The sequence below is a fragment of the Erinaceus europaeus genome, chromosome 2, assembly GCF_950295315.1.
Source record: "Erinaceus europaeus chromosome 2, mEriEur2.1, whole genome shotgun sequence".
NCBI classification, from domain to species: domain Eukaryota; kingdom Metazoa; phylum Chordata; class Mammalia; order Eulipotyphla; family Erinaceidae; genus Erinaceus; species Erinaceus europaeus.
In genome coordinates, this window is record NC_080163.1 from 166,774,416 (window position 1) to 166,835,969 (window position 61,554).

The following is a 61,554-nucleotide window of genomic DNA, read 5'->3' on the forward strand; positions in this document are numbered from 1 at the left end:
TGCTTTACCCCCTGAGCCACTTTCTGATCCTGAGTTGGGTGCAAATCGCAAGGACTGGAGTAAGGATCCTGGGTTGAGCCCCTTGTTCCCCACCTGCAGGTTTTCTCTTCATAAGTGGTGAAGTAGCTCTGCAGATGTCTTATTTTTCTCTCCCCCTATCTTCCCCTCCTCTCTCAATTTCTCTCTTTCCTATCCAATAACAGTGACATCAATAACAATAATAATAATAACCACAACAATGATAAAACAACGAGGGCAACAAAAGGGAAAGGAAAAAGAAAACAATTTTTTTTTTAATGAGAAGGATTGAGGGAAGAACCAGAGCATCACTGTGACCTATGGAATGCCAGAGATAAAACTGAGAACTTCATGCTTTAGAGTCCAATGTCTTATTCACTGTACCACCTCTCAGGACACTGCAGATAATATTTAGTAGAATCACTTAACAACTCTTCGAAGAGTCACTTTGCACATACCTTATTGTGGGAGTCCCTGGGCTTGATTCCTGGCACCACTGAACAGTAACACAGAAATAGCAAGTGAAGTTTCATGGATGTTATAGCTGTGCTTAGGTCACTATCTCAAAATCATAAGCATTGAACTGAGAGGAAATTTAGTGGTAAATTGCATACTGCACATGCATGAGGCCCCAAGTTTGATCCCCAACATACAGAAGTTCTGAGTGGTGCTCTATCCATAAAAATAAATAAACAAAGGGGTCCAGAGCTTGCTCCCCCAGTAGAGTGCACATCATGTCACCATGCTTGCAGACCTGGTGTTGACCCCTAACACAACATGGGAGCACCAGGCATGATGGCAGGTTCTGTGATGTTTCTCACATGCTCTTTATCCCACTTTTTCTATTTCATATTTTAATTTTTAAAGTCAATTTTCTTTTATATATATTAATATATTTATTTATTATTGGACCGAGACAGAGAAATTGGGAGGAGAGGAGGAGTTAGAAAAGGAGAGAGACAGAGAAACACCTGCAGCCTTGCTTTACCACTTGTGAAGCTTCCCCTACCCCCTGCAGCTGGGGACCAGAGACTTGAACCTGGTTCCTTATGCACTGTAATTTCTGTGCTTAACCAGATGCACCACTGCTGGCCCCCTGTATATTTTACTCATTTATTATTTCCTGGATAGAAATTGAGAGGGAACAGAAGATGTAGAGGGGGAGACACAGAGAGACACCTGCAGCGCTGCCTCACCACTTATGAAGCTTCTCCTCAGCTGGATTGATCTTGGGCTTGAACCTCAGTCCTTGCGCATTGTAACGTGCACTCCACTGGTTACATCACCTCCCAGACCCCATTTTTTCATTTAAATTTAAAAGGAGAAAACAACTGTTGGCAACAGTAGAATTATGTGAGTATGAAACAGGTGCACTAAAATACATCAATATATTCATCTTTTTTTAAAGGTCACTTTGTGAGTGCACATGTTATAGTGTGAGAGGACGAGGGCTCAAGTCCCTGATCCCCACTTACAGGGGGAAGCTTCACAAACAGTGAAACAGTATCTTAATGTGTCTCACTTTCTTTTTCCACTCTATCTCCCCTTTCCATCTCTGTTTATTTCTGTCTTACCAAGTAAAAAGAAAAAAACTTTTGAAAAAGTTACTTTATATAAAAAATGTTTTTTCATTATTCTTGACCAAGTAAAAATATCTCAGGACATATAGAAAATATACTCCGTTGTGAATAGGAAATAACTTGAATGTTTAGGCTCTGGTGTCTGTGCCAGAAGTGGTTTGCTAAGAAGTAGTGGTTTCTAAATGCAAATCCCTAGCTTCAAGTCTACCTACTGATGCTCCTCTGCAATCTGAGACCATCGCAGGCAAGGGATAAATACATTATTTGCACTGTCAGTTACACTACTGCAGGCTAAAACAAGGGTAAGGAAAGTGGAAAGGACAAAAGTAGGGGAAAACTAAATTATCTGAATGTGTCTAATGACAGTTATTTAATGCTTACTGCTATGCAACCCATTTTTCCTAAAATGCTTCAATTTTTACTGCAAATAACTAAAAAACATGGCTATTTTGGACTTCCACATTGTCTTTCATCCTTACTCAGGCTTTACTTAAAAAAAAAAGATTTCTTTATTAGTGAGAGAAATAGGGGAGAAGAAGGAGGAGAACCACAGCATCACTCTGACACATCTGATGCCTGAGATCAAACTTGAGACCTCACACATAAGAACTCCAAAGCTTTATCCACTGCACAACCTCCCAGACAGTGGCAGACTTTTTTTTTTATAATTTAAAATATTATAATACTTTGCTTACTTAAAAGGCAATAGATTTATACAATCTGAAGAGAACAAGAGTATACATACTTTGCTTATTTAAGTGATACATACACTTTAGTAGAACTTACATATTTGAATAACACTACATACATATGTAATTGAAAATCTCGGAAATATAGAAAAAGGTTGTGGGGGAAAAACCCTTTCCTGCCCATTGATCTTAGACACTATCAGTAGAAAATACTACAGTATGTTTTTTTTTTTGATTAATTAATTTTCCCCTTTTTTGTTGCCTTTGTTGTTTAACACTGTTGTGGTTATTGATGTAGTTGTTGGTGAATAGGACAGAGAGAAATGGAGAGAGGGGTGCCAGGCTACCTTTGTGCGTGGGAGACAGAAGACCAGGGAGTCATGGCTGAACTGGGATGCAGTTCAATCTTTATTGAGTGGGGAATGCAGTGTGATCTAACCAGAGCTATCTCTAATCATAATCCTGTCCTTATATATCCTGAGATGTAACTGTCAGGTTGGAAGAAGATTTAGGTAAGATATGGGGTGGGGAGAAGGAAAAAGCTCAGAAACCAGTGTGGATTAAACCAATGCCCTACAGGCAAGGCAGTTCCCAGGTAACACAGTGATTATGTAAGTAGACCACACCTTAGGTAGTGCAACAGAAGAGGTCTTAGAAGCAGAATTTAGAAGCAGACCAACAGGAGGGGGAAGACAGAGAGGGGAAGATAAAGAGATACCTGCAGACCTGCTTCACAGCTTGTGAAGTGATTCCCCCACAGGTGAGGAGCTGGGGGCCAGAACTGGGATCCTTCCGCTGGTTCTTGCACTTTGCAGTATGGTTTTGGCAGGGGCCAGAACTGTGATCCTTCCGCTGGTTCTTGCACTTTGCAGTATGGTTTTGGCAGAGCTATTTATTTCTGAACCCACAGGGAGTCATAATGAATTTTTGTAATACTGTTTTTTATTTTAAAACTTGAAAGTATCTTAATTTACAAAAAAATCCATAAAAATGACCTTTAAACCAATTTTCTCTTTAGACAGTTATGATACAAATCCTGAATAGAAACAGCTTGAGAAAGACATTTGAGTTAACTCAGTTGTAAACTTGCTGGAGTAAGGACTTGTGTGGGTAAAAATATAATTTTTAATTATTTTAATTTCATGAACTACAGAAGGGGGTATAGGGGCACAGAAGCAGCACTCTAACATATGCAGTGCTTGGGATTGGACTCAGGACCTAAAATACAGAAGCTCTAATTTCTTCCATGGTGCAACTTACCCATCTTCAGAGATATTTTTCTTTTGTTTTTTCTAAAGATCTTATTTATTCATTAATGAGAGAGAGAGGAGAAGGGAGGATCAGCATGTTACTCTGGTATATGTGGCACTGGGGAATTGAACTTGGGACCTCATGCCTGAGAATCCTGCACTTTATCCACTCTGCCTCCTCCTCCCAGACCACTGATAATTTGGCTTTGATTGGAAGTGGAACTACTGAAGAGGCACTCTTGGGGGCTGGGTGGTAGTGCAGCGGGTTAAGCACACATGGCATGAAGGGCTAGGATGGGGGTTGGGAGCCTGGTTTGAGCTCTCCACCTGCAGGGATGTCACTTCACAGGGGGTGACGCAGGTCTGCAGGTGTCTGTCTTTCTCTCCCACTCTTTGTCTCCCCCCGACCCTCAATTTCTCTGTCCTATCCAGCAACAATGATAAACACAAAGGGCAACAAAAAGAGGGATGGGGGGATGGCCTCCAGCAGCAGTGGATTTGTAGTGCAGAAGGGGAAAAAAAACACTCCATAAGTAAACCTGAGATAACAAGAGTTTTAAACAACTAAGTTCCTTCCACTCTTGCTCCTTGTCAGTTGTATGTGCCTGACCTCTAGAAATAGAAATCCTTAGAAAAAAAAATTTACAAGTGCCTTTTCCATTGTAGTAAAGATAGTGATTATGTTAAAATGTGAATTTCTATCACTGCAAGGTTGGAACAAGAGCCCAGTCAGAAAGAATTTGGACCTACAATTTCACCCAGAATAGTGGCACTGACCACAGGGTAGGATATGAAGACCAAGATATTAAGGTAATATTGCTGAATGTGCTTAATGTATCTTTGATTTATTAAGGAATCAAATTTCAGGGCTTTGTGGTAGCACAACGGGTTAAGTGTACGTGTCACAAAGCGCAAGGACCAGTGTAAGGATCCTGGTTGGAGCCCCAGGATCCCCACCTGCAGGGGGTTGCTTCAAAGGCCGTGAAGCAGGTCTGCAGGTGTCTATCTTTCTCTCCCTCTCTCTGTCTTCCCCTACTCTGTCCATTTCTCTCTGTCCTATGTAACAATGATGACATCATTTACAACAACAATAACTACAACAACAATAAAACACAAAGGCAAGAAAAGGGAAAATAAATAAGTATAAAATTTTAAAAATGTAATTGCCTAGCAATAATTTAGTATGACCATTTAGACACATTGTTTTGTTTTGTTAGATTTATTTTTTTCTTTTCCTTCTACTTTTTTTGAATAGGAAAGAGAAATTGAGAAAGATGGAGAGAAAGAGGGAGAAAGACCTGCTTCCCTGCTTGTGCAGTGTCCCTCTTGTAGGTGTAGAGCAGGGCTTTGAACTGCCCACTTTTCTCAATTTTTGAGAACTTCTGATAGTCTTGAATACTCAGATTGTCTCCAGGCATATCACTCATCTAACTTCCTTATCTTCCACTGACCCTGCTGGGGAGCCAGCATAATGGTTCTGTATGTCAAAGGCTTCCATGCCTGAGGCTCTGAAGTCCCAGGATCAATTTTCAGCTCCACCATAACCCAGAGCTGAGCAGTGCTCTGATCTTTCTCTTTTTGTATGTCTCTCATTAAAATATAAAGAATTGGGAGTCCGCTGGTAGTGCATCTGGTTAAGTGTACGTGGTGCAAAGCACAAGGACAGGCATCAGGATCCCAGTTAGAGCCTCAGGCTCCCCACCTGCAGGGGGTTTGCTTCACAGGTGTGAAGCACATCTGCAGGTGTCTATCTTTCTCTCCCCCGTATTCCCCTCCTCTCTCCATTTCGCTCTGTTCTTTCCAACAACGGCTACAACGGTAATAACTACAGCAATAAAACAAGGGCAACAAAAGGGAATAAAGAAATATTAATAAAAATATTTTTTAAATATAAAAAGAATATATATATATTTTATGGTCCAGGCAGTGACACATCTGGTTGAGCACACATGTTACAGTGCACAGTGACCCAGGTTGAGGCCTCTGATCTCCGCCTGAGTTGGAGAAAGCTTCAAGAGTGGTGAAGCAGGGCTGCAGGTGCATATGTGTCTCTCGCCTTCTCCACTTCCCCCCCTTCTAAATTTCTCTCTGCCCTTTCCAATAATAATAGTCTGTTAAAAACATATATATGTACTTTAATTTCTAATATTTAATTGTATGCTAGTCCCAAGACATATGCACAGCTATGTTTATATAGCTATATAGTTGGTAAGTCAAAATATGGAAGCAACCTAAACACAGACAACTAGATAACTATGTTAGAATGGGGCATGGCTGGTGATGCACATAGCTGAGACTGCTCTTACCATACACAGGGACCTGGGTTTGAGCCCCTACTCCCCACCAGCAGGAAGGATTTTTAATGAGTGGTGAAGTAGGTTTAAAAGTCCCCCTCTCTCTCTATTTTTCTTTTTTTCTTTAATTCCCCCCCCCCCCCCATGGAATTGCTGTGGCTCAGTGCCTATGCTACAAATCCACTGCTACTGGAGGGTATTTTTTCCTTTTTTTGACCTTGTTTTTTATCTTTGTTGTAGTTATTATTGATTTTTATTTCTGTCATTGTTGTTGGACAGGACAGAGAGAAATTGAGAGGAGCGGAAGACAGGGGGGAGAGAAAGATATGATTAGTGAAGTAAATGAATAAATCAATTAAAAGATTTTTCCTTTTTTTTGCCTCCAGGGTTATTTATTGCTGGGGCTCAATAAGAATCCACTTTTCCTGGTGGCCTATTTTTTCATTTTATTGGATAATACAGAAATTGAGAGGTGGGAGTCGGGCGGTAGCACAGCGGGTTAAGCGCATGTGGCTCCAAATGCAAGGACCGGCGAAAGGATCCCGGTTTGAGCCCCGGCTCCCCACCTGCAGGGGACTTGCTTCACAGGTGGTGAAGCAGGTCTGCAGGTGTCTATCTTTCTCTCCTCTTCTCTGTCTTTCCCTCCTCTCTCCATTTCTCTCTGTCCTATCCAACAATGACATTGATAATAACTACAACAATAAAACACCAAGGGCAACAAAAGGGAATAAATAAGTAAATATAAAAAAATTTAAAAAAAAGAAATTGAGAGGTGAGAGGAGGGAGAACGAAGGACACACTAGCAGACCTGCTTCGACTCTTGTGAAGCGACCCCCCTGAAGGTGGGGAGTGGGGTTTGAAACTTGATCCTTGCATGGGTCCTTGTTCTGAGTACTATGTGTGCTTAACCAGGTACACTGCCAGCCCCTTCAGTATACATATTTAAAAATATTTTATTATCTTTATATATTTATTGATGGGATAGACAGCCTAAAATTGAGAAGGAATGGGGGTGATATGGAGGGAGACACCAGCAGCACAGCTTCACCACTCATGAAACTTTCCCCCTGCAGGTGGGGAACAGGGGCTTGAACCTGAGTCCTTTAGCACTGTAACATGTGCTCTCAACTAGGTGAGCCACCACCCAGCCTCTCCCTCAAAATATTTTTTTCAAGACAGCACTTCTTGGTGAAAAAAATAGGAGACTTCACCTCTCTGGCTAACAACACCATCAAGTGTGGTTAGAGGTGCAGAGGAGCAGGTCTGAGTTTTGTTTTTTTCCCTGAGAACATGTAGCTGAAAACATGGGAAATGGGATAAAAAGACACTGGGAACAGGTGAGTTTGGGACAGGGTTATTGATGCCTTTACATTGTGCAATGCCTGTTTTCTACTTTCATTATTTTAGTTAAGTATTTTACCTAAAACAAATTACATTGAGATGACAAAACAAATAGAAAGACCCAGCAACTATATTGTTCCCCAGATGTACAAATCAGTATATTCTTTAGTGTACTAAAGAAAACTTTTAGCAAGGCAGGTCTGAGTTTTGTGCCACAGTAAGGGCTGGTCAGGATGGATGAAATCTGTGAAGACAATTAAGCTTAATACTAAACAGCTGCTATTGAGAGAGTTTTGAACTGCTATTTTAAATCCAACCATCCCAACTTAAATATTTTGACACTCACCCATCAATGTGTCTGGGGTCTCATTTTCCTTAGAAGTCAGACACATCTGATGCTGTGCAACCTTGAATAATAATTTTTAAAAAACTGGGGTTACAACCCACTTTTCACAGGATCTACTTGAAGAAAACTTGCCTTTAGCTTCCCAAAGGTTCACAAAAAATGAATCAAGTAAAAATGTAAATTCTCTTAGCTCCACAGACTTGACTACAGTTTGAGAGTAAACATTGTTGATTTCAGTAACTCTTGGACTGAGTGCATAAGAACACTATATATTTGAAACACTACTGTCAACACTGTATTTCTTCTTGCACAGTGACTGTTTCCTTGTAAATGACAGATATATATTCTAGCAAACTCAGCACTTTGTAAATCAACTTTAAATACAGATCATAGTTTCAAATACTCCCTTGCAAGGAAATATATTGTATCCACATAGCAGTTAAAGTGTTCCTTAATGTAGGGGGGAGTAGGGAAACACCTTGAAAGTGTGAGCAACATTCAAGAATAGAGACCAACTCTCAAATGACCAAAAATTAATGTTAACTAGGAAAAATGCAGAGGTAGCAATTACTAGGAAGAGGGTCCCAGGACAGGCTGGGAGTAGGGATGAGAACATCTCCTGAGACGGAGAGAGTGCCAGACTAGGTGATCATTCCAGCCAGATAGGTTCTGTATATGCTGGGATGCTGTCTCTCTGTCTCTCAGTCCCTGCCTTTGCCTCTATCTCTGTCTCCATATATATAAAATCGGGCATGTCATGAAAAATATTTAAAAAGAGAAATATAACTCTGAACATGATCTAAAGAAATGCTTCCTGAAAAGTCCGATCAAAGTATTATTCTGAGTCTATATGAGAAATAGTCTCATTATTAGTAAGGTACACCAAAGTCATTAAAGGCAAATACCGGGGGCTGGGCCGTACACAGCGGGAGAAGCACACATGGCTCAAAGCACCAGGATGGGCATAAAGATCCCAGTTTGAGCCCCCACTTCCTTATGTGTGTGGGGGAGGTCGCTTCACTAGCAGTGAAGTAGGTCTGCAGGTGTCTGTCTTTCTCTCCCCCTCTCTGTCTTCCTGTCCTCTCTCAGTTTCTCTCTGTCCTGTCCAACAACAACAGGTATAGCAACAACAACAACAACAAGGGCAATGAAATGGTAAAAATAGCCTCCAGGAGCAGTGGATTCCTAGTGCTGCCACCAAGCCCAATGATAACTATGGAGGTAAAAAAAAAAAAAAAGACTAAAACTCATAGGGTATACATGACCTTCAGAGACAAGCACATACTCAGTGCATATAGAAAGGGAAAAGAGGAGACTTGGGTGGTAGTGCAGCTGATTATGCGCCCATGGCTCAAAGTGCAAGGATGGGGGTAATGATCCAGGTTGGAGTCCCTGGCTTCCCACCTGTAGGGGAGTTGCTTCACAAGCAGTGAAGCAGGTCTGTAGGTGTCTATGTTTCTCTCCCCTCTCTGTCTTCCCCTCCTCTCCTCATTTTTTTTTTCCTCCATGGTTATTGCTGTGCTCAGTGCCTGTACCATGAATCCACCGCTCCTGGAGGCCATTTTTGCCCTTTTTGTTGCCCTAGTTGTTGCAGCCTCATTGCGGTTATTATTGCCATTGTTGACATTGCTTTGTTCTTGGATAGGACAGAGAGAAATGGAGAGAGGAGGGGAAGACAGAGAGAGGGGGAGAGAAGGATAGACACCTGCAGACCTACAACACCGCCTGTGAAGCGACTCCCCTGCAGGTGGGGGGCCGGGGGCTCGAACCAGGATACTTACGCCAGTCCCTACGCTTTGCGCCACCTGCGCTTAACCCACTGCGCCACCGCCTGACCCCCTCCTCTCCTCATTTCTGTCTGTCCTATCCAACAATGATGGCATCAGTAACAACAACAACTACAACAGGGGATTTGGTTGGTAGTGCAGCAGGTTAAGCAGAAGTGCGCAAGCAGAAGGATCACCATGTGGATCCCGGCTTCAGTCCCCAGCTCCCCACCTGCAGGGGAGTCGCTTCACAGGCAGTGAAGCAGGTCTGCAGGTGTCTATCTTTCTCTCCCCCTCTCTGTCTTCCCCTCCTCTCTCCATTTCTCTCTGTCCCACCCAACAAAACAACAATAACTACAACAACAACAAAAAAAAGGCAACAAAACCGAATAAATAGATATTAAAAAATTAAATCTTAACAACAATAAAACAAGGGCAACAAAAGGGAATAAATAAATAATTTTTTTAAAAAAGCGGGGAAAAAGGGAACTGAGCAGTAGCGCAGCCAGTTAAGCCAAGTGGGGCAAAAACGCAAGGCCTTCTGAAGGATCACAGTTCGAGCCCCCAGCTCCCTGCTTGAAGGGCAGTTGCTTCACAGGCAGTGAGGCAGATCTACAGTTGTCTTTCTCTCCCCATCTGTCTTCACCTCCTTTCTCAATTTTTCTCTGTCCTGTCTAACAAGGATGACATCAATACTAATAATTCCAACAACAAAAAAAAGGGCAACAAAAGAGAATATATAAAAAATAATAAAAAGAAAGGCGAAACAAACACTGAAATGCCCAGCAGCATATGGCTAGCAGGCATCTCTAGGTGATACTGACAGTCACTCCAGTGAAGATGTTGTAACTAGGGCGACACAGGGGCCTTGCTGCTGTCCTGCGGTCCACTGTGGGCTCCCCGGCCCCTAAGTACTGCACAGATGGGGGCCACTGAGCTGTGCCAGAGCCAGCATGGATGGGCCCCGCAGTATCACCAGGACCACATGTATCTGCATGAACTGGGACCGCTGCCAGGTGGCTTCTTTGCACCATGTATGCTTAACCTGTTGTGCTACCACCAGGCCCCGAAATTTGATTCCTTAATAAATCAAAGATACAGCAAGCACATTCAGTAATATTACCTTAATATCTTGGACTTCATATCCTACCCTGTGGTCAGTGACTCTCTTCTGGGTAAAATTGTAGGTCCGAATTCTTTCTGACTGGGCTCCTGTTCCTGTGCAGAGATAGAAAGGAATTCACATTTTAACACAATCACTATCTTTACTACAATGGAAAAGGCACTTGTAAATTTTCTTCTAAGGATTTCTATTTCTGAAGGTCAGACACATACAATTGACAAGAGCAAGAGTAGAAGGAACTTAATTGTTTAAGACTCTTGTTATATCAGGTTTACTTATGGAGTAAGAGTGTTTCTTTTTCTTTTACCTCCTGCACTACAAATCCACTGCTCCTGGAGGCCATCCCCCCCCCTCGCCCTTTGTTGTTCTTTTTGTTTATCATTGTTGCTGGATAGGACAGAGAAATTAAGGGTGGGGGGAGACAAGGAGTAGGAGAGAAATACAGACACCTGCAGACCTGCTTCACTGCTTGTGGAGTTACATCCCTGCAGGTGGGGAGCTCAAACCAGGATCCCAACCCCTAACCTTAAGCTTTGTGCCATGGGTGCTTAACCCGCTGCACTACCACCCAGCCCCCAAGAGTGCTTCTTCAGTAGTTCCAGTTCCAATCAAAGCCAAATTATGAGTGGTCTGGGAGAAGGAGGCAGAGTGGATAAAGTACAGGATTCTCAGGCATGAGGTCCCAAGTTCAATCCCCAGTGCCACATATACCAGAGTAACGTGCAGATTCTCCCTGCTCCTCTCTCTCTCATTAATGAATAAATAAGATCTTTAGAACAAAAGAAAAATATCTCTGAAGATGGGTAGGTTGCACCATGGAAGAAATTAGAGTTTCTAAATTGTAGGTCCTGAGTCCAATCCCAAGCACTGCATATGCTAGAGCGCTGCTTCTGTGCCCCTCTACCCCTTTCTGTAGTTCATGAAATTAAAAATAATTAAAAAGCTATATTTTACCCACATCAGTCCGTTCTCCGCAAATTTACTAATGTGTTAACTCAAACTTCTTTCTCAAGCTGTTTCTATTCAGGATTTGTATCATAACTCTCTAAAGAGAAAATTGGTTTAAAGGTCATTTTTATGAAATTTTTATGGAAATTAAGATACTTTCAAGTTTTAAAATAAAACATATTATTACATAGATTTATTACGACTCCCTGTGGGTTCAGAAATAAATAGCTCTGCCAAGACCATACTGCAAAGCGCAAGGACCAGCAGAAGGATCCTGGTTCTGGCCCCAAGCTCCCCACCTGCAGGAAAGGTACTTCACAAGCAGTGAAGCAGGTCTGCAGGTATCTGTCTTTCTCTCCCCCTCTGTCTTCCCCTCCTCTCTCCATTTCTATCTGTCCTATCCAACAACAACAACATCAATAACTACAACAATGTTAAACAAGGGCAACTAAAAAGGGAAAATAAATTAATTCATTTAAAAAACCATACTCTAATATTTTCTACTTATAGAGTCTAAGGTCAAGGGGCAAGAAAGGGTTTTTCCCCCACTACATTTTTCGATATTTCCTAGATTTTGAATTACATATGTATGTAGTTTTATTCAAATGTGTAAGTTCTACTAAAGTGTATGTATCATTTAAATAAGCAAAGTATGTATACTCTTGTTCTCTTCAGATTGTATAAATATTTTGCCTCTTAAGTAAGCAAAGTATCATAATATCTTAAATTATAAAAAAATAAAGGCTGCCACTGTCTGGGAGGTTGTGCAGTGGATTAAGCTTTGGAGTTCTTAGGTGTGAGGTCTCAAGTTTGGTCTCCGGCATCAGATGTGTCAGAGTGATGCTGTCTCCTTCTTCCTCTCCCCTATTTCTCTCATTAATAAATAAATCTTTAGAAACAAAAGTAAAATCTGAATGGTGTTGAAAGAGAATGTGGAAGCTCAAAATACCCAGATTTTTTAGTTATTTGCAATAAACCTTGTAGCATTTTAGGAAAAGTGGGTTGCATAACAGTAAGCATTATAGTAACTGTCACTAGTCACTTTGATTTAGATATCTTAGTTTTTCCTACTTTTGTCCTTTCCACTTTCCCTACCCTTGTTTTAGCCTGCAGTAGTGTAAGTGACAGTGCAAATGATATATTAATCCCTTGCCTGCGATGGTCTCAGATTGCAGAGGAGCATCAGTAGGTAGACTTGAAGCTAGGAATTCGGATTTCCCAACCATTACTTCTTAGCAAACCCCTTCTGGAACAGACACAGAGAGCCTAAACATTCAAGTTATTTCTTATTCTCAATGGAGTATATTTTCTATATGTCCTGAGATATTTTTACTTGGTCAAGAATAATGAAATAACATTTTTAATATAAAGTAACCTTTAAAAAGTCTTTTTTCTTTTTGTTTTGTAAGAGAGAAAGAAATAGAGATGGAAAGGGGAGATAGAGTGGAAAAAGAAAGTGAGACACATTAAGATAGTGTTTCACTGCTTGTGAAGCTACTGCCTGCAATTGGGGATCAAGGGCTTGAACACTGGTCCTCTCACACTATACATGTGCAATCACAAAATGACCTTTAAAAAAAGATGCATATATCGATGTATTTTAGTACAACAGTTTTATACTACATAATTCTACTATTGCCAACAGTTGTTTTCTCCTTTTAAATTTAAAATGAAAAAAATGGGGTCCGGGAGGTGATGTAACCAGTGGAGTGAACATGTTACAATTCACAAGGACTAAGGTTCAAGCCCAAGATACAACCAGCTGAGGAGAAGCTTCACAAGTGGTAAGGCAGCGCTGCAGGTGTCTCTCTGTGTCTCCCCCTCTACATCTTCTGTTCCCTCTCAATTTCTATCCAGGAAATAATAAATGAATAAAATATACAGGGGGCCAGCAGTGGTGCATCTGTTTAAGCCCAGAAATTTCAGTGCATAAGGAATCATGTTCAAGTCCCTGGTCCCCAGCTGCAGGGGGTAGGGGAAGCTTCACAAGTGGTAAAGCAAGGCTGCAGGTGTTTCTCTGTCTCTCTCCTTTTCTAACTCCTCCTCTCCTCCCAATTTGTCTGTCTCGGTCCAATAATAAATAAATATATTAATATATATAAAAGAAAATTGACTTTAAAAATTAAAAAAAATGAAATAGAAAAAGTGGGAGAAAGAGCATGTGAGAAACATCACAGTACCCTCCATCATGCCTGGTGCTCCCATGTTGTGTTAGGGCTCAACACCAAGTCTGCAAGCATGGTGATGTGATGTGCACTCTACTTGGGGAGCAAGCTCTGGACCCCTTCGTTTATTTATTTTTATGGATAGAGCACCACTCAGAACTTCTGTATGTTGGGGATCAAACTTGGGGCCTCCTGCCATGTGCAGTATGCAATTTACCAATAAGCTACCTCTCAGTTCAATGCTTACAATTTTGAGATAGAGACCTAAGCACAGATCTACTATCCACTGAACTTGGCTTGCTGTATCTGTGTTGCCGTTCAGTGGTGCCAGGAATCAAGCCCAGGGACTCCCATATGTAAGGCATGAGCAGAGTGACTCTTCGAACAGTTGTTAAGTGATTCTACTAAATAAATTTTATCTGCAGTGTCCTGAGAGGTGGTACAGTGAATAAGACATTGGACTCTAAAGCATGAAGTTCTCAGTTTAATCTCTGGCATTGCATATGTCACAGTGATGCTCTGGTTCTTCCCTTACTCCTTCTCATTAATAAATAAATCTTTTTTTTTCCTTTCCATTTTGTTGCCCTTGTTGTTTTATAATTATTGTGGTTATTATTATTGTTGTTATTGCTGTCATTGTTTGTGGATAGGACAGACAGAAATCGAGAGAGGAAGGGAAGATAGAGAGAGGGAGAGAAAGATAAGACATCAGCAGACCTGCTTCAGCATTTATGAATCGACCCCCTGCAGGTGGGGAGCCAGGGGCTCAACCCAGGTTCCTTACACCAGTCCTTGTGATTTGCACCTCCTGCACTCAACCTCCTGCACTACCACCTGACCCCCACCTTTCTTTCTTTCTTTCATTTAAATGTATATATATATTACCTGCAGTCTTTTGGCATTTTGCTGTTGACACCTGTCTTTCTCTATAATCTTCTGGTAAAGCCTACCTCGAAGCACATGCAGAGCAATTTCTTTGTTTTTTATCTGGGAGCATTCTTGCTGGCATTCAACTACAAGCCCTGGAAAATTACCAAGACCAAAGACAGATGGGACTTCCCACAAGGCAAACTAAAACAGAACTAAGATGTTTAAGACAAGAAAACATGAATCAGGAAATTACTACAAAAGATTAAGAACATTTTAGATTTAACAGGCTTTAGAAATGATACCTAAGGGAGCCAGAAGGTAGCACAGTGGGCTAAGCCCACATGGCACAAAGAGCAAGGACCATTTAGGATCCTGGTTCAAGCCCCCTGCTCCCCACCTGCAGAGGAGTCGCTTCACAGGTAGTAAAGCAGGTCTGCAGGTGTCTCTCTGTCTCTCTATTCCTCTCTATCTCCCCCTTCTCTCTCAATTTCTCTCTGTCGCTATCCAATAACAAACAAAAAAAAGATACATAGATTGCTTCATGGAAAACTGGGAATTGTTATGCAAGTACATACATAACATAACTTTTTTATTCATAAAAGAGAATGAGAGCATCATTATGGTACGTGCAATGCCAGGAATCAAACTCAGGACCAGAAGGCGGCTCAGGGGGTAAAGCACATGCTTTACGTAGCATGTGGCTGGGGGTCTGATCCTCCACACTGCAAGTGCACACCACAGGCAGGCAATGGGAGGGACTCCATGCATAGAGGAGCTGTGCTTTGCATGTCTCCCTCTCTTAAAGGATATAGAATGGAGACTGGCAGGGAGGCTTCTCAGCTGTCCCATGCAGGTGCAAGGTTCTGGGTGTGATTGATCCCCAGGCACAATATTTGAGAAAAATTTTTAAAAAGTCTTTGTATTACTTAAAAGATGTACAGTTAAGAGAACAATATTACCATGATTTTTTTCAAAAAAGCCAATCTGCAGCCCTGGAGGCTGGCACAATGGTTGGAGTTTTGGACTCAAGCATGAGGTCCTGAATTCTACCACCAGCATCACATGTTACAGACTGATGCTACAGTGTTTTCTCTCTCTCTTTATCTCTCTCTCTCTCTCTCTTTCTCCTCCCTTTCTCCCTCACTAATTAATAAATCTTTTAAAAGAGCTCCAGCATAAGTAGAAACAGGGTTCAGACAGACCTAGGATCCCACACATGCAAACCAGTCCTCTTACCACTGAACCACCTCCCAGCTTGCATTAACTGGCTCTTTAAAAGATTTTAATTATTTATATGTGTACATATATTTTATAAACTTTTTTTGAAAAATATGGTACACTTCATGAATTTGTGTGTAATCCTTGAGCAGGGGCCATGCTAATCTTATCTGTATCATGCCAATTTCAGTATATGTACTACCAAAGCTAGGACTATATTATAATCTTATTTAAAAAGTGTTAAGATATGGAGACAGTTGGAGTCGGGTGGTGGCACAGCGGGTTAAGCGCACATGGCGCAAAGCTCAAGGACCGGAGGAAAGATCGCGGTTCGTGGTTAGAGCTCCTGGCTCCCCACCTGCAGGGGAGTCCCTTTAAAGGTGGTGAAGCAGGTCTGCAGGTGTCTGTCTTTCTCTCCCCCTCTGTCTTCCCCTCCTCTCTCCATTTCTCTCTGTCCTATCCAACAACAATGACATTAATAACCACAACAATGTTAAGCAAGAAGGGAAACCAAAAGGAAAAACAAATAAAAATTTAAAAAGAGTGGATAAGAATAGAAAAGAAAAAAAAAAAGAAAGGGAGACAATGAGACTTTGGTGACAACAACAAAAAAAATAAAATAACCTATTTATACTCTAGAATTGCAAAATGGCTAGGGCAGTGGATCTGTAGGCATTAAGTCCTGAATTCAATCCCCAGCATTGCATGTGCCATAGTCATGCTCTGCTTCTCTTTTTGGTATTAGTAAGTAACAATTTTTTTCTTTTTTTTAATTTCCTTTTTTTTTAAAACCACAGTTCCTGTCCGGTTCCTACCCAGCTCCAAGATTGGCTCCTGCCTGGCTCTGCCCAGCTCCTATTGCAGCTCCCACCTGCCAGTGCCCTGGCCGCCCTGTTGTGCGCAGGCGGACTGCAGTCCCCCCCAGGACTGTCCTCGCAGACACAAGAGCCCCAGGCGCCCCCCGCCCACCCCCCATGGCACAAGGAGCCCAGCCAGGCCCAGGCCTCCTGAAATGGGTAGGGGGTGGGGGGGGCGCTGGGAGTGGCCTCCCTGGACCAGCAGTTTGCAAAGTGCCAGACCCTCAGCCCAGACCCAATCCACAGCCTGGCAAACGGCTCAACAGGGGTTCCAGCCAGCCAGCATGGGGCACAGTTCTGAAATGCATGTCTCTTCCGAGAGAGACAGAGGCAGAGAAATCACTCCAGTTCTAGAAGTGTGAGGAGACCCCCCCAACCTGGACCCACACCCCGCGCCCAGGCCTTCACCTTAGTCTGGGAGCCTGGCACGCCATGTTGCCCCAGGCCAAACTCCAGGTTCAGGATTCCAAACAGCCTTCCCCCGAGGACCTCGTCGTGGGCCACACTGAGGAAGGACAGCGGGCACATTTCGGATGGGCGGGTGCGCGGAAAGTTCTCTGGGCCTGGCCACTCCCGAAGCCAAGGCAGGCTGGTGGGTTCCACCGGGGTCCCCTCCTGCCCAGGCGTTTGGGGTGGGCGGGAGGCGCACTGCCTGGCCTCGAGCTGCCTGGGCGGGTCCTCACCCTCAGGGCGCTCGGAGCTGCAAGCATGGACATGCTGGGCGAGGCCCTGGGACCCCAGGATCCCTCTCCTGGCTGGAAGGAAAGGGAAGGCCGGCTGCCCAGACTCTCCGGTGGGGTCCCTGTGCTTGCGCTCCTGGAAGCCGAAAACAGCGGGATCTGGGGCACGCAGCCACCCTTCCAGGGTGTCCCTGTCCGGGGTGTGGGGTCTGGGGGCTCGCGCACACCTCCCCCGGGTGCGCCCCTGCCGGGGGTGCGCATGGCCCTTATCCGGGGACCGCCCTGCTCAAGGCCGCTGGGTCCTGGGGGTTGGGGGGGGGGCGCAGCCACCTCTTCGGGCTGTGCCTGGCCCGGGGTATGGTGTCTGTCCAGTGGCGCTGGCGCCTCTGTGGCTGTACCCCGACTTCGCCCCTCCCCCCAACCAGCACCTTCCTGGGCGGGCGCGACACCCGAGCCTTCCAGGACGGGTGGCACCTGGCACCTGGCACTGGGGGCCACTTACTTGGAATTGGAGGAATGGCAGTAGATGGCCCGAGCACGATGGACATGGCCGCTGCTGTCCAGCACAGCACCGTCGTGACTCCGCAGCAGTACTTCCACGCCGGGAGCCTCTGCACAGTCGTGGCCTGGCGCTCAAGTCGCGGACCCGGGCACCAGCGCTGGGACCTATGGGTGCAACGCAACTCAACGCAATGCGGCGTGGGGGTGACGTTAGGCGATGCAATGCTGCGTGGGGCTGACGTGACGTGTCGCAACGCAATGCGCGTGGGTGTGACGGGACGCGACGCCCCACGCGACGGGGCCTCAGGGCGCGGGCCGCAGGGCTCCATGGCGCTGCGCTGGACGCAGCTGGGACAAAGAGAAGAAGAGAAGAAGGGAAGACAGGGGGAGAGAAAGATAGACACCTGCAGACCTGCTTCACCTACTGTGAGGCCAGGCCCCTGCAGATGGGGAGCTGGGGTCTCGAACCAGGATCCTTAGGCTGTGCGACCTGCGCTAAACCCGCTGCGCTACCTCCGAACTCCCTTTTTTTTAAATGTTTTATTTATAAAAAGGAAACATTGAGTAAACCATAGGATAAGAGGGGTACAACTTCCAACAACGACGACAACAATAATAACTACAACAATAAATCAACAAGGACAACAAAAGGGAATAAATAAATAAAATATTTTTTAAAAAAAGAGGGGTACAACTCCACACAATTCCCACCACCAGAACTCTGTATCCCATCCCCTCCCCTGATAGCTTTATTGTTTTTTAACCCTGGGAGTATGGACCCAAGGTCATTGTGGGATGCAGAAGACGGAAGGTCTGGCTTCTGCAATTGCTTCCCCGCTGAACATGGGCGGTGACTGGTTGATCCATACTCCCAGCCTGTCTCTCCCTTGTCCTAGTGGGCAAGGGCTCTGGGGAAGCAGAGCCCCAGGACACATTGGTGGTGTTGTCTGTCCAGGGAAGTCTGGTCAGCATTATGCTAGCATCTGGAACCTGGTGGTTGAAAAGAGTTAACATACAAAGCCGAACAAATTGTTGACCAATCATGGACCTAAGCTGGAATAGTACAGATAAAGTGTTGAGGGATTCTTAAGAAATTCTTTAATAATTTTAAAATAGGCACAGGTGGTGGTGATCTCAGTTGAGCATGCGCATAACCATGACTAAGAACCCAGGTTCAAGGCCCCAGTGCCTACCTGCTAGGGGGTGGGGTTAAGCTTGACAAGCAAGCAGAGCTGTAGGTGTTTCTCTCTCTCCATTATCTCCCTTCCTTGTATGAATTGCCTTGTTCTATCAAATCAAAATTTAATTGTAAATACAAATTCCTTAAAAATAATCTAAGCAAAGTCAGGAGGTAGCACAGTGGGTTAAGTACACCGGCTCTCAAACTGCAGAGGGTTTGCTTCACAGGCAGTGAAGCAGGTCTGCAGGTGTCTATCTTTCTCTCCCCCTCTCTGTTTTCTCCTCCTCTCTCCATTTCTCTCTGTCCTATCCAACTACAAGGACATCAATAAGAACAATAATAACTACAACAATAAAATAACAAGGGCAACAAAAGGGAAAATAAATATTTTAAAAATTAAAAAATATTTTTATTATCTTTATTTATTGGATAGTAACAGCAGAAATCAAAAGGGAAAGGGGAAGTAAAGAGGGAGAAGAGAGAGAGAGAGAGACCTGCAGCACTGCTTCACCATTCACAAAGCTTTTCCTCTACAGGTGTGGTGGGGACTCAAATCCAAAATAAATTTTAAGAATCTAACTCAACTCCTTTTGTGTTGATGGTGTTAGGGTTTAGAGACAGACTTAAGTTTGAATAAAATCTAGAGACAGGATGTAAAGTTCAAAATCTCAGAGCCAGAAAAAGAAATAGGGCTTTGCCCAGACCCATCCCTGCTACCTGCATGATGAGACTGGCTGAAAGAAGAACAAAGCAGTAGTAATATAATATACCTTTGGAATATATATCCCTTGGAATATAATATCCCTTTGGAATATATATCCCTTTGGAATATAACATTTTTAAAATAGGCTTACTAGCTATCTTCAAAACAGAGACCCCAAATCTTCATCTGTAATATTCCAGCCTTTAGGTTCATGATTGGTCAACAATTTGTTTGGCTTTATATGTCAACTCTTTTTTTAGCCACCAGGTTTCAGATGCTACCAAGATGCCTACTGGACTTCCCTGGACAGAAGACTCCACCAATGTGTCCTGGAGCCCCACTTCCCCAGAGCTCTGCCCCACTAGGGAAAGAGAAAGACAGACTGAGAGTATGGATCCACCTGTAAACAACCATGTTCAGCATGGAAGCAGTTACAGAAGCCAGACCTTCTACCTCTGCACACCATAATGTCCCTGAGTCCATACTCCCAGAGAGTTAAAGAATAGGAAAGCCATTGGGAGGGGATGGGATACTGAGTTCTGGTGGTGGGAATTATACCCCTCTTATCCTATGGCCTTGTCAATGTTTCCATTTTATAAATAAACCTTTAAAAAAGAATAGCATATATAGAGAGTTGTATGCAAAAAAAATCAGTGGAAACTTCTTTAAAAGCAAAAAAATGGGGGCAGGTGGTGGTGCACCTGGTTAAGTGCATACATCATAGTGCACAAGGACCTGGGTTCAAGCCCCTGGCCCCCTACCTGCAGGGGGAAAACTCACAAGTGGTGAAATATAGCTACAGGTGTCTCTATCTATTTCCCTTTCTATATGCTCCTCCCTTATCAATTTCTCTGTTTATGTCTAATCAATCAGTCAATCCAGACATAGATAATTAAAAAAAAAGAGGCATCACATGCAGAGAAACTCCCCTCTCCCTCTAAGCTGAGGGGAGTCATTTGCAGAGTTTCTTTTGCCCTAAACAAAGTGCGCTGGGTGAAGATTTTGCCTCTTATTTTGTATTTCCTCTCACCTATAAAGGAATGCAAATGGGAGGGTGGGGTAGGTGGGGGTTCACTGGGTTTAGTGCACATAGTATAAAAGCACAAAGACCCATGCAAGGATCTTGGTTGGAGGCCCTGGCTCCTCACCTGCAGAAGGACACTTCACAAGCAGAGAAACAGGTCTCTATCCCTCTCTATATACCCCATCCCCTCTCAGTTTCTGTCTGTCTTAGCCAAAATAAATAAATAAATGAATCAATAAATATATGGCTGCCAGCACCAGTGGATTCATAGTGCTGGCCCTGAAACCTGGTGATAAGCCCAAAAGCAAAAAAAAAAAAAAAAGAAAGAAAGGAAAAATAAACAAAGAAAGAATAGCCAAGAGAAAAAAGGGGGGAGTCAGGCACTGGTATACTTGGTTAAACACACAACAATGGAGAGGGACCTGGATTCAAGCCCCTGATCCTCACTGCAGGAGGAAAGCTTCAAAAGTGACTAAGCAGGGCTGCAAGTGTCTCTGTCTCTCCCTCCCTCTCTCTCCCCCTTCCATCACATCTCACGTTCTGGCTGTCTCTACCAATAAATAAAGATAGTTTAAAAAGAAAAGAAAATTAAAGAAAGGAAAAAGTTAAGCTACTAAAAACAGGCTTTCCAGAAGCAGTTTATTTCCACTCATGTGCTCTGTAACAGGGGACCTCAAAAAAGAGCTTTCTTACTTCAAATGCCAATTTGATGTAGACTTCTGTCATGTAAATTAATTTTTCTATTATTATCTTTATTTAATGGATAGAAACAGCCATAAATTCAGAGGGAAGGTAGGTGATAGGGAAAGAGACAGAGACACCTGCAACATGGCTTCACCACTCAAAAAGTTTTCCCCTTGCAGATGGGGGCCAGGGGCTTGAACTTGGATCCTTGTGCACTGTAACATGTGTGCTCAACCAGGTGTACCACAATAAGGACCCCAGGACTATTTAAAATAGTATCTTGCCAAAAAGCAGTTAGCAGTCACACTCCAAGGAGACTGTTTTAGCATCAGGAAACACTTGTAAACACCCCACACATACACACACACACACATGCACAGACAGGCTCCAGGGGGCAGAGGAAGCCAGTCTGACCTGGGAGTGAAGTGGGCAGGGCATACATGTGGCCCTGGATCCTTCCACCTCAGTGGGCCCCCTCCCCTCCTCTTTCAACCTTCTCAGTTCAGATGACAGATTTACAAGCAAGATAAAGGGACCAAGCCAAGAAGGAAAGGAAGATAATAGAATATTAACAAGGGTTGGGCTGTAGCGCAGTGGGTTAAGCACAGGTGGTGCAAAGCACAAGGATCAGCCTAAGGATACCGGCTAGAGCCCCCAAATTTGATTCCTTAATAAACCAGGCCCCCAAATTCCTTAATAAACCAGGCCCCCAAATTTGATTCCTTAATAAACCAGGCCCCAAAATTTGATTCCTTAATAAATCAAAGATACAGTAAGCACATTCAGTAATATTACCTTAATATCATGGACTTCATATCCTACCCTGTGGTCAGTGACACTATTCTGGGTGAAATTGTAGGTCTGGATTCTTTCTGACTGGGTTCTTGTTCCAACCTGTGCAGAGATAGAAAGGAATTCACATTTTAATATAATTACTATCTTTACTACAATGGAAAAGGCACCGCAAATTCTTTTCTAAGGATTTCTATTTCTGAATGTCAGGCACATACAATTGACAAAGAGCAAGAGTGGAAGGAATTTAATTGTTTAAGACTCTTGTTATCTCAGGTTTACTTATGGAGTAAGAGTGTTTCTTTTTCTTTTTTTTTTTCTTCCTGCACTACAAATCCACTGCTCCTGCAGGCCATCACCCCCCCCCCCCGCCTTTTGTTGTTCTTTTTGTTTATCATTGTTGCTGGATAGGACAGAGAAATTTAGGGTGGGGGGGAGACAATGAGTGGGAGAGAAAGACAGACACCTGAAGACCTGCTTCACCACTTGTGAAGTGACATCCCTGCAGGTCGGGAGCTCAAAATGGGATCCCAACCCCTATCCTTGAGCTTTGTGCCATGTGCGCTTAGCCAGCTAGCTGCACTACCACCCAGCCCCCAAAAGTGCTTCTTCAGTAGTTCCAATTCCAATCAAAGCCAAATTATGAGTGGTCTGGGAGAAGGAGGCAGAGTGGATAAAGTACAGGATTCTCAGGCATGAGGTCCCAAGTTCAATCCCCAGTGCCACATATACCAGAGTAACGTGCTGATCCTCCCTGCTCCTCTCTCTCTCATTAATGAATAAATAAGATCTTTAGGACAAAACAAAACTATCTCTGAAGATGGGTAGGTTGCACCATGGAAGAAATTAGAGCTTCTAAATTTTAGGTCCTGAGTCCAATCCCAATCACTGCATATGCTAGAGTGCTGCTTCTGTGCCCCTCAACCCCCTTCTGTAATTCATGAAATTCAAATAATTTAAAAACTCTATTTTACCCTCATCAGTCCGTTCTCCAGAAAGTTTACTAATGTGTTAACTCAAATTTCTTCCTCAAGCTATTTCTATTCAGGATTTGTATCATAACTGTCTAAAGAGAAAATTGGTTTAAAGGTCATTTTTATGAATTTTTTTATGGAAATTAAGATACTTTCAAGTTTTAAAATAAAACATATTATTACAAAATTTTATTACAACTCCTTGTGGGTTCAGAAATAAATAGCTCTGCCAAAACCATACTGCAAAGTGCAAGGACCAGCAGAAGGAACCTGGTTCTGGCCCCAGCTCCCCACCTGCATGAAAGTCACTTCACAAGCAGTGAAGCAGGTCTTCAGGTATCTGTCTTTCTCTCCCCCTCTGTCTTCCCCTGCTATTTCCGTTTCTCTCTGTCCTATCCAACAACAACAACATCAATAACTACAACAATGTTAAACAAGGGCAACTAAAAAGGAAAAATAAATTAATTCATTTAAAAACACCGTAATATTTTCTGAGAGAATCTAAGGTCGAGGGTCAGGAAAGGGTTTTTCCCCCACTTCATTTTTCTCTATTTCCTAGATTTTGAATTACATATGTATGTAGTTTTATTCAAATGTATAAGTTCTACTAAATTGTATGTATCATTTAAATAAGCAAAGTATACTCTTGTTCTCTTCAGATTGTATAAATCTTTTGCCTCTTAAGTAAGCAAAGTAGCATAATATTTTAAATTATAAAAAAATAAAGGCTGCCACTGTCTGGGAGGTTGTGCAGTGGATAAAGCTTTGGGGTTCTTATGTGTGAGGTCTCAAGATTGATCTCTGGCATCAGATGTGTCAGAGTGATGCTGCGGTTCTCCTTCTTCCTCTCCCCTAATTCTCTCACTAATAAATAAATCTTTAAAAACTAAAGTAAAACCTGAATGTGGTTGAAAGAGAATTTTGGGGTTGGAAGCGCAAAATAGCCATGTTTTTGAGTTATTTGCAGTAAACCTTGTAGCATTTTTGGAAAAGTGGGCTGCATAACAGTAAGCATTATAATAACTGTCACAAGTCACTTTGATTTAGATATCTTAGTTTTCCCTACTTTTGGCCGTTCCACTTTCCCTACCCTTATTTTAGCCTGCAGTAGTGTAACTGACAGCGCAAATAATATATTTATCCCTTGCCTGCGATGGTCTCAGATTGTAGAGGAGCATCAGTAGGTAGACTTGAAGCTAGGAATTCACATTTCCAAACCACTACTTCTTAGCAAACCCCTTCTGGCACAGACACAGAGAGCCTAAACATTCAAGTTATTTCTGATCCTCCACACTCTAAGTGCACACCACAGGCAGGCAATGGGCGGGACTCAGTGCATAGAGGAGCAGTGCTTTGCATGTCTCTTAAAGGATACAGAATGGAGACTGGCAAGGAGGCTTCTCAGTTGTCCCATGCAGGTGCAAGGTTCTGGGTGGGATTGATTCCCAGGCACAATATTTGAGAAAAAATTTTAAAATGACTTTGTATTGCTTAAAAGATTAACAGTTAAGAGAACAATATTACCATGATTTTGTTCAAAAAAGCCAATCTGCAGCCCTGGAGGCTGGTACAGTGGTTGGAGTTTTGGACTCAAGCATGAGGTCCTGAATTCTACCTCCAGCATCACATGTTCCAGACTGATGCTATAGTGTTTTTCCTCTCTCTCTCTCTCTCCTCCCTTTTTCCCTCACTGATTAATCTTTTAAAAGAGCTTCAGCATATGTAGAACCAGAGTTCAGACAGACCTGGGATCCCACACATATAAATCTAGATCTCTTGCCACTGAACCACCTCCCAGGTTACATTAACTTGCTCTTAAAAAGATTATAATTATTTATATGTGTGTACATATATTTTATAATCTTTTTTTGAAAAAATATGGTATGCCTCATGAATCTGTGTGTAATCCTTGAGCAGGGGCCATGCTAATCTTCTCTGTTATCATGCCAGTTTTAGTATATGTACTACCGAAGCTAGGACTATATTATAATCTTATTTAAAAAGTGTTAAGAGATGGAGACAGTTGGAGTCAGGCAGTGGCACAGTGGGTTAAGCGCACATGGCGCAAAGCTCATGGACCAGAGGAAAGATCGCGGTTCTAGCCCCTGGCTCCCCACCTGCCCGGGAGTCCCTTCACAGGTGGTGAAGCAGGTCTGCAGGTGTCTGTCTTTTTCTCCCCCTTCTGTCTTCCCCTCTTCTCTCCATTTCTCTCTGTCCTATCCAACAACAACATTAATCACCACACAATGTTAAGCAACAAGGGCAACAAAAAGGAAAAATAAATAAAAATAAAAAAGAGTGGAAAAGAATAGACAAGAAAAAAAAAAGAAAGGGAGACAATGAGACCTTGGTGACAACAACAACAACAAAAATAAAATAACCTATTTATACTTTAGAATTGCAGAATGGCTAGGGCAATGGCTCTGTACGAATTAAGTCCTGAATTCAATCCCCAGATTTGCATGTGCCATAGTCATGCTCTGCTTCTCTTTTTTTTGTATTAATAAGTAACATTTTTCCTTTTTTTAATTTCCTTTTAAAAAAAAAAAAAAAAAAAACCACGGTTCCTGCCCGGTTCCTACCAGCTCCAAGATCAGCTCTTGCCTGGCTCTGTGGGGCTCCTAGTGCAGCTCCCACCTGCCAGCATCCTGGCTGCCCCATTGTGTGAGTAGGAAGACTGCAGTCTCCCAAGGACTGTCCCCACAGACACAAGAACCCCAGGCGACCCCTGCCCACCCCCCACCACACATGGAGCCCTGCCAATCCCAGGCCACCTGCATGAGGGGGGTTGGGGGTGGGTGTTGGCAGTGCCCTCCAGGACCAGCAGGTTGCAAAGTGCCAGACCCTCAGCCCAGACCCAGTCCACAGCTCGGGCCCAGGGCTCAACAAGGGTTGGAGGCAGCTGGCCTGGGGCACCCCTCTGAAATGCATGTCTCTTCCGAGAGAGACAGAGACAGAGAAAACACTCCAGTTCTAGAAGTGTGAGGAGAGCCCCAACCTGGACCTGCACCCTGTGCCCAGCCTCCTTCACCCTAGTCTGGGAGCTTGGCTCCCCATGTTGCCCCAGACCAAACTCGAAGTTCAGGATTCCTAACAGTCATTCCCCGAGGACCTCATAGTGGGCCACAGAGAGAGCAAGGACAATGGGCGCACATTTCGGGTGGGCGGGCGTGCGGAAAGTTCTCTAGGACTGGTCGCTCCCGAAGCCAGGTCGGTGGGTTCAGGGGTCCCCTCCTGCCCAGGCGATTGGGGTGGGCAGGAGGCGCACTGCCCGGACTCCAGCTGAGCTGGCGGGTCCTCACCCTCAGGGCGCTTGGAGCCACCAGCACTGACACACTAGGTGAGGCCCAGGGACCAAGGACCCCTCTCCCAGCAGGAAGGAAAAGGAAGGCCCACCTCACAGACTCTCCTGCAGGGTCCCTGCACTCATGGAAGCTGAAAGCAGCTCAATCTGAGGGCACGCAGGCACCCTTCCAGGGTGTCCCTGCCAGGGGTGCGTGGTCTGGGGGCTCGTGGACACCTCCCCTGGGTTCCCCCCTGCCAGGGATGCGCATGGCCTTGATCCAGGGGAGCGCCCCGCTCAAGGCCACTGGGTCCTGCAGGTTTCTGGGTGCGTGCAGCCACCTCTAAGGGGTGCGCCTGGCCCGGGGTACTGGTTCCTTGGGCGCTGGCCCCTCTGCGGCTGTACCCTGACTTTGCCCCTCCCCCCACCCAGCACCTTCCCAGGCAGGCACAAAACCCAACCTTCAAGGGCACAGGAACCAGGGGCCACTTACTCGGAATTGGAGGAATCTCACTAGATGGGCTCCAGCACTATGGACCTGGCTGCTGGCTGCTGTCTGGCATAGCACCTTGGGGAGTCCCCAGCAGTACTTCCACATGGGGGACCTCCGCACAGTTCTGGCTGGGAGCTCAAGGCACAGGGCCCAGGCCCCAGCGCTGGAGCCTATGGGTGCGACCCAATTACCAAATAATGTGATGGTAACATTAACTATTGATTGTCTTTTTGAACCCTAAGACAGCAGGAACCTCACATCTCCACTATAGAGCCTCTACTTCCCCCAGTCCTGGAACCCTTGGATAGGACCCACTTTCCCGTATGCCTCTCCCAATCCATATCAAATAATGTTGCATCTGCCGATCACATCCTAATCAACACAACGATTGCCACCTCAACATGCTTCACTTCAGACTGTGTCCAGAGACTTCATGTGTGGATTGACAACCCTTCAGCTTCATTACTCGGGTGAGACCTTTCCTTTCATAGTATACTCTAATTCCATCTCAGGTGGTTCACTTTCTAACAAAGTCCCAAAACCTAGATATACACCAGATTCTGTGAGAGAGAGCATATGTTGACACGTATCCATAAACTACTGCAAAAATATATACCTGAAAGCAGAAGTACACTAGAGTTTGCAGTGAGTATCCCCCTAACACTTCCTCTCCACTATTCCAAGCTTTGGGTCCATGATTGCTTAACAATTTGTTTAGCTTTGTATGTTAACTCTCTTTTCAGTCACCAGGTTCCAGATGTCATCATCATGTCAGCCAGGCTTCCCTGGACTGAAGACCCCACCAATATGTCCTGAAACTCCGCTTCCCCAGAGACCCACCCTACTAGGGAAAGAGAGAGGCAGACTGGGAATATAGACTGACCAGTCAATGCCCATGTTCAGTGGGGAAGCAATTACAGAAGCCAGACTTTCTACCTTCTGCAACCCACAATGACCCTGGGTCCATGCTCCCAGAGGGATAGAGAATGGGAAAGCTATCAGGGGAGGGGCTGGGATATGGAGATTGGGTGGTGGGAATTGTGTGGAGTTGTACCTCTCCTACCCTATGGTTTTGTTAATTAATCCTTTCTTAAATAAAAAGGGAAAAAAAAGTGAAAGACTTGTATACTGAAAATTATGAGTCACTACTCAAGGAAATTGCAAAAGACACAAAGAAGTGGAAAGATATTCCATGCTCATGGGTTGAAAGAATTAACACCATTAAAATGAATATACTACCCACAGCCATATACAATCTTAATGCTATTCCTATCAAGATCCCAAACACATTTTTAGGAGAATAGAACAAATGCTACAAATGTTTATCTGGAGCCAGAAAAGACCTAGAATTGCCAAAACAATCTTGAGAAGAAAGAACAGAACCGGAGGCATCACACTCCCTGATCTCAAATTGTATTATAGGGCCCTTGTCATAAAAACTGCTAGGTACTGGAACATGAATAGACACACTGACCGGTGTCTCAATAGAATTGAGAGGCCAGAAGTAAGCCCCCACACCTATGGACAATTAATCTTTGACAAAGGTGCCCAGACTATTAAATGGGGAAAGCAAAGTCTCTTCAACAAATGGTGTTGGAAAAAATGGGTTGAAACATGCAGAAGAATGAAACTGAATCACTATATTTCACCAAATACAAAAGCGAATTCCAAGTGGATCAAGGACTTGGATGTTAGACCAGAAACTATCACATACTTAGAGGAAAATATTGGCAGAACCCCTTTCTACATAAATTTTAAAGACACCTTCAATGAAATGAATCCAATTAAAAAGAAGACTAAGTCAAGTATAAACTTATGGGACTACATCAAATTAAAAAGCTTCTGCACAGCTAAAGAAACTACTACCCAAACCAAGAGACCCCTGACAGAATGGGAGAAGATCTTTACATGCCATACCTCAGACAAGAGGCTAATAACCAAAATATGTAAAGAACTTGCAAATCTCAACAAGAAAAAAATAACCCCTTCCAAAAATGGGGGGAGGACATGGACAGATTATTCACCACAGAAGAGATCCAAAAGGTCTAGAAACACATGGAAAAAAATGTTCCAAGTCTCTGACTGTCAGAGAAATGCAAGTAAAGACAACAATGAGATACCACTTCACTCCTCTAAGAATGTCATACATCTGAAAAGGCAACAGCAGCAAATGCTGGAGAGACTGTGGGGTCAAAGGAACCCTCCTACACTGCTGGTGGGAATGTCAATTGGTCCAGCTATGGAGAACAGTCTGGAGAACTCTCAGAAGGCTAGAAATGGACCTACCCTATGATCCTATAATTCCTCTCATGGGGATATATCCTAAGGAACCCAATACACCCATCCAAAAAGCTCTGTGTACACATATGTTGGCAGCACAATTTGTAATAGCCAAAACCTGGAAGCAACCCAGGTGTCCAACAACAGATGAGTGGCTGAGAAATTTATGATATATATATATATATATATATATATATATATATATATATATATATCAGTTATAAAAAATGGTGACTTTACCATTTTCAGCCAATCTTGCAATCTTGGATTGACCTTGAAATAATTCATGTTAAGTGAAATAAGTCAGAAACAAAAGGATGAATATGGGATGATCTCACTGTCAGGCAGAAGTTGAAAAGCAAGATCAGAAAGGAAAACACAGGTAGCACCAGAACTGGGATTGGCATATTGCACCAAAATAAAAGACTCTGGGTTGGGTGGGTGGAGAGAATCCAAGAAGGATGACAGAGGACCTAGTGGGGGTTGTATTGTTATATGGAACACTGGGAAATGTTATGCATGTACAAACTATTGTATTTACTACTGAATGTAGAACATTAATTCCCCAATAACGAAATTAAAAAAAAAAAACACTTACGCATGCCCCATCCTCCCTCTGTACAAGGAGGGTGTCCTGGGGAGTCATTCCAGGCTGGTCCCTGTCGTTAGCAAGAAAGATGCAGCTAATCAAATCCAACAGGGACCCAAAAGAAAGGAGAAAAGATGAGCTGTTAGTCTGTTTTTCCCCCAAGTCAGTATTTGTTGCTACTATGTTTAATATCCTGTGCTACTTTTCAAAGTGGATGAACATTCTTATGAAGTCAAGTCTAAATCTCAGGAAAGTAAGGAGTTTTAGTTCAGGCAAGTGAGAGGAGCCCTGGAAAGTATGACATGGTCTGTGAGGCTGGAACTCCAGATCTGCAACTTCTCTCAACTTCTGACCAAGAACCCATGGCCCAGGGCTCTGGGGAAGGAGGGAAGGAAACTTGTTTTGAGAATCATGCAAAGGGGAAACCTGGGCCTATTGATTCACTCAACAACAGTGTGTGTGTGTGGGTGCAGGATTAAGGGTGATGGTTTATAGTCTAGTTGTTCTCACATGGGTAAAATTTCCCATCTCACCATGATAAGTGTCTGCAGTTTATGGAATTTCAATTCACCTTTGAAAATAGCTGTTGTCTCCAATCACAAGTTGTAAGGAAGAGAAAATAAAGAGTGCTGACCACAAGTCCCTCAGAAATCCATAATGGAGTATGATACATATGTGAAGGAGGGACCAACACCTGCCTGAGTGGCAGGTGGCTCTAAACCAGAACTCACCACCATGGGGCAGGGCAGGAGAGAGGGCCACACTGCTGTACAGATATCTGCATTATTTCATTACACTTGTACTGGCAAAAATACCTCTCCAGACAGGAATGCCACTCTTGCTTTTGCTGAACATACCTGCAGTGCAAGATCAACTCCACACAATACTGATGTCCATATTTTCTTTCTTTGTCTGCTGGCCCTCTTGTGCATGATTACACTGTCCCAGATGACCCATGCTTTCTTTTGTTTTTCCCTTTAAATGTTCAGAAGAGAATAAGAGAGAAAAACAAAGACTTCATGCTTGAGCAATTGGCTTTACAAACAACCAGATAAAAATGTTTTAGATGTAAAAGTCATGACCACATGGAAAACCAAGATGGAGGTCTTACGAGAAAGTGACCACGAAGCTTTTCCTGGACCAGCCTACAATGAGTGACCTCCGGTCTCTGCTGGTGGCTCTCCTGGACCTCTCCAGGTAGGCAGACACCCACAGGCTACGCAGGGGCACCGAGTGCTTGATCGTGAAGTTGCTTTCAAACCTGGAGAGACAGCAAGAAGACCTCAGTCACTCTGCCCTGTACTCTCAGCCGAGCCCATGAAGACCTGCTCCTGCAGCTCTGTCCTCATCTGGCAGCTCAGCAAGAGTGGGGAGAAGGGCCTGAGCACTGTGTGTGCTGACTGATCCTGGAGACATCTCACCAAAGGCAGGAAGCAGCCAGCCCTCAGAGCTGAGGCTCCAGTGTGGCCGCACTCTGTACTTCAGTGTTTACAAATGCCACTCAGTGAACAATGAGTATCCTTTGATGTTGCTGAAATTCTGACACTTAAATTTTTTTACATTTAATTGTATATACTATATAAATAAAACTCATAAATTAATAGAAGTGATGCACTTTTTACTTCAGACCTGCTAGTTTATTTTAGGCCTTCATACAAAAGAACACAATTGGAAAAAAAATTCAATTCCTTTTCATAAAGGAAAGAAAAAAGATTATTTCCAGTTTTTTTCAAGTATTGATTTAGGATGAGAGGAATAGATCACCAGGTAGCCTAATTTAAAAATCCATTTGGTGACTGATGAGAGAGACAGAGAGAGAGAATAATACATGACACAAGCATATGCAGTGCCACAGACCAGACCTGATATTTATGCTGGTCAGTTGTTTCTACCCAGTGCCAGAAACTTCTCCAGTCACAGTCACTCTCCTTCTCTCTCCCCCCCTGGTATGTACATTTTTTTTTTTGCGCTGCTGGGGCCTTGCACATGCATAACGTAACCACTACAGCCAACCAGCCCAGGAGGTGGAACCAGGAGGCAGCATTCAGTGCTGCTTTGGCCCACATGGCCTGCACTGTCCCCACCCCCAGGTCATACGTGGAGATGGAGCATCTATATACTTTGAGCTAGAGATGAGCAAGACATGTGAGTATAGGTGCAGCTGTCGCGCCTGCCTCCTGTGACCCCTTTTGACCATGGCTGTGGTGGCCAGCAGCAGCCTGCCACAGGGCTCCTCCCAAGCATACTCTCCTTCAGAAGTGGCTGAGTCCTCAGAAGACCCCCTGGAACACATCAACCACAGCCAGTAAGGGCTCAAATAGATAGCAGGTTTGTATGCTTGACATCCTCAGTGACACGACAGGCTAGTCATTTATTTTAATCTGCCAAACAGAAACCCAGACTTCCAGTCAGGAGTCCCTGGGTTATAGAGAGCCCCTGTGAGAGATGAGGTCGCTCAGGGACTGATGGAGAAGGGAGCAGTTTGAAGTCAGGACACTGGGCCTCGCCATCTTAGACGGGAGGGCGAGAGGAAGCAGCTAGGCCACTCAGAGCTGCGAGGAAGAAAACAAGCAAATAGACAAAGGGAGAGAGAAATAAAAAATCTCCAACACAATAAGAAGGTTCTCTGGGAACTAGCAGAGGTTACATTAAATGGCATGTAGAGCTGTGGAGAGGTGAGGGCAATGTGGCTGCAGGTGAGCCTAAAAATTTAGGTAACAGGAATCTGGAAAACTGACTCCAATCTTGTCTAAAGCAATTATTACACTTTGGGGAAAAATTATCAGAATCAGCAAATAACACTAAAAGATCCAAATATCTCTAACTGCAAGGAAGTGGCTAGATAATACTGAACTATGGGTGGACTTCAATAGGACTGTCCAGTCTTAACAGCTATGACAACTCAATTCAATAGAACATGAAAGTTCTTGACAAACACGGCAGATTATTTTACTCATTTCATTATTTATACAGAAAACCCTCCCCTGGACCCTGAGAAGTGTCTGCCTAAGAAGGTCTAACCTGCTTTCTCATATTCCGCAGGACTGAGTGCCAGGAACAGGACTCTCTCTTCATGAAACCAGAGCTGAAGACCAGCAGAGTCTGTTCCCATGTTTCAGAGGGAATGAAGCAGAGCACTTCCCATCACTGCCCTGCTCCTCTGACAACCACACCCACCACAGGGAGAGCCTACCTCAAGCAGGAGAGCCAGCCAAGACACCCTGAAAGCCTGGAGGACTTTTGGGTAGAAGCAGACATCCTTCACTCTTACTCCTTGACTTTGAAGTAAAGTAAGAGTACAATACCCCGAGTACTGCCAACTTCGTCCTCAAGTCTGAAGATTCTGCAGTAGCCTTGGCCACTGGAGCTGTGATGTCACAGTCTAAGGCTCTTAACATCACTGACACACTGCAGAACAGCCTCCTGGGACCAGCAGTGCCCCCAGCTATTGATCTTTAAAAACCAGTATTTCGCTTGTGAGATGACAGCAGCCTCACATGCAGGTGTAAGAAAGGACTTTTAGTTCTACTGACCCAGTGGTAGTACTTGCCTAGATTATAGTATCATGGTCAGGATGTTCACAAGGACAGAGTCAGACATATATATTTATCTGCTCATGATACCTTTAAACTCACCTAAGCTTTTTTTTCCACCTCTATCACTACTTTCAAATTTCAAAAATGTTTTACTGAATTCCTCCTTCATCTCTTTTTTAAGGGGGGATTAATGGCTTACAATAAATGCAGTTGTTAGTACCTGTATAACATTCCTAATTTTTCTGTATCCTTCTGTCTCTGTCTTCCTCTTTCCTCCTTTCTTCTTTTTCCCCTCATTTAGGAATACAGTTTCTCACTGCTCCCATTACCAAACATCTGTGTCCCCACCTCACCCCCTGGTAACCACTATAGTTCTCCCACATTCTTAGATAAAGCTGCACATCTTTTTTTTTTTCACATTTGTGTGTTTAATTCTCTACATTCTGAATGTGAGTGAAACCATTCTGAAGCTGTCCCTTACCTCCTTACTCATCCACTAAGTATAATCCATTTTATCCCAATGGACACAATATCATCTTTTTTATTTTCCAAGTGATACTTCATTGAGTATATGTCCCATAACTTTTTTATCCAGTGATCTGTCATAGGGCATTTGGGCTATTTCTAAATGGGGGCTATATAGTTCCTAAACTGGAGAACTGTGAGCTGTGGTTTTCCTAGTTGTTAAGGAAGCTTGATGGACACCTGTCTTTTATTTACCACTAGACACACAACCACCTCAACATTCTGCCTCTGTCAAGCATCATTAACAGTTTTGGATGAGACCTTGGTTTGCAAGACTGTATGTTTCAGACATATCCATGCAGCTTCCAGGGGAAGTTTCCAACACTGTCCAGGTTCTGGACCCCAAGGTGCTAATGACCATCCACCACAAGTGGCTACTAGTGAATTCTTATCTGCACCTACAGATTGGCCTACCTATTTAAGTTATTTTCCTGAAGAAATGAAAGTGTCTTATAGTGAGAACAAAAAAAAAAAAAAAGGCCCAAGTCTCATGCAACCAACTTTTGAATGGGGAAGACAGAAATTCAACAGAAGAGACCACCAATCACAGTGTGATTCTAGACTCCTGGAAATATCACCCAGAAAAAAACAAAGAGGGAAGTGAGGGAGTAAAGGTGGAACATGAAACCTGACTGACACTGTGGAGAGGACAAACAAGGAAGGCTCCTTGGAAGAGCTCATTTGAAAGGAGACTTATTTGAATTTAATTTCTTTTTTTTTTTTTTTCAGAGCTCTGCTCAGATCTGGCTTATGGTGGTAGGAAGGTTTGAACCTGGGACCCTGGAGCCTCTGACATAAATGCCATTTGCAAAACCATTATGCTCTCTCCCTGGCTCTTGATTTATTTTAATCACTGCAGGGAATAATCCTGGCCCTGCCATCTGTACAGTGCTACTGAGTGGCCCTAATGCCCAACTGTATAATATTTAAAATAAATTTTCAGAGAGAGAGAGAGAGAGTGCAGTTGGAGAAAGAGAAACAGAGTCATCACAGCACCTGTCACCACCCATGAAGGGACTGAGGCCATGTATGGTGCTGATGCTCCAATGCAGGGACTCAAACATGGGAGGCATGCACTCTAACAGATGAGCTATCTCCAGTCACCAAAATGTAGTAAACACACTTTGAATTCATCTAAAATGCCACTGTGAATAACTGCAGGAGCAATATAAACTTGGGGGAGGGTTTACAATTCTCACTGGCATTTTTAGCTAAAATTAGTATAAGACCTGTTCCCAGACATCAACATTGCTAAAATATTTTATTTATTTATTCCCTTTTGTTGCCCTTGTTTTGTTTGTTTCTTTGTTTCAGCTATTATTGTTGTTCTTACTGATGTGGTCGTTGTTGGATAGGACAAGAGAAATGGAGAGAGGAGGGGAAGACAGAGAGTGGGACAGAAACAGAAACCTGCAGACGGGCTTCACTGCTTGTGAAGGGACTCCACTGCAAGAGGGGAGTCGGGTTTGAACCGGGATCCCTACTCTGGTCCTTGTGCTTTGCACCACCAGCACATGACCACCAGTGCTACACATGGGTTCAAGCCAGCCGGCCTGGGGCACTTCTCTGAAATGCATGTCTCTTCCGAGGGAGACAGAGGCAGAGAAAACACTCCAGTTCTAGAAATGCCAGGAGACCACCAACCTGGACCCACACCCCGCGCTCCAGCCTTCACCCTAGTCTGGGAGCTTGGCGCTCCAGCCTTCACCCTAGTCTGGGGGCTTGGCTCGCCATGTTGCCCCAGGCCAAACTCGAAGTTCAGGATTCCAAACCGCCTTCCCAGAGGACCTCATCGTGGGCCACACAGAGAGGAAGGACAGCTGGCGCACATTTCGGGTGGGCGGGCGCCCAGAAAGTTCTCTGGGCTTGGCCGCTACTGAAGCCACAGCAGGCTGGTGAGTTCCGGGGTCCCCTCCTGCCCTGGCGGTTGGGGTGGGCAGGAGGCACACTGTCCGGAATCCTCCTGCATGGGCGGGTCCTCACCCTCGGGGCGCTGGGAGCTGCTGGCAAGGACACACTGGGGAAGCCCAGGGACCCAAGGAGCCCTCTCCAGGCAGGAAGGAAAGGGAAGGCCAGCTGCCCAGACTCTCTGGCGGGGTCCCTGCGCTCCTGCTCCCAGAAGCCAAAAGCAGCGGGATCTGGGGGCGCGCAGCCACCCTTCTAGGGTGTCCATGCCTGGGGACAGGGTCCTGGGACTCTGGCCCCTCAGCGGCTGCACCCCGACTTCGCCCCTCCCCCCACCCAGCACCTTCCCAGGCAGGGGCAATACCCAAGCCATTGAGGGCACAGGGCCCCTGGGGCCACTTACTTGGAATTGGAGGAATCCCAGTAGATGGGCTCCAGCACGATGGACCTGGCCGAGGCTGTCCAGCACAGCACTGTCCTGAGTCCTCAGCAGTATTTACACGCGGGGGGCCTCCGCACAGTCGTGGCCAGGTGCTCAGGGCACGGGGTCGAGCCCCAGCGCTGGGACCTATGGGTGCGACGCAATGCAATGCAGCATGGGGACGAGGAGGCATTAGGGCGCAGGCCACTGGGCTCCATGGCGCTGCGCTGGACGCAGCTGGGACAAAGGGAAGAAGAGAAGAAGGGAAGACCAGGAGAGAAAGACACTTGCAGACCTGCTTCACTGACTGTGAAGCCAGACCCCTGCAGGTGGGGAGCTGGGGGGCTGGAACCAGGATCCTTATGCTGTGCCACTTGCGCTAAACCTGCTGCACTACCTCCGAACTCCCTTTTTAAAATTTTTTATTTATAAAAAGGAAACACTGAGTAAAGCACAGGGGTACAACTCCACACAATTCCCACCACCAGACTCTGTATCCCATCCCCTCCCCTGATACCTTTCTTATACTTTAACCCTGGGAGTATGACCCAAGGTTATTGTGGGATGCAGAAGATGGAAGGTCTGGCCTCTGCAATTGCTTCCTCGCTGAACATGGCCGTTGACTGGTTGATCCGTACTCCCAGCTTGTCTCTCTCTTTCCCTAGTGGGAAAGGGCTCTTGGGAAGCAGAGCTCCAGGACATACTGGTAGGGTTGTCTGTCCTGGGAAGTCTGGTCAGCATCATGCTAGCACCTGGAACCTGGTGGTTGAAAAGAGTTAACACTCAAAGCCAAACAAATCATTGACCAATCATGGACCTAAGCCGGAATAGTGCAGATGATGAGCTAAGTGGATTCTTAAGAAATTCTTTAATAATTTTAAAATAGACACAGGTGGTGGTGATCTCAGTTGAGCATGCACATAACCATGACTAAGGAACCAGGTTCAAGGCCCCAGTGACTACCTGCTAGGGGGTGGGGGAAAGCTTGACAAGCAAGCAGAGCTGCACGTGTCTTTCTCTCTCTCTCCATTATCTCCCTTCCTTGTATGAATTGACTTGTTCTATCAAATCAAAATATAATTTTAAATATAAATTCCGTAAAATTAATCTAAAGGAAGTCAGGCAGCAGCACAGTGGGTTAAGTACACTGGCTCTCAAACTGCAGGGGGTTTGCTTCACAGGCAGTGAAGCAGGTCTGCAGGTGTCTATCTTTCTCTCCCCCTCTCTGTCTTCCCCTCCTCTCTCCATTTCTCACTGTCCTATCCAACTACAAGGACATCAATAACAACAATAATAACTACAATAATAAAACAAGGACAACAAAAGGGAAAATATTTTAAAAATTAAAAATAATAATTTAAAAATGTTTTTATTATCTTTATTGGATAGTAACAGCAGAAATCAAAAGGGAAAGGGGAAGTAAAGAGGGAGAAGAGAGAGAGAGAGAGACCTGCAGCACTGCTTCACCATTCACAAAGCTTTTCCTCTGCAGGTGTGGTGGGGACTCAAATCCAAAATAAATTTTAAGAATCTAACTCAACTCATTTTGTGTTGATGGTGTTAGGGTCTAGAGACAGACTTAAGTTTGAATAAAATCTAGAGACAGGATGTAAAGTTCAAAATCTCAGAGCCAGAAAAAGAAATAGGGCTTTGCCCAGACCAATCCCTGCTACCTGCACGATGAGACTGCCTGAGAGGAGAACAAAGCAGTAGGAATATAATATCCCACTGGAATATATAACCCTTTGGAATAGAACTAAAATAGGCCTACTAGCTATCTTCAAAACAGAGACCCCACATCTTCATCCGCAATATTCCAGCCTTTAGGTTCATGATTGGTCAACAATTTGTTTGGCTCTATATGTTAACTCTTCTTTCAGCCACCAGGTTTCAGATGCTACCAAGATGCCTATTGGACTTCCCTGGACAGAAGACTCCACTGATGTGTCCTGGAGCCCACTTCCCCAGAGTTCTGCCCCACTAGAGAAAGAGAAAGACAGGCTGAGAGTATGGATCCACCTGTAAACACCCATATTCAGCATGTAAGCAGTTACGGATTCCAGACCTTCTATATTCTGCACACCATAATGTCCCTGAGTCCATACTCCCAGAGGGATAAAGAATAGGAAAGCTATTGGGAGGGGATGGCATGTGGAGTTCTGGTGGTGGGAACTGTACCCCTCTTATCCTATGGCCTTGTCAATGTTTCCTTTTTATAAATAAAACTTTAAAAGAGAATAGCATATATAGAGAGTTGTATACAAAAAAAAATTCAGTGGGAGCTTCTTTAAAAGACAAAAAAACAGGGGGGCAGTTGGTGGTGCACCTGGTTAAGTGCATACATCATAGTGCACAAGGACCTGGGTTCAAGCCCCTGGCCCCAAACAAGCAGAGGGAAAACTTCATAAGTGGTGAAATGTAGCTACATGTGTCTCCATCTCTTTCCCTTTCTATATGCTCCTCCCTTCTCAATTTCTCCATTTCTGTCTAATCAATCAGTCAATCCAGACATAGATAATTAAAAAAAAAAGAGGCATCACATGCAGAGAAACTCCCCTCTCCCTCTGAGCTGAGGGGGGACATTTGCAGAGCTTCTTCTTGCCTAAACAAAGTGCTGGGTGAAGATTTTGCCTCTTATTTTGTATTTCCTCTCACCTATAAAAGAATGCAAATGGGAGGGTGGAGTAGGTGGGGTGCACTGGGTTTAGTGTGAAGTACAAGGACCCATGCAAGTCTTAGCCAAAAATAAATAAATAAATAAATGGCTGCCAGGACCAGTGGATTCATAGTGCTGGCCCTGAAACCTGGCAATAAGCTCAAAAGCAAAAAAAGAAAGAAAGGAAAAATAGACAAAGAAAAGCCAAGAGAAAAGGGGGGGGGAGATTCAGGCACTGGTATACTTGGTTAAACACATAACAATGCACAGGGACCTGGGTTCAAGCCCCTGATCCTCACTGCAGGAGGAAAGCTTCAAAAGTGACTAAGCAGGGCTGCAGGTGTCTCTATGTCTCTCCATCCCTCTCGCTCCCCCTTCCATCTCGAGTTCTGGCTGTCTTTATCCAATAAATAGATAGTTTAAAAAGAAAAGGAAATTAAAGAAAGGAAAAAATTAAGCTACTGAAAACAAGGCTTTCCAGAAGCAGTTTGTTTCCACTCATGTGCTCCCTAACAGGGGACCTCAAAAAAGAGCTTTCTTATTTCAAATGCCAATTTGATGTAGACTTCTATCATGTAAATTAATTTTCTATTATTATCTTTATTTTTATCACAATGCTACTCTACTATACCAGGGTTTCAAGGAAAGTTATTTTATGGTAAGCAGGCAGCCAGTCACCACCACACTCTGAATTGTTGTTGTTGTTATTATTGGATAGAGACAGAGAAATTGAGAAGGGAGGGGGAGATAGAGAGGCAGAGAGACAGAGACACCTGCAGACTGCTTCACCACTCACAAAGCTTTCCCCCTGAAGGTGGGGACTGGGAGCTTGAACCGGGTCCCTATGCACTATAATGTGAGCACTCAACCAGGCACTCCACCACCTGGCCACCACGGTCTAAATTTAAGGATAACGAATAATAAGGGTAACATGGCACAGAATAACTGGCTCATCAGATGAGAACAAAAGGCAAGATCCACAAATTATCTTCTTCCTTGTGTGCCCTGTCATGCTCCCCAGAGTGCTTCATAATTTTTTGTTTGTTTGCTTTTTCTTTTATACTTTTTATTTAATAGGACAGAGAGAAATGGAGAGAGGAGGGAGAGAGAGAGAGGGAGAGAGACAGAGAGGTACCTGCAGACCTGCTTCACTGCTTGTGAAGCTTCCCCCCTGCAAGCGGGAAGCAGGGCCACAGAGCAGGGGCTCAAACCCGGGTCCTTGCACATAGTACTATGCACTTCACTGGGTGAACCAGCACCTGACCCCTATTATTCATTTTTGTTTGAAAATCAAAGTTGTATTTATTTCTGGGTCTCAAACCATAAGATGACTAATAAACTGACATTTATTTATCTGAACTTTTTTTTCATATAAATGACTTGAGGTAAAACATTGCATGGCATCTAGGATCAAGTCTCCTGCCAGCAAGTTCTATGCAGTGCTGCAAGCCACCTCCTACTGTTTCCATAGTTTCTAAACATCACCATAGGTTTATGTTAAAAGAAAAAAGCAGAGAGTCTAGCTGTTACACAGTGGGTTAAACACAGGCAGCGCAAAGCACAAGGAGTGGCATAAGGATCCAAGTTGGAGCCCGTGGTTCCCCACCTGCAGGGGGGTTGCTTCACAGGCAGTGAAGCAGGTTCTGCAGGTGTCTCTCTTTCTCTCCCCGCTCTGTCTTTCCCTCCTCTCTCCATTTCTCTCTGTCCTATCCAACAACAATGACATCAATCATCAATAACAACAAATAAGTATTAAAAAAAAGGGCAACAAAGGGGAAAATAATTATAAAAAACCAAACTCATCTATTCTCCAGTCAGATCACCTTTGGAAACTAAAAACTAGGAAGGGTAGATGATAATTTCAGTGTGATAAATAAGTTGTCAATTTAAAATCCTAGGGGTTATATTTTTAATTTTTTTAAATATTTATTTATGTATTCCCTTTTGCTGCCCTTGTTGTTTTGTTGTTGTTGTTATTATTATTGTTGTTGTTACTGATGTCATAGTTGTTGGATAGGACAGAGAGAAAGGGAGAGAGGAGGGGAATACAGAGAGGGGGAGAGAAAGATAGACACCTACAGATCTGCTTCACTGCCTGTGAAGTGACTCCTCTGCAGGTGGGGAGCTGGGGTCACAAACCAGGATCCTTAAGCTGGTCCTTGCATTTTGCTCCGCTTCCGCTTAACTCACTGCGCTACTGCCCGACTCCCCATTCTTAATATTTTTTTTCACAGTTTAAAATTTTTTTTTTTTTGCCTCCAGGCTGGGTGCTGGCACTACATATCCACTGCTCCTGGTGGCTATGTTTTCCATTTTACTTTTTTATTTTTTATTATTATTGATTTTCCCATTTGTTTTCCTTGATTTACTGTTGTCATAGTTATTATTGTTTTTGTTGATGATGTCATCATTGTTGGATAGGACAGAGAGAAATGGAGAGAGGAGGGAAGACAGAGAGGAGGAGAGAAAGAGAGACACCTGCAGACACCTGTGAAGCGACTCCCCTGTAGGTGGGGAGCCAGAGGCTGGGACAGGAATCCTTCTGTCAGTCCTTGCACTTTGGGCCACGTGTGCTTAACCCACTGCGCTACCGCCCGACACCCACTCTTTTTTCTTTATATACTATTATTTTTCATTTAATTTATTTGTTGATTACTAGAATACTGTTTAGTTCTGGCTGATATTGCTGCTGGGGACTGAACCTGGAACTGTGAAGCCTCAGGAGTGAAAGTCTTTTAGCAACACCACTTAACTGTCTTCCCAGCTCCACCACATACCTTTTAGATGTTTTGATAGTATCAAGAGTTAAACTATAGTGATATCAACTTGAGTATCGTCTGTTTTTTAGGATTGCTTGATAGTGTTCCTTAAAAAATTAAATGTTTTCCCTCACAACTATATGCTTTCAATATTTAGATTTATTAGAAGATTATATTACCTTTATACAACATGGTAAATTGTAATTCTCCTCTAAGAAATGTAAAATAAAGGTGGTGTACCCGGCTCCCCACCTGCAGGCAGGTCCCTTCACAGGCGGTGAAGTAGGTCTGCAGGTGTCTGTCTTTCTCTCCCCCTCTCTGTCTTCCCCTCCTCTCTCCATTTCTCTCTGTCCTATCCTACGACAACGACATCAATAATAATTACAACAATAAAAAAAAATTTTTAAAAAAGGTGGTGTAGATGGCTTAATGGTTATGTAAAGAGACTCTCATGTCTGAGACACTAAAATACCAGGTTAAATCTCCTGCAGCAGTATCATCCAGAACTGAGTAGTGCTCTGGTAAAAAAAAAAAAATGGGAAGAAAGAAAGAAAGAAAGAAAGGGAGAAAGAACATATATATATATATATATATATATATATATATGGAAAATACTTTGTAAAACTCAGATTATACTTTGATACAATAAAGGAATCTGATTTTCACTGCAAAAAAAAAAAAAAAAACATGAAACAACTTTCCAAGATGACAAATCAGTTGTCAGAATCCAATCCTGAAGATGTTGTGCTGTTATTTACATAACATGAGGTTCTGGTCTCTCTGGGTTTTCTTCTCTGATCTCTGAGAATTGGGCCACCTATTTCCTCTAGTCACAACCACAGATTTCCAGCTCACAGATCTGAATGTCATAAAGCATGTTTTTTTGGGACACTGGCTCAGAACCTCCATGCCCGGTACTTAATGGCCAACCCTATTGGTGCCCTTTGAGGTGAGCCACAGAAGAAGAGAGGGAGAGAGAAAGAGACACCAGCAGCACAGCTCCACCACTTGTGCAGGTGGGAACAGGGTCTTGAACCCAGTAAACAGAGCATCTGTTAGCATCTCTTAGGATGGTAAACGTCACATAAGCACAGAGTACAAGTAGCTCAATAAATATCTCCTAGTTATGCAAAAGTAAACTAGGCCCTTCAGTTCAAACATGCTGGTTTAATATTTCTAATTTTTTATTACTTTTGTTTATTGGATAGAGGCAGCTAGAAGTCGAGAGGGTAAGGAGAGGTAGAGAGGGAAAGAGACAGAGACACCTGCAGAGACACTCACAAAGCTTTCCCCCTGCAGGTGGGGGATGGGGACTTGAACCACATCCTTGCACCTTGTAACATGTGCGCTCAACCAAGTGCGTCACCACCAGCCCCCTCCTTTTTCTGTTTTACCAGAGAACTGTTCAGTTCTGGCTTATGTTGGTGTGGGGTTTTGAACCTGGGACCTAGGAGCCTCAGGAATAAGTCTTTTTGCTGAACCATTATGCTATATGACCCTCTGAAGTTTTTATTAATTTTTTTCAAACATGCTGGTATGACTCACCATAGTGTCCAATGTCACAGCAGGTATGTATCACTAGATGAGAAGGTGACCACCTTCTCTCCGGCCCCACATGTGGGTGGGGCAGGGCACTCCCGGGGTCTGCAGTCCACAGACCTGGCAGCCATGCAGGTGCACTGGTGGCAGTTGGCTGTCCATGTGTCTCCAGGCTATGGGTCATGTCATGTTATTCAAGTGAGGGGTGACAGCAAGTATGGACTCAAGCAAAGAGAAATGGGATACTCACCACTTTTTCTTCTCCCAGTGGACAACGGCACACTGTTAATATGAAGTTAATAAAATGGAGGTTACATCTGGCAACATGCAACAGGTTATTTGTGGATAATGATCAGGCAGCCATAGTGGCCACTGGCCTTGGCTTTCAGAGTCCCTGAGTATGTGCTCCCACAGGTGCATAAATGACACCCATCTACCAGGAAGAAACCATCCTAGTCAGCATGCATGAGCACATGTCTTATTTTAATTAATTTTCTTTTTATTTCTACCTCCAGGGTTATTGCTAGGGCTCTGTGCCTGCACTACAAATCCACTGCTCCTAGTGGCCATTTTTATTTGATAGAACAGAGAGACTGGGAGTATGGATCGATCCATGTCAAGGCCCATGTTCAGCGGGGAAGCAATTACAGAAGCCAGACCTTCCACCCTCTGCAACCCACAAGGACTCTGGATCCATACTCCCGGAGAGATAGAGAGTGAGAAGGCTATCAGGGAAGGGGGTGGGATGTGGAGATCAGGTTATGGGAATTGTACCCCTCTTATTCTATGGTTTTGTTAATGTCTCCTTTCTTAAATAAGTAAAAAATAAAAAAAAAAGATCAGAGAGACTGAGAGGAGAGGAAGAGACCAGCAGACCTGCCTCACTGCTTGTGAAGCTTCCCCCTGCAAGTGGGGAGCCAGGGGTTCAATCCCAGATCCTTCACTGGGTTCTTATACTTAGTACTATGTGCACTTAACCAGGTGTACTACTGCCCAGGCCCCTTTATTATTTTTTTCTTTATCTTTTTAAAATCACTTTTAAAAATATTTTTATTATTGAATGGAGACAGAGAAATTGAGGGGAGGGAGAGATAAAAAGGGAGAGAGAGATAGAGAGGCACCTGCAGCACTGGCAAAGCTTTCCCCCTACAGAGACAGAGAGACACCTGCAGCCCTGCTTCACCACTTGTGAAGCTTCCCCCCTGCAGGTGGGGACCAGGGGCTTGGAGCCTGGTCCTTGTGCACTATAATGTGTGTTTAACCAGGCGCACCACTGCCTGGCCCCCATGTCTTATTCTATAATTTTAAGTAAAGGGTAATTCTTGGTTGCTTCCGGGAGTGGTCACTAGATCTTCTAGCTACCACTTTTTACTGTTTTACAGTCCAAATTCTGCCTCTGTAAACCTACAGGCCACCCAAGACTTCTTAAAGGATCAGTTCCAAGGGCTTTCTCAGTTTTCAAATTCTGGGCAAGCAGTGAATTTTAAACACTTATGTTGAAACTGTCCTCTTTAGGGGGCCAGGCAGTGGTCCACCTGGTTAAGCACACACACTACTGTGCGCAAGGACCTGGGTTCAAGGCCCTGGTCTCCACCTGCAGGGAAAAGCTTTGCGAATGGTAAAGCAGGGATGCAGGTGTCTGTCTTTTCTAACTAAATTCTGACCATACAAATGTGTCTTGCTACAATTCAGGGTTTAAAAAGGGTGGGGGGGATAAGTTACCTAGTTTTAAAAGTATCACTGAGATTTTTTTTCAAGATTTTTGTCGATAGCATCTGATTTCATGAAGCAGTAGTTAAGCTGTATTTTCACTCAAGTCATGAAACCCACTTCTTTTGTCTGACTATTTATCTGTGATTAACATTCACTGTGCATTTGGGGACAAAAAGCTAAATGTAGTCACTCAGGTTTTCCCTTTCAGCAACATTCCCACAGGAGTGGCATTCACCAGATGATTCCTGACAGGTGAGGCCTGAGAGGACCAGTGAAGCCTACTAGTCAGCTCAGAGCGAGGATACATACCTGGAGGCGGAGGCAGGGCAGCTGGACAACCTGTGGACACAGAATCTTAGTCAGTCAGGCCTTCAGGTCACCGGAACAGTCACTGACACACCTGGCTCACTGATCTATCACGGGAAGATGGTAATGTTGGTTGAAAGAGCATAGGAGAATCAAAAGAAGAAATGTACAAATTTTTTAGTCTCTTTTTTTCTTAAAAGAAACTTTTCTCCCTCATTTTTAAAAGCTGATTTTTTAATTATCTGTATGTATTTATTGGCTAGAGACAGCCAGAAATCAAGAGGGAAGGAGTTGTTAGAAAGGGAGAGAGACGCCTGCAGCCCTCCTGCTCAACCACTTGTGAAGCTGTCCTCCTGCAGGTGGGGACCAGGGGCTTGAACTCAGGTCCTTGTATACTGTAATGTGTGTGCTGAATCCAGTACACCACTGCCAAGCCCCTTTTTATTTTATTTACTTATATTTTTGTCTTTATTTGATAGAGACAGATAGAAACTGAGAGGAGAGGGGGAGAGAGAGAGAGAGAGTCAAGAGAGAGAGAGAGAGACACCTGCAGATCTGCTTCACCAGTTGCAAAACTTTTCTCCTGCAGGTGGGGACCAGGGGCTTAAACCCAGGTCCTTGTGCACTGTAATGTGTGCACTCAACCAGGTGTATCACCACTCAGTCCCTCACATATAGTTTTCTATTAAAATGTTAGTTGAATAAGTTTTAAAATTGGGATTTTCCTCCCCTCTAATGACCTGTTTTATATTTTGCTTCTTGGTCTTCTTCTCCTTTTCCAGTGGTTTCTGGGAAGAAATAAGATGATATGTCATTTTCTTGATTAAACCCCCTGCCAGCTTAGCAGTCTCTGCAGAAATGGTGCTCAGCAGCAGCTTCGGGGACTTCCTGAGGACCATGCCACCTCCACTTCACAGGGTTGCTGCACTTTACCTAGAATCACCAATGTCAAGATGTGTAACTATGTTGTGAAGACAAATATAGTTTTTTTTTTAATCAGTATTAAATCACCAGAAGCCCAGGAGGTAGTGCAGTAAATAATGTTGGGCTCTCACATACAAAGGCCTGAGTTTGAAACCACTGCATGTGCCAGAGTGATACTCTAGTCATCTCCTCTTTCTCCATCACTAATAAATATCTTAGTGGCAATTTAAAAATAAAATAAATAAAAAATGTGGGGCCAGGTGGTGTTGCACCTGGTTGAGTACACATGGTACTGTGCAAGGAGCAGGGTTCAAGCCCCCGGTCCCCACCTGAAAGGGGAAAGCTTCATGAGTGGGTAAACAGGGCTGCAGGTATCTCTCTGTCTCTCTCTCTTCCTATCTCTTTCCCTCAGCTCTCAATTTCTGTCTCTATCCAAAAAAAAAGGGAATGTAATTCACAATAAAGCAATGAAACTTAAAAATAAAAAAGTAGGAGTTGGTGTACTGCACAGAATTAAAAGACTATGGTGGTGGGGGGGGGAGGGTTTAAGTCCTGGAACATGATGGCAGAGGAATCTAGTGGGGGCTGAATTGTTATGTGGAAAATTGAGAAATGTTATGCATGGACAGACTACTGTATTTTACTGTCGATTGAAAACCATGAATCCCCCAATAAAGAAATTTTTAAAAAGTGGTTTTAGTAAGAGAAAGGAGGACAAGGGAAGATGAAGAGTCTGTAGCCAAGGCCATGGGCTGTGCCAGGGCCTGGGGGCTCCCACAGGAACTTGCTGCCACAGTCACAAAGGGCAACCCAAGGCAGAGGTCCTCCAGGGAGCAGGGAGGGACAGAGGAGCAGAGGTCTAGCTGAGTCACCCCACATAAAGCATCTGCAAGGCTTTCTTCTGCCACATTTCTCTCTGCACACTCCAAGGGAAAATGACTCCCTCCTAGTAAAATCCAGCCTTTTGGAATCTTTTCTGGAGTTCAAATTTGTATGTAAAAAATGTATATATATTTACCAGGTCTTGTTGGTGGTGGTGGTAGTGGGGGACTTTGGAGCCTCATGCATGAAAGCCTTTTAGCTCAACCAGTAAGTGCTAGGAGAATGCAAAAAGGGCAAATAACAAAAAATAAGGTATTCTAAAGAACTTGGTCGGGGGCAGACAGTATAATCCTTATGCAAAGAGACTCTTAAGCCTGAGGCTTTGAAGTCCCAGATTCCATTCCTCCACTCTACCCCACAACTGCCAAGCATCAGCCATCAGCCAGAAATGAGATTAAACTTTTGCTTACTTCTATCTTAAACTAAACAGAGATGTCGGTTGCAATAAAATCTCATTTTTTCTTTATGGAAATAGTAAGTCACAAATAACATCAGTATTATTTTAAATAATGTGAATATTCTTAGGAGTTATTTTCTTTATTTGATTGACACTGAAGACTGTACAAAATTAGTACAGACTTTATATTATGAAAGGAAGTCAACACAACTTTGTTATAATGTAAGAAGGTGTAAAAAAAAGGGGCCAGGTGGTGGCACACCTGGTTGAGCACACGTTATAGTGTGAAAGGACCTGGGTTCGAGCCCCTGGTCCCCACCTGCAGGGGGAAAGCTTCACAAGTGGTGAAGCAATGCTGTAGGTGTCTGTCTGTCTCCTCTCTCCTCTATCTCCCCCTTCCTCTCAATTTGTGGCTGTCTCTGTCAAATAAATAAAGATTTAATTAAAAAAAGGTGTAAAAAAGGTGGTAGTGTAGCAGGTGGTAGTGCAGCAGGTTAAGTAGACATGGTGGGCCAGCTTAAGGATCCTGGTTGGAGCCCCACCTGCAGGGGAGTCACTTCACAAGCAGTCTCCCCCTCTATGTCTTCCCGTTCTCTCTCGATTTCTCTCTGTCCTATGCAATGACAATGACATCAGTAACAACAACAATAATAACTACAGCAAGGGCAACAAAAGGAAATAAATAAATATTTTTTTTTAAATTTCTAAAAAAAAAAAGGCGTAAAAAAAGAAAAAGTGGACAGGGGTAGACGGCATAATGGTTATACCAAGAGACTCATGCTTGAGGCTCACAGGTCCCAGGTTCAATCCCCCACACCACCATCAGCCAGAGCTGAGCAGGGCTCTGGAGGAAAAACAAAAAACAGAAAAAAGTCCAGCATCTACTCTGAAATTCATGTGTTGCTGATCTGGTAAGTCTGATGTTTGGTATCCTGTTTCCTATTCTGTTCCTGTCATATCAGTTCTTTCAAATGGTTATCTTTAGTCCTATGTTTTCTCACCTGTTACTTCTGGCTGTTTTGATGGCACTGAAATTTAAAAACACAAATAGATTTATAAATATACATTTTAATATCTAAATTTGTAATGATGAATCATACTACATTTTAATAACTTCTTAATTTTGTGATAGTTGTTTGTACAGTTCTTATATTAGATTATACTTTGGAAAGAAGACCATAGTTCTATAGATATTTTTAATGCTCAATTGGAGTAGACAGAAATGCTACATCTATTTTTTAGAAGCAGACAGAGAAGGGGAGAGGGACACACACAGAGAGAAGCCACAGCACTGAGAACACTTTCAATGCAAAGGGTCCAGGCTCGGACCAGGATTGCACATATAGCAAAGCAGCATACTATGCAAGTGAGCTATGATCCTGGCCCAGAAATATTATTTTCAAGCTCTATTATGCAGAAGGATATGCATATTATATTCTTCTAATGTTAATTTCAACTTACATTCAACGAGTTCTGGAGGAATTCCATTGCTTGAGACTAAGAAAAAGTAAATTCATACTTTAAAGAATATAAGGGAATGGGCAGCAGTGTAGCAGGTTAAGCGCACATAGTACTGAGAGATGGTTAGGTCTTCAAGGAAACACAAATAGAATGACTGTTTAGTACAAAAATTCTTTTTACAAATTGTTATCTGTGACCACCTGTGGCCAGTAGTTTTGTATTCTTTAGGTCAGTTCCTTGCAGTGCTTGCTACTCCTCCAGCAGAGACCCTCAGACTCTCTTCCTCCTTTCCTTATTTAGACAATGAGGAGACTGTGAGCTCTGTAGCCCAGCCCAGGGGTTGAGGAGACAGTTCTGATTCAAGCATAAAAGTTGGGAGAAGGGGGGTGGTGGTGGAGAATAAGCTCCTGCCTGATGGCCACTGTTGGCGGCACACCCTTTTGCAAAAGCATAAATGCCTTGCTTCAGGTCCTTAGTTTTTTGCTTTGACAAGTAATTTTAACTGGACTTCATTTACAACAGTATGAAGCACAAGGACCAGTGTGAGGATACCAGTTCGAGCCCCCGGCTCCCCACCCTCATCCTCTCTGTCTTCCTCCTCCTCACTCAATTTCTGTCATCCTATTAAAAAGAAATAGAAAAAATGGCCACAGGAGCAGTGGATTCATAGTGTTGGCACCAAGCCCCAACGATAACTCTGGAAGAAAAAAAAGAAAAAAGAAATAATATATTTAAATTTCAGCATATAGATCTGCTAGCAGATAGATAAGGAGAAATTGAGAGAGATGGGGAGATAGAGAGTGAGACAGACCAAGAGTCACCTGCAGACCTGCTTCACCACTCGTGAAGCTTCCCTGCAGGTGGGGTCCTTGTTCATAGCAACATATGCACTCTACCACAGGCACCATCACCCAGCCCCTGAATACTGACTCTCTATCCTAGCATCCACAGCTCAGATTCCTGGAGTATACAGAGGTCAGAAGCAGCTCTAATAGCAATGGTAACTGAGTCTTAAGTATAAATGACAGTCCTGTGGTTACAGTGACATATGTATTAATGAAGGGGACCTCAAGGGACAGACACAGAGGGCACAGTATCCCTGTAGCACCCGAGATGGCAGGAATAAACTAGGACCTCAGGTCCACAGGTGAGATGCTCCACCTACCACGCCCACTCCTGGACCACAGCCCTGTTTTAAGGAGAGGCTTCCCGTGTTACATTGTTGATACTCTCACTTTCTGGGAGGGGCATTAACAGACTTTGTGTCTTCAGGTGTGCTGCCCCTTAGAGCTGCTCAGGTCAGAGAATGGATAGGGAGAACCTGGAGAGTATAGACACTCCCTGGAGCACCACTGCCAGAACATGTTTCCCAAGCCAGTGGGGAAGGAAGGAAAGAATGGGGGAGTCTGGCAGTAGTGCAGCAGGTTAAGCACAGGTGGTGCAAAGCTCAAGGACTAGTGTAAGGATCCCTGTTCCAGCCCCAGCTCCCCACCTGCTGGGGAGTCCCTTCCCAGGTGGTGAAGCAGGTCTGCAGGAGTCTATCTTTCCCTCCCCCTCTATCTTCCCCTCCTCTCTCCATTTCTCTCTGTCCTATCTAACAACGATGACATCAACAACAATAATAACTACAACAATAAAAAACAAGGACAACAAAAGGGAAAATAAGTGAATAAATAAAATTGTTAAAAAAGTAAAGAATGCACAGGAAATGGGAGTGGCAACAGGTATGGGCATGGCTTAGAAAGAAGGTGGAGGCGGGGCTTGGGAGTTGATAAGGCTCTGTTACAGGCCTGGTTTCTCCCTTTCTAGCTCTGCTAACATGGGGCCCTCAACATATCAGTAAATTACTCCCACGCTCATTCTCTCTCTCTCTCTCTCTCTCTCTCTCTCTCTCTCCTCTCTCCACACATGTACACTAAAATGTCTGTTCTCAATTTTCCTGAATAAAGCTTGAAATTTCAGGAGTTGGGCAGTAACACAGTGGGTTAAGGACATGTGACGCCAAGTGCAAGGACCAGCGTGAGGATCCCAGTTCAAGTCCCAGTTCCCCATCTGCAGGGGAGTCACTTCACAAGCGGTGAAGCAGGTCTGTAGGTGTCTCTCTCTCCCCCTCTCTGTCTTCCCCTCCTCTCCCCATTTCTCTCTGTCCTATCCAACAATAATTACATCAATAAAAAATACAACAATAAAACAACAAGGGCAATAAAAGGGAATAAATAAATAAATAATTTTTTTAAAAAGCTTGAAATTTCTAATTCTTGGTTGAGTTTATGTGTGACAAATATACACTCAGGTAGGTAACAAACTTGGCTATACTCCACCATTACTGAGTAGCAGTGGAAAGGCCAGAAGTGATTAATTGTTTGAAATAGGGGAAAAAAAAAACAGTGATAAGGAGTATATCATGGACCTACATATTGTAATCTTAATAGATTGTAACCACCATTAATCAAAAATGAAAAGGGGAAATAAAGCCTGCAGTATTGATAACACAGTGAACCATGCTACTAAGTGTCCTATGCTTTACACTGGTTTGTTCTAGCCCTCCCCCGCCAAGAGAATTGGATCAGTCCTTTTAATTTCGCGGGCCTGCTTGGCCCCGCCCCAAGGAACCCCGAGAGAGGGTTCCTGAGTAAGAGAGTTCCTGAGTTCGAGAGTAAGGAAGAGGGTTCCTAGTTCGAGAGTGCGAGAGTTTGAGAGGGTTCCCCAGTACGAGAGTTCTTGAGTTCCAGAGTAAGGGAGAGAGTTCCTGAGTTCGAGAGTAAAAGAAAGAGTGCTTGTGCCGCCGCAAAGAGACAGCAGAGTTCTGTTTGGTGATTAGTTTGTCTTAGTTTGTGAATCGTTGTTCCTGAATAAAGAAATACAGCTTCCCTGCCCAGCCGTTGTCTCCGCGTCTCTGTTACCCGCCTGTGAAGCTAGCCCTGCCGGCTGGAGCCTACGAATTTTAACAACAACTAAGTGAGGTCTGTGCTACATCTTATTATTATTAAGCATAAAACAGAGTGGATAGTACATTCTACTTATGGAAGAATACCTGAGTCACATTTATTAATCATTACTTTTGTACTGCAAGTTCCAGGGGCAGAGGGTGGTTGGATATACGTGCTATACCCAGATTGTTCCTACAGCCACTGGAGTGAGGAGGGTAGGGGCTGAGAACAGGACTGGAGACTAGACAGCCTAAGCTTCAGTCCTCATTAAACCCTAAAAATATTATTTCTCGAGAATTCCATTTGAAAGAGAGGGGGAAACAAAAGAGCATGTATCACAAGGGTTAGGGTAAAAATAAACTTGTTATGTAGATGAATTATCTGCAAGCATTTAAAATAATTCCATTGTAATGTTGGGTTAAATAAGAACAACTAGCACACTTCTAAATAATATATTGATAAATTAAAAGACCAGAACCTGATGAGCCAGGTGGTGGTACACCTGGTTGAGCACACATATTACAGTGCTCCAAGACCCAGGTTCAAACCTTTAGTCCATACCTACAGTGGGAAGCTTCACGAGTGGTGAAGTAGAACTGCAGGTGTCTGACTCTCTCCTCTATGGCCCTCTCCCATCTCAATTTCTTTCTGTTTCTAATAATGAAATTTAAAAAAAAGACTAAAAAGAACATGATGTATAAATGATGAATATATGATGACCTGACTTAGAATATGAAAGCTTCATTATTTTAAGAAGACTCAGGAATCCATTAACAGCTCAAAATGGCCTGAAAATACCAAAGAGAGAATGTAAAGGAAAAAAAAAGACGTTTGTATATACTGTGTGTAGGCTTACCTCCTGGAGCTGTGTCAGCAGAGGATCCCTGAGGAAAAACTCTTGTGGTTGTGACAATGCCCACCGAGGAAGCAGTAGTGCCCACCAGGGTAGAAGAGAAGCCAGTGGTGCCCATGGGTACACCAAGGAGGTTGAAGTGGAATCAGATCCTATGACAGATGAGCCTGTGGATTCAGATCCTTCCTTAGACTGGCTTGAAGTCTGAGAGACAACAAAAGATGGTCCAGTGGTGCCAGAGCCCTGGGATGATGGAGCCGTGGTCTGGCGCCCTGCTCCTGCTGTTCCAGCCCCAGTGGGTCCACTGCTACTGCCTGCTGAGCCAGGCCAGGTGGTCCTGGAGTCTTGCACGGATTGCCCTGTGGTTCCTGCCTCCATGACAGATAGCCCAGTGGTTCTAGACTGCACTGCAGCTGGTTGAGAGGTGCGAGGTTGATTGACAGATGAGCTTGTGGACTGACATCCTTCCTGAGGCTCGCCTGAGGTCCCAGAGCTTTCTGCAGGTGGCCCTGTTTTTCCAGAGTCATTAGGTGCTGGTCCAGTGGTGCTAGAGCCCTGGGATGATGGAGCCTTGGTGTGTTGCCCTGCCACAGATGATCCAGACACAGTGGAGCCACTGGCACTGCCTGGAGAGCCTGGTCGAGTGGCCCTAGCGCCCTGATTGGACTGTCCTGCTGTGGTGCCCTCTTCTGTGCCTGTGGTCTCTTGCTCAGTTGGTGGAATGTGTGCTGTGGGAGCCCCTGTTCCTCCTGGTTAAAAAACAATGATGTCAGTGCATTGGAATCCTCTGAGCAGGTAAGATTCCCACTCCTGGTCAGTACCAATGGCTGGGGGTACTGACACAGGTGTCACAATGAGTTCCATGAAGCTTTCTTTCTTTGTCAGGAGGCCAGGTTGTGGTGCACCTGGTTGGGCACATGTATTACAATGTGCAAGGACCCAGGTTTGAGCCCCCAGTCCCCACCTGCAGGGGGAGGGCTTTGCGAGTGGTGAAGCAGTGCTGCAGGTGTCTCTCTGTCTCTCTCCCTCTCTATTACCCCCTTCCCTCTTGACTTCTGGCTGTCTCTACCCAATAAATAAAGATTAAAAGGACAAAGGGTAGATAGCATAATGGTTATGCAATCACTCTCATGCCTGAGGCTCCAATGACCCAAGTTCAATCCCCTGCCCCACTATAAGCAAGAGCTGAATAATGCTTTGGTAAAAATTACATTAAAGAAATAAAATAAAAGGAAGGGAAATTATTAATAAATGCATTTTTTAATTTTTTTTTAAAAATATTAATTATCTGTAACTCTGATGTTTGACTCCTTCCATGAGGGCTTTGGGGTTTGTGCAGAAAATGACCTAAGAATAAACAAATATTTCTTGGAGCATCAAAAAAGTGCATATTGAGAGAAGACTATCATAATTAAGGCCAACACATTCTTGGTGTCTCCCCTACCTTGAAAGTAATTTGTACCTTGACAATTGTTCCTGATGTATGTTCAACTAAAAACATCTTTGATCTTCTTGTTCCTTTACATGTGGTTTTATCCATAAAATCTTTGATGGAGTTCTGATCAGTGATACACCGGACAGTCTCCCATCTTGAGGTATCTGGGAACATCCCTCCAGACTTCCTCAGACTAGCTATTTGGATGGGTGGGATCTCAGTGTCCTAGCATATGGCTAAGGTTCTCCATCTGAGTAGTAGCCATTGCTTCTTGCATTTAATAAGCAAAGTAGAACTTTGAAAGTCTGTGTTTCCATGGGACTACCTAGTTCCATTCCAGATGGCACATATTCTAACAAAATTACAGATATTAAATACAGGCAAGGGCCTACATGTACCTAGTATAAGCAAGGGACAATTATATACCTCAAAGTAAAAGTGCTTAATAAATAGCCCTTTATGATTAGACTTAGATAGCATAAGCCTGGTATTCTAGTAGAATGTCCTAAAGAAGGCATCATAAATTCTCTAATCACATATTTATTATTTAGGCTTATACACCCTCCTCTCCTACCCCTTACTTCACTTCTCTCAATCACTTTATGTAGTTAATTGAGTATCAAATAACTCAAAAAGAATTTAAGTAAGATATATTCTTCCATCTTTTTAAATCTCTTCTGACAGAGCATCAGCATTATTGTTACCCTTAGGTTAATTTTAGAAGAGACACTATACAACTGGCCAAGAGATATACAGGCAAAAATTACACATCAAGTAAAGGATAACTACTGTCCCAATGACAACCATTATTAGAATCATTAAAAAACGAGGGGGAGATAGCATAATGGTTACGTAATCAGACTCTATGCCTGGGGCTCCAATGACAAAAGATCAACCCCCCATACCACCATAAGCCAAAACTGAGCACTGCTCTGGTATTAAAAAAAAAAAAATCATTAATCAAGTAACTGAAGAAAAACTTGAGGCTAACTAAGACCTCACTAAAATCCTAGGTCTATTTCCTCCCGAACATGAGGCCATATTCCATAAATCCAATACTGGTTTGGATACAACAAATTACACTCAACATGGGGAGAAAGTCTAATCTTATCAGATAAAGGGACTACAAATAAGGGCAAAAGACTAGCTCACTTATCTATGACCTTTTTGGCCACCATTAGGCCATGTTATCATCACCTGGGGTCCTAGACAGGGAATCCTTGAATACCCCATAGATTCTCCCCTAGACCTCTCTCTATTATCACTGGTCATATCTATTAGGAACATCATCATAAGCCCTTCTGTGGGCTTCTCAGGACCATACCTTCACTATGAACTACTCTCCAAAGGGAGGCTGGATTATCCTATTCTGCCACTCAAAGAAGACTGATTCTGAAGTGAATGTATCCTAGAATGTTCTCAGATGTGATTATCAACTGTGAGCTAAGCCTGACAGGGACTTGGAAGTTGCAGAGGCTCTAGTGCTAAACATGAATAAATATGAGCCCCAGGTTAGCTCACTGAGGTAAACAGTTAATTGCATTTATATATTTTTTTGTTAAATTTGCAAGCAACTCTCTACGTTAATCCTGATTTCTAGTACTACTCTCAACTCTGACACCATCTTTTCAGACAATATTGTTAGTCCACCTCCATGTTAGCTCATAAGCTCAAGCAAAGATTACTAAGACATAAGTTCCTAGGAACACTCCTAAAATAGACTTCCTAGCTCCTTGTACCCTAAGCGCTGTACTTTCATCTGCATTATACTTACCTTATGGTTCCTGTTAACTAAACATTTTGTCCTGTTTTCCATCTTACTGACTTTCAGCCACCAAATTGCAGGTGCTACTGTGATTCCATCCTGACTTCCCTGGGAAGATGATCTCACCAATGCTTCCCAGAACTTCACCTCTCCAGAGCCCTACTCTACTAGAACAGTCCAGGGGTAGAGACTGACCGACCAACACCTGCCGGGATAGCTGGAGGGTGCTTCTTCCCGAGCTAGTGCTCTCTGGGTTGGAGAGAACTCAACTGGAGCCGATCTAGGCTGCTGCATGGGAGAGGGATCAGGAACTCATGCTGCACTAACTTCGCAGGAGATACACTCTGGAACTCTCGGAGCTGGAAAGCAATTTCCAAGTGTCTTTAATCAGAAGAGCAGCTGTTTTTACACTCTCTGAGTAGGGTGGAAACAGGATGTGACATAGAGGGTGGAGCGAAAAGTGACTGGTGGAAGATCAGGGTGTGACAAGGAGAGACCTTCTAAGTGGTAATAGGTGTAGGGCTGATCTAGAAAGGAAGTGAAGGTAGGACTACAAAAATAATGGAGAAAAAAATATATACATAGATAAAGATAGATCTTAGATAGACAGGCAGATGGTAAGTAGTAGAATCAGCCCATATCGGTAACATTGGGAGACTGCAGTTTTCAATGCAGGGAATGGGACACAGACCTCTGGTGGTTGAAACAGTATGTAATTATACTCCCATTATCATACAATTTTGTAAATAAGTATTAAGTTGACAATTAAAAAAAAGTCAGGATTTGGCGGTGGTGCACCTAGTTAAGCGCACATATTACTAAGCACAAGGCCCACGCAAGAATCAAGGTTCTGGCAGTCGGGCTGTAGCACAGTGGGTTAAATGCAGGTGGTGCAAACCCAAGGACCTGCATAAGGATTCCAGTTCAAGCCCCCAGCTCCCTACCTTCAGGGGAGTCGCTTCAAGGCAGTAAAACAGGTCTACAGCTATCTCTCTCTCTCCCCGTCTTCCCCGCCTCTCTCCATTTCTCTCTGGCCTATCCAACAACAATGACAACAATAATAACTACAACAATAAAACAACAAAGGCAACAAAAGTGAATAAATAAATTAATTAAATTAAATTAAAGAATCCAGTTTCTAGCCCCCACTCTCCACCTGCAGGGGGGAATGCTTCACAAGTGGCAAGGCAGGTCTACAAGTGTCAATCTTTCTCCCTTTCTATATCCCCTAACCTCTCAATTTTTCTCAGTCCTATTAAATAAAATGGGGGAGGGAATCTGTGTTTACAGAAAAGGAGCTTTCCCATGTGTCTGTATCATCTCTTTGTCATAAATGACAGTTTTAATGCTGGGATTCAGTGCCTGCACCAGAAAGCACCACTGTGGATGTGCCATGGCAAGAAAGGAGTAAGAGGCCCAGAGGTAGTCTGAGCATTAACTACTGTGCCAGGACTGTGGGGCTGCTCACCCATTCACCATGGAACTAAGTGCCTTATGTATCTTGGGACTGAAAGTCTGGAGCTTTAATTCTAGTTCCATCTCTCCAGCCTGACACACTCTCTATTCTTTTGCAATTACCATCTGGATATTTCTGAATGTATCCTGTTATGGCTGGCTTTTCTACCACAGCCTCTGTTTAGATGCTTTAAATAACTAGGTTCAACACTCAGAGTGATCTGATACAGTGCTAAACCCATCCACATTGAGGTGTAAAGATACAACTTACTATCCACAGGCACTACTATATGTATAATTTCATTAAAAAAAATACACACACCATGATGCCAACCTAACTTCCCTGAGCAGACAACTCTACCAATGTGTCCTGGAGCCCCAAATCCCCATATCCCTGCTCTACCAGGAAAAGAGAGAGAGAGGCTGGGAGTATGGATCCACCTGTCAATGCCCATGTCCAGCAGAGAAGCAATTACAGAAGCCAGACCTTCCACCTTCTGCACCCCATAATGATCCTGGGCCCATACTCCAAGAGGAATAAAGAATAGGAAAACTTCCAAGAGAGGGGGTAGTTTGGAGATATCTGGTGTTGGGAATTGTGTGTGGAATTGTACCCCTCTTATCCAATGGACTTGACCTTCATATTTAAAAAGGAGAAAAATACACATAACATTGAGATTCACAGCTACAACATCCTTCTTATCTTACACACCTTCCAATGGCCATAGGCTCCCTGAACTACAGTTCACTAAAAAAAAACTCTGTTTTCCAGTTTTAAGCACTTACTTAAGGAGAAAGACATCCTCTGGCAAAGCAACTCATCTCTCACACAAGCAGTGCTGGTTTAGAAGACCTCACACATCCAAGTTCAGTGTCACAAAGGCAAGCCTGGGGCTCTTCTTGCTGAGTTACTGCCAAGACACAAGGACAACCCCACCCTAACCCCCTTTCAGCTGACCCCTTCACACTGTCCTCAGGATGTCAGTTGTCTCTTCTCACACCATCCAGTTGCATGCCTTGCTGCCTCTGCATTTGCTGCCTATTACTTCTAAAGGATAGTTCTTGCCCAAATGCCCAAATCCACCACAGTCCTCAACCATCCACCTCAGTGTTCTTGTCGCCAAAAAGGAACCCACTGCCAGCAGCTTCTCTCCTCAAGGTGTAAGCTTTCTACTTTTCACAACATCTCAGTGCCCATCTGCCACATGGCTGAGCGGTTTCCTCCCCTAGCAGACTGAGGTCCTGCTTTCATGGGGTCAAATCTTGGAAAACAACAGTCCCTGCAGGTTCTGGCAGGTTCACTGACCTCGCCTTCACAGGAACGAATACTTAGGAGACAGGATTTCAAGTGCATGAATGAGCACCACCACATCTGTAAACTGGACAGAGCCAGGTTGTCTCTACCAGGCAGGGAGAAGCCTGTCTGCCTACCTTGTCTACAGCATCTTCTCTGGGCTTGCTTCTCCCCAGCGCTGAGCTGGCCTGGCTAAGGCTGCACTTCTGTCCCAAGGCCCTGCTGAACATGGTCACTGCGGGCTGTGGATTGAGGGAAAAGTTGTCTCTGGGTGAGGATGAGCGTGAGCATGAGCTGGGAGTATGACCCACGCCAAGGGCAGTGGCGAATCTGCTCTGAGCCCAAGGGGCAGGACAGGGACAGGCGCTGCAGTTCTCCATCACCCTCACATGGAGAAGGGCCCATCTCCACCCAGCGCCCTGAATTTTATTAAGTGCGCTCTTCCTGCATAGTAGGAATAATGATGTTTAAGTGCAAGGAGTCCAGGATTTTCTCTAAAGGCATTTATTTATTTATTTTACCACCAGGATTACCACTAGGACTTGGTACCTGCATGAATGACGAATCCACAGCTGCTAGTGGTCTTATTTTTTAAAAATTTATATTTATTACTTATTTTCAATTTTGTTGCCCTACTAGGGGTCATTTTTGTTTTATTTTTGATAAATATAGAGAGAAATTGAGAAAGTTGAGATTTAAACTCAACAAAAAGAACACAATAAAATGTGGTCAGAATATACAAGTAGGTGACTCTCTAGAGATACCCCTGGCCCACAGACATAGGCAGAAATGCTCCAGTTCACTCATCATCAGAAATGTGCAAATCAAAACCACTTTGAGATACCCCCTCACACCTTTGATACGGACTCCATCAGTAAAACAACAGAAGGTAAGTGTTGGAGAGGATGTGGAGAGAGGGGAACACTACTGCACTGCCTGTGGGATGCAAACTGGTGAACTGAGTATGGAGAATCCTTAAGCAAATAAAAAAGGAAATACCACATGACACAGCAATTCCACTCTTTGGCATACACCCAAAAGACAGAAAAGCACTGGTTCAGAGGGATTTGTGCACCCCCATGTTCACAGCTGCTTTAGTCACAATAGCAAAGATCTGGAAACAACCAAAATGTCCTTCTGACAGATGCTTAGATGAAAAAAAGAGTATTATGCAGTAATCAAAAAGGATGGCGTTTTGTCCTTGAGATAAAGTGGCTGAAACTGGAGAAGATGATGCTCAGTGAAGCAAGTTAGGAGTAAGGACAACTACAGAATGGTTTCACTCATATGTGGCATAGTGAGTCTACATGTGTGGGAAAAAACAAACAAACTGTGAGCCTATTTCTAAGACTGTGTGAGCACTCTAGTGGTTTATCTATGGGTGTGCGGATGGGGACACAGACTAAATGTTTACTAATAAGAGGCTTCAATAACCCCACTAACTCCTGCCCAACTAGACACCCTCCCCCACCACCAGTGGGTTCTCTCTTGTGGAGGCTAAACTTTCTTTCCCAGGCACAGCTCTGCTGAAAGATAATAATAACTAAGGCAAACAGACCTTGAGCAGTGGGTCCAAGTCCCACCCCTTAACCTTGCAGCCTCTGCTTCTGGGATGATGCCTTTTGTTCTCCAGCCTGTGCCCTGATATAAGGCTGTACCGCCCCTTTGTCCTGTGCCAGACTTATGAGAAAGATCTGAGACCCTGGCTCAAGCATAAATAAAAGGCTCCTTTCCTCCTACACCCACCTCGGCTTCAGTCATCTTGATTATAAATAGTGTTCCTCAGCAACCTCACTCTTGTTCAATCCACAGACCTACAGCACAGCTCTACTGTCATGGGGGACATGGCACAGGGAGGGGCTGGGCTCTGGGATGGGTGGCCGTGATGGCACCTGTGATGCAGCCCACAGAGCTGCAGCCTCACTGCTCATGATGGCTCTACCTGTGCCCACTGTGACAAGGACCACTTGAGAAGCCTCAGACATGGCCAGCCTCAGACTAAGCAGCTTATGCTCTTTCCTCTCCTTCCCTGCTGCTGGACAACTCTGTCCTCAGACAGCCTCCCACTGGGTCCTGAAATGTCGAGGCATGACACCCATGGGAGGAGAGGTAGAAGCCCAGCATTGCCCAGGGGGACTGATGGCCACATGCCTCTGAAGCTCCAGTCGCCATTCCTTCTACAAGGAACATTTCTGAGCCAGAAACTAACTAGGACAGAACTGTCTGTGGGATTGAAAGTTGTTGGCCTGTTAGTCTCTGTGTTCAGAAGCAAGGGTGAGCCGCCACAGATGACCTACTATGAGATTCCGGCCTCTGGCTTTGGGAAACAGGATTATGGCTGGTGTTTTAATTTAAACACTAGGGTGCAGCCCTCTTCATATTTGCCAGGGCCTGGAAGAATGGGTTCAATCTCTGTGAAGGGCTTTGCCTTTATAAAGCTGGAGGCCTATAAAGGAACTGGTCTGACACCAGGACAGCAAGACATGAATCCGACTTGGCTAGTCTAGAGCCAGGTCTGCAACCTCTCTGGGGACAGGGTCATCAGGCATCATTATCAGAGCTGATTATGACTCAGGAAACTCACAGGCCTTCTCCCTGTTTCTTTCCCTCTCTCTATTACACCACACACACACACACACACACACACACACACACACACACACACACACACACCATGCATAAAAATATTGACTTTTCTGTCCAGATACTATGTATTCATTTTCTCATTACTATATTTGTGATAACCAAGAGTACATTTTGCTTAAAGGAAAAGATTTCTTTGAAAGGAAAGAGAAGAAAGAAATAATGAAAGGCAAAGGGGTATAAACTAGTCCTTTCAGTTCCTTTGACACTCAGATACTTAATGCACACACAAAAAAGTGGTGTCTAGAATTTAAATAATAGTACCAGATAAACAAAAAGATAATATAGCTGAGATACCTTTCCTTCCTAGAAAAACTGAAATAACCCTTTTTAGTGAATCTAATATATTGTCTTGATAATGACTTATAATATTACTTATTTATAAATGTATAGATTGTTCATGTAGTACAAGTACAAGTGTGTTATATAGAGGGATATAAGTAGATCTGTAAATTTTTGTACATCTGTTTTCATTCACTTATATTATTACTATCTTAGAATATATTG

The 61,554-nt window shown here is 43.9% G+C and overlaps 1 protein-coding gene and 2 non-coding genes across 3 annotated transcripts; all 3 read right to left on the reverse strand.

Annotated features, from left to right (window-relative positions):
* Positions 1-15,715: 15,715 nt before the first annotated feature.
* Positions 15,716-15,822, reverse strand: LOC132537236 (U6 spliceosomal RNA). The gene has a single exon (XR_009548697.1). It is a non-coding gene; the product is annotated as a U6 spliceosomal RNA (small nuclear RNA).
* A 9,053-nt stretch (positions 15,823-24,875) lies between these two features.
* Positions 24,876-24,983, reverse strand: LOC132537247 (U6 spliceosomal RNA). Its single transcript, XR_009548708.1, has one exon. It is a non-coding gene; the product is annotated as a U6 spliceosomal RNA (small nuclear RNA).
* Positions 24,984-44,878: 19,895 nt separating this feature from the next.
* On the reverse strand, positions 44,879-53,173 carry LOC132536891 (apomucin-like). The gene is made up of 6 exons (XM_060186371.1): positions 52,459-53,173; positions 48,673-48,708; positions 48,213-48,239; positions 45,749-45,796; positions 45,012-45,041; positions 44,879-44,961 (listed from the first exon to the last, which is right to left on the reverse strand). Exons 1-6 carry the CDS (start codon positions 52,571-52,573, stop codon positions 44,879-44,881), a joined length of 339 nt encoding a protein of 112 aa, XP_060042354.1. The 5' UTR covers positions 52,574-53,173.
* Between the last annotated feature and the right edge of the window lie 8,381 nt (positions 53,174-61,554).

Bases quoted from the DNA above. Each gene is read 5' to 3' on its own strand.
- LOC132536891 (XM_060186371.1), bottom strand. From the start codon at position 52,573: ATGGGCACCACTGGCTTCTCTTCTACCCTGGTGGGCACTACTGCTTCC. The intron at 48,240-48,672 runs GTAAGTTGAAAT...TTTAAATTTCAG, and splicing joins TCCTCCAGAACTCGTTGAAT to TGCCATCAAAACAGCCAGAA. The intron at 45,797-48,212 runs GTGAGAAAACAT...ATTTCTTCCCAG, and splicing joins AAAACAGCCAGAAGTAACAG to AAACCACTGGAAAAGGAGAA.